The sequence below is a fragment of the Mus caroli genome, unplaced genomic scaffold, assembly GCF_978045245.1.
Source record: "Mus caroli unplaced genomic scaffold, Mus_caroli_1 scaffold_13, whole genome shotgun sequence".
In the NCBI taxonomy this organism is placed as follows: Eukaryota; Metazoa; Chordata; class Mammalia; order Rodentia; family Muridae; genus Mus; species Mus caroli.
The window spans coordinates 61,669,088-61,730,035 of record NW_028227268.1 but is presented as its reverse complement, the minus strand read 5'-3'; the positions used below and the strand labels follow the sequence as shown (position 1 = coordinate 61,730,035).

At 46.9% G+C, this 60,948-nt stretch overlaps 1 protein-coding gene and 1 pseudogene across 5 annotated transcripts; both read right to left on the bottom strand.

The window, feature by feature from the left end:
- Positions 1-1,726: 1,726 nt before the first annotated feature.
- Positions 1,727-37,635, bottom strand: LOC110305151 (multidrug and toxin extrusion protein 1). Of its 5 annotated transcripts, none has more exons than XM_085829953.1 (18): positions 37,413-37,634; positions 32,838-32,939; positions 31,256-31,324; positions 29,819-29,967; positions 28,952-28,994; positions 27,388-27,432; positions 23,447-23,544; positions 23,071-23,168; positions 22,875-22,988; positions 22,735-22,802; positions 19,617-19,725; positions 19,449-19,524; positions 13,154-13,223; positions 12,739-12,871; positions 9,532-9,626; positions 8,706-8,778; positions 7,698-7,787; positions 6,677-6,879 (listed from the first exon to the last, which is right to left on the bottom strand). In XM_085829953.1, exons 1-18 carry the CDS (start codon positions 37,545-37,547, stop codon positions 6,809-6,811), a joined length of 1,638 nt encoding a protein of 545 aa, XP_085686079.1. In that variant the 5' UTR covers positions 37,548-37,634; the 3' UTR covers positions 6,677-6,808. The 5 variants fall into 5 exon arrangements, with proteins under 5 accessions (XP_085686078.1, XP_085686079.1, XP_085686080.1 ...); XM_021176955.3 differs by lacking the exon at positions 6,677-6,879 and adding an exon at positions 6,884-6,970 and having other exon boundaries at positions 37,413-37,633; XM_085829952.1 differs by lacking the exon at positions 7,698-7,787 and having other exon boundaries at positions 1,727-6,925; positions 37,413-37,635.
- Positions 37,636-50,665: 13,030 nt separating this feature from the next.
- On the bottom strand, positions 50,666-53,965 carry LOC110305718 (SLIT-ROBO Rho GTPase-activating protein 2 pseudogene; annotated as a pseudogene).
- Positions 53,966-60,948: the final 6,983 nt, after the last annotated feature.

Here is a 60,948-nt window from a genome sequence, read left to right as displayed (position 1 = left end):
TGTATCTCATTCTATAGGAAGGAACCCATGAGCACAGGCTATACACGGCTTACAAGTTTGCACTGCTAACGGTTTGTTTGTTCGGAGTAAACTTTCAATCTAAATATCATCCAAATGGGCTCGGGAGAAATGCACTCTTCAGTCACCTTGGCCAGCCCTGCCCTGCATCTCAGAGACAAGGCCAAGCACTTAGCCAGAGGAGCAAGATGAAACTCTGGAGTTATTTATTGTTCCCCGCTCTCTGTGTACATATATATACACACACATATATATACATGCTAGAAGAGAAGGAGGAGGTAGGCAGGTCTCCTTCAGGCTTCCCAGATTTCCAGCGTGCTGGATAGAGCATAATTTAAAGATAAAATTCCTGATTTTGTTTATTGTGACAGATGGAAAAATTAAATTCCATGCCCAGAGCTGCTGAGGGTGCTGCTTACAGGACATCCTCTGCCTTCATCTCTGGGTTATGCTTACTGGCTTTTCATTTAGTCAAGAAATGGCTCCGGAGCCATCCAAGTAGGAGTGAAGGCCTTTTAGACACACTTGTGGTCTTTCCTTCAGCAGTCGGACTATTAAACAATGGTTCCCAAGAAACTGGCATTTTCCAGAAATGTCATGCTGGGAGAGGAGAAAGCCTGTCTCCTGGGACCAGCCAGAGAGGAGCTTGTCTCCCACAAAGAGATTTCACAGTTCTGACAACTGCTCAGGCAAGCTTGAAGAAAAGACTATCAATGACAGGTCGCTGATGGGCGGGACCACATGTTGACCAGGGCTGCGTACACACCTAAGCATTCCTTGTCCCCTCTGCTTAAACCTAAACTTCATGTCAGGACCCTGAAGATAGACTTGAGGAGAAGATGGGAGGTGTCACTGGGCCTCTTTATTTGTTCCTCTTCGCAGTGCAACCACATTGGATAATAACCCATCCACCTTCTCTGCTTCCCAGCATTGCTTGTCTGTCCAGCTAGCTCACTGACAAGATGCTAAGCCTGCATTAGGGCTGCCAGGGCTCTGACCCTAACAATGCTGGTAACACCTCTATTCACTCCATGAACTGCTCTGGTCAGCCAGCATGGGGAGCCAGAGAGCTAGGACCAGGCTTTTAAGGGGCAGATCAATAAGTATTTCAGACAGAAAATGAACCAAATGGCGGGGAGGTAAACTAAGACACGCCTCAAGACATTCACAGAACAGAATATGGGACTCTCCACCTCCAAGGGCCTAGTGAGTACCAAGCGAGATAATGGCTCACACGAAGACTCGAGGCTCACAGCCTTGTGGGGTAAGAATACTAACAGGAACTTTCCAAGAGAAGTGTAAAAGCAGATTACCTAGCAACCCAAGAAGATGGTTATCAGCTTTCTTTAGAAGCATAAGAAGGTACGTATGTGATTGAGTAAGTATGCCTTGTCAGGAATGTTTGGAATCAGAAGTATTTCATATTCCAGTGGTCTTAGATGTTTCAGATTAGGGATTTTTAACCTGAGCTATGATTGCTACAATGGCCTCAGAATTCTTACAAAATAATTTGGAACATCATAATACCGGTTTCACCAGGTATGGCGGCACACACCTGTAATGCACAACTTGGGAAGTAGAGGCAGGAGGGTCAGTGTTGCGGCCCGCCCGCGGTCCACAACACGAACGGTTCACTGAGAATGGCAGTTCCCTGCAAAGAGAGGTAACTAGACGGGGCGGAAGAAACAATGGAGTCAAGACAAACAGATTCTGATCAAGACTCAATTTAATATTTCCAAACACTCAGTTTATAAAGGAAGGAGGAGGGAACCCAATTTCCCGCCGAGTAACTCAGGGTCCAGTAGCAGGACGAACACGTGTGTGCCTCCAGGCAGCAGAGTCAGGTTCCAGCAGTGGGCGTGGCAGGACGAATGAGCCGGTAGCTCCACCCCAGAGCAGGCAGGCTCCAGGCTGGGGGAAGGGAGGCCACATTTCCCCCCATTAGATAACAAAAATAAAAATAAAAAAGGGGTGGCCTGTGGCAGAAAGATTATCTATGTTCAATAGTTCTGCCTAAGTTCCTAGGGCTAAAGAAAAAACCTATTTCCGTGGGATTTCTTAACTATTCTAATGGTAAACTGTATCTGGCTAAGGCTGTAGGCTCTGACTTTATAATGCTAATTAGTGCTGAATAGGTAGCTACCTGTTTGCCTTTTAAGTAGGGCGTTGGGACCCTGGCTGAGTTTAGCTAAACAATTTTAGAATAACACTGAACTGATAATTATCCACAATTTTGGGTGACAGGCAGGGGAAACAGTGAGAAGCGATTAAGACTGGCTGGCTCCTAGTACAAGGCCAATTGGCTTTTTTATTTTTTGGGTGGGAGGCAGTGAAGGGCCTGCTCTTACGACAGCAAGGTCTCCAATCTCTCTCCCCCCTGTTAATTAAGTTTAAATAGGCAATGCTTAACAGAGGTGATCAAAAGATTTTCTCATCCGTAGATGAGTGGGCCTTAACCTTGACTTGGGTGGACATTAACCTGATCCTCCCGTGAGTATTGTAACAACTCACATCTGTGGCTCTTGGTATCTTTTGGGGAGGGGAGGCAGAGCCGTAAGTATTTTGGTTTTTATCTGGAGTCAGATACCAACCTCTTTTTAAATCAGGTGTGTCGCACAGGGAACTCAGAAACGGTCAAGCTGGACCTTCCCTCCGCAGTGATCTCCTGCGCCAAGCGGTACCCATACCGTATTCATATGATTATGAATTAGTATCGCAATTCTGAGTTATTGCGAGGCCTCTATGTGAGACTTGTCAACCTCAGATTTAGCAAGGCCTAGACAAGAATTATGTCACTATTAACACCGTTAATTTTGGTTATACTAGGAGCTAAAAGTCTTTTCTCTTCATCTCTGTTATTCCCAGTAGCCTGAGGAACTAAGGACACCTTGCAGTAACAGCAAGGGTGAAAAGCCAGAGGCCAGTTAAGGGACTAAGCCTATATCTATCAAAATAAGAACTAATCTTTGTAAATATATATGAAATTTCTACTTCCCTAGCTCTCCTGGTAAATCTAAATCCTATCTAGACTGAAAGGCCACATGCTGAGATTAGCAGAACCACCTGTTTGCTCTTAGGGGCGGGGCGGAGAACCGGAGAATGTAGATTGACCTGCTTGAGAGAAGGAAGAATACTAAACAGTTAGAGTGTAGTAATGTAAATTTTCTGTTTGGAGAAGTCAAGGTACTTTATTTGGATGCAAATTGTAAAGCTAAAGTTTGTCTCCGGCCTTTTGTAGGGGAATTGGCTCAGAGGAAACAGTGTTTTTTGAGAGCTTCCACTCCCAGCTCAAGAGGAAATTTTAGTCCTCAAGGTGAATACTTACGAGGAGAGACAGAATCTGTGTTTACCTGACGAATTAATCTCTCTGGTAGCCACCGTGCTTCATCTTCATCTCGTGAAAAAACACAAACCGACCCTCTTCCCCAAATTAGGACTGGATCTGGACCCTTCCATTTATTAGTCAAGGGGTCCTTCCATTTTGCCAATGCATAAGAATTAGAAGTAACTGGGTGCCAGTGACGTTCCGCTGCAGACTGACCTTTATTGTCAGTTTGCAAAAAGTTTAGGACAAATAAGGTAAAGGCAAGATGAGCCTTTGGTGACCTTGGGGAAAATGCTCTGAATTAACTTTGCTAGGTAATTTAGAATATAGGAATCTCTAATAATTGAACTGAATATTAGACCAGTCTAAGATTGAGTTAGAATGGCTGGTCACACTGAAGAGTGAAAAATCATTATGACTCTATTAAATGACTAATTTTACTAAGTCTGAATATACAGTCTCTGATGTACTATTGCCATAAAGTTAAAAGGCTAGAAGCTAGTCCAAACTGGAAAAATGACAAGCAAGGATGGATCTAAAACATGAATTTAATCTCTTAGTCCTTTTAATCAGGACACTGAGTTAACTTACCTGTCAGCTCAGCACACGAATTACCAATATGCTTCTGTAGAGTTCTGTGGAGAGAACCTGTCTTTTCCTTTTCCTAATAAGGTAGCTGTTTTAGGATCAATTTATAAGCCAATAAGTAGATCCTTTTAAGATACTAAAAAGCATTTATTAAATTTGACATTTTAATCTCAAATTTTGAAAATAAAGGTATGTTTTAAATAGTGTGCATGGAAATGCACTAAATAGTATATATGGGGATACAATTTCTCTCTTGTCTTTTAAGAGGTTAAAGTTTAAAATTTTACAATATCTAACCTTTTGAATTAATAACTTTTTGGACAAAACATTTTAAATATTTGGCTGTAAAGGGGCAGTGACTAATTGCACTTTCAATTATTTTTCTTAAGGAACAGTTGTAACTAGAAAGCTTGAAAAGTTATTAAGAGTCACACGTGCATAATTTATTTATTTATTAACTAGAAATATGTATAAGCAATTGTAAATTTGAGAATTAATAGTATCTGAGGGACGAACAATTTTAGGTAATTATGAGCCCAGAGATATAGCATTGACTATCAATATATAAATTAAGGTTTGATTGTTCAGCATTTTAAAACACCATCTACAGCACACAACCAGATTATTTGTGCTGGAATAGGGGCAACTGTGTGTCTTAAGACTCCGCTCCACAGCAGCTAGTTGGGCCCACGTGGGCTAACGATCGGCTGGGAGGATGAGAAAAATGACTTTACAATAATGTTTTTTCTGGCCAAGGAATTGTCTTCGGCACAACCAATTTTTAATTACCAATTAACAACAATTATAAAAGCTTTCTTTATTTCCTGCAAAACCCCTTGCAGCAAACCAAAACACCAAATAACAAAAGGATACTGTCTCTGAATCTTTTGGGTGAGAGCAAGGATTTAAGGTAAACTTCCCTTGAGAAGCATTAGTTAATAAAATATTTTCCACTTAGGAAACAATATATACTGAAAGATTAAAACTTTTGGCTTCTCGTAAAGAAGCAGAAACAATAAACATTTTTCTTACATAATGTAAAGCTATATTAGCCATACATAGAGGCAAAATTTTCTAGTGATTACCAGTTTACTAGAAGCAAAAATCTTTGAATTTAAGCATTATTTTAAACATCTGAATAGATCTGTAACACTGTTAAAAAGAAATTTTCTTGAACACAGGGAAAAACTTTTTTAGGCATTGTTTGCAAAACAAAAGAAAGTTCACAAGCCGCTCTGGGACTGCCCAGAGCCCTGTATTGACTCAAAGGTAAAATACTTTTTAATCTGAGCATTAATCTTAAATTTGCAATCAAACTGCAAGCTGCAGTCAATGGAACAATGGCAGTTTTAACCATAATTTTTAAGTTTTTGTGCAAGGTTAGGATAATACCTACAACTTTGGGAAAGCAAAACCTATGTTTAAAACAATTTATCACTGTTAAAATCAATATTAGAAGCATTACTATCATATTACGAAGTTTGGATATCAATTAATACCTATGAATACCTATTAAAGCAAGCTTTAACGCTTTAATAAAGAGGCATTGCTTTATATCTTATCTTAAATTTTACTATTTAGGATAGGAACCACATTAATCATTATCTAAACTAGAAATATCTTAAGAGACTCAGCCTCTAGGGCTGCCTTAGGCCACGTGTCGGAAGGACTCTAAACTTGAGTTATCAAATTTAACATTAACCATCTGTAGCAATGTAACAATTATTAATTTTAACCAACAACTTATGAGCTGAATGCGAAAACATGCAGAGCACATTTTTAATAAAGAACCAAATGAAGCAGTTAATTTTAGACCAATCAGAGAATATTAATCTTTGTAGCTACAATCATAGAATAAAAAAGCACTTTACCATTGTCAAACACATTAATTATGAACCATTTATCAGATTTGAAACTAAGAGGCTGTGTACTCGCTGCTTTTTCTTAAAATGAACATTTTTTCCATCAGGGGCCTTCCTGCCACGTGTCTGGTTTTTGGCTGAAACACGTGGCAGCTCTCGGCCTTGCAGATAAAGTTTTTTATACCATTTTTATTATCCAACATAAAACATAGAACATTCATTCATACAGACTGGACACGAACATACATGAATTGAACACGAGAACAGATTGGTGCACCAGACATAAACAAGACACAAAATGGGGCAGAGTACTCCTGCTATTTGGGACAATTTCCTCCCTCATGATGCAGCTTTTATAACTGGGGCAATCCGCCTGTATTAATTTCCTTTATCCTTAAGCAACTCCTGAAAACTAAACACAACGGCCTAATCATGATTTTGAACCCTTCTTTCCTCCACCTAAGCAGTTTTTTCTAAAAAAAACTGCGGCACACCGCCTGTCTCCGTATCTAGTTCCGATTTACGAACTGCTGACCCAAGTAGAACCAGTGTTGGGTTAGCACTGCTTCAAACTTGTTCGTATCCTACCGCATCCTCAGCAACATTTTACAAAACTGAAATTTTTTAGGCTAGCGCTAGCATGTGTACCTGTCCGTTGCTCCGATGCTCCTCCGATACGACGATTCTTTCCTTTCTTGTGGAGCTCCACACAGCAATCGTTTCTCTTAGCATCTCTCTGCCATTCTTCAGGTCCCAGTTCTGGCGCCAACTGTTGCGGCCCGCCCGCGGTCCACAACACGAACGGTTCACTGAGAATGGCAGTTCCCTGCAAAGAGAGGTAACTAGACGGGGCGGAAGAAACAATGGAGTCAAGACAAACAGATTCTGATCAAGACTCAATTTAATATTTCCAAACACTCAGTTTATAAAGGAAGGAGGAGGGAACCCAATTTCCCGCCGAGTAACTCAGGGTCCAGTAGCAGGACGAACACGTGTGTGCCTCCAGGCAGCAGAGTCAGGTTCCAGCAGTGGGCGTGGCAGGACGAATGAGCCGGTAGCTCCACCCCAGAGCAGGCAGGCTCCAGGCTGGGGGAAGGGAGGCCACAGGTCAGAACTTCAAGGTCATCCTCACCTAAAAGTCAATTCAAAGCTAGCCTGGGCTAGGGCTATGAAGATCCTGTCTCAAAGAAACGAAGACAAGCAAAATGTTTAACATTGAACAATACCAGATTACATTCACAGAATCCTTAGGCTACACCTGGAAGGTTCCTAACACTCAATCCTCAGAGCTACATGACTGGGTAAGTCTAATTATTTCCCACATTTTACAAACTAGCCCTTCCTCCCAAGATAATTGCTAAATCGGGATAAAATTAATAAATACAAATAAAATAAAATAAATTCAAAAGAGCATCTTGAAGGTAGTAGAGACCTAATAGCACACACACACACACACACACACACACACACACACAAAGTTCCCAGAACAAGATCACGAAGACACTGGAAACCTGGGGGCAAGCCAACCTCTGGAGTGGCTTTGCTCTGACAGTTCCATATTTGGACATGTGGCTCAGGAATGAGCAGTACCTGTGAAGGGCAGGCCTTGCTAAACTTCCCCATGTCTGGCCTCGAAGCCCTAATGGGATGCATGCAGGATGTCAAGATAGCCCCATGATAGGCCAGTCACACACTGGCTGCCTCTTCCCTTCAGGTCTGTAAGAGCTTTGGGGAATCTCAACCTCTGAAATTTCCCTAGACTGCTCGTGAGACCTCAGTGTCTAACAAGAGCGGAAGGAAGTCCTAAGTAAAGACAGACAGCTTTTGGTCAGCCCTCACGTGACTCAAGGATAGCCAGACACTAAGAACAGAATCAGAGAGATGATAAACCACTGCCCACCTACCTGCTGCACCTTTGTGCAAAAGGCATTTATACCCTTCGTAGCCACATCCCAAAAGCACCGTCTCGGGAACATGGCTGCTCCTATAACCTTCTAATATCAGAGAGACTTTGCATAGTAAACTCAGCATGATTTCCTCCCCCACACCCCAGACCCTCAGAAGACCCACACCCCCACTCCCTTCTGTGGCTTCAAATGCTTCTCTATAAACTTCAATTCCCTGTTCCCCCTCCAAGCCTCATGGTGTGTGGACTCCACACCTACAGACAGAGCTAAATACTGTTCTTCTCCTGTGTATCTTTGTCGTGTCAGCCGCAGATGGTAGGAAGGTAGAAGGGAGCCACTCTACCTCCCTCATGGGAGTGAGAGGTTAATAGCTAATTGTCCAAGGAACCGGGGATGTGGAAGAATGACCAAACTGACAGAAAAAACAGCCTAATGTAATTTGCATGATGCAAAGGTCCAAGCGAGAACCTACTTAAAGTGTGTGATGCTTAGCTGACCACAGGGACCCCCGTTAAAACAAGCATGCAAAAACCAGCTTCCAAGACTTGCTCCTCACATAGAAACGCTAAGTATTGGAAATATCTGCAACCCAGCATAAAGGAAGGATAAATATGATCTGCCAGACCCTACCCTCAGAAGGACTTGGTTTTATACACACAGTGATGTGTCTACTGTACCCCAGAAGTAAACACAATTATTACATGTGGACCATGCTTTTAAGAAGAAAAGAAAGGCCCATAGAATACTTGCAGAGGTACCAAGATGAGCAGAGGGCCTAAGAAGCCTAAACCCTCCAACACAGTCCGTTAACATGTGGAATCAAAGCAAACAAACTCTAAGTCAGTTTATCTCAGAGTGGGTAAAACTCGACTTGACATATGTTTCAGAAGCATCAGTGCCTTGCTTCGGGGAGAGCTCACAGAAGCTAATCCAGATGTGCCCCACAAATGCCCCTCCAGTCCTATATTGCAGGTCTGCCCCAGAGCTGAGAAAATTGTAGCTTACCTGGGTGAGCAGGCTCGTGAGAGACAGCAGAATTCAGGGCCACGTTTACCTTCAAGTTGGCATGTACTTGAGCCTAGAAAAGTCAGCGAAACTCAAATTTGGGTGGCAGCAGGGAGCCTTGCTAAGCATGGCCACCTGGCTTAGAAGAAGCCATGTCTCTCGACTGACACCTGAGACAAAGCTGCTCTGGTTCACTGTGACTTCCTAAAGACTGAAGAAGTTCCTGGGTAGGGAGGGAGTAGACGGATCTAAGAGGGACTGACCAAGGTTGCTGGAACGCTCCCTTCTCATCTTCTTACTTCAGCTGCCCTGTCTACCCCCATGTTCCCAGACCTCATGTTGACCCTGGGAAGGTGGGGGGAAGGAAGCATTCTCTCTCTCTCTCTCTCTCTCTCTCTCTCTCTCTCTCTCTCTCTCTCTCTCTCTCTCTCTCTCTCTCTCTCTCTCCCCCTCCCTCCCTCCCTTCCCTCCATCCCTCCCTCTCCACTCTTTCTCTCACACACACAGTACTAGGATGAACTTGGAGAAAATCTCTAGTTCCAATTCTTCTCCTGAAACTGGCTTTTCACTGCAAGAGACCAGAAATGGAATTCTGTTTTACTATTCACTGAGCAAACAAAGGGGGAGTGATCGGGGCCAGGGTCTCACAACCCTTCACCTCAAAATCCAGTTAAAACAAAACAAACCCAATAATAATTAAAAAGCATAAAAATAGCATAAGAAAAAAATTTTTAAAAAACTTCTCAAAATGAAAGAATGTTTGCCACATCTGGTCTGGTTTGGCATCTGCAGAAAGACCCAGGCAACAGTGAGGACGGTTACCAACCTGTTGACAGGCGCGTTTCCAATTGAGCCGAGCAATAAAAGCCAGGAAGCACGCAGTCTGACAGACAGTGCAGATGATGATTCCTGACCACAGGCCTGCAGAGGGTGATATTTGACAGCTTAGCTCATGGAGACAATGGCCACACTAAGTCAGTACTGGTAGGTAATCAGGCAAGGTAGAGCTGCTAAGGCTACCTGACGGGATTCATGTCAGAGCAAAAGGTTCAGGAAATTATTTGGGCCCTTTCTGCTTATGGTAATTGGATATTAAGAAAAGGGCCAGTTGTAAGGAGATAGTTTCTCCAGAAAAACTGCTGCTTCATGATCCTTAAAAGAGATGAACTTTTTTTTTACCTATATGACCTATGCATGCATGTTCGTAAGTTTACATGTGTGTAGACACTTGAGAAGGCATGTGTAGGGAGGCTTGAGGCTGTCATCAGCTGTCTTCTTTAATTGTTCTCCACTACAATATTGAGGCAGGGTTTCTCTCCACCTTATGTCTTGAGGCAGCATCTCTCACTGAACCCAGAGCCCCATGTTATGAAAATCTGACTATATAGCTTGCTCTTCAGATTCCCTGACTTTGCCTTGACACAAGACCAGTCAGGACACACCTGAGCCACCCTCATCCCCCATGATCCTCTCCTACTCCTCTGCTTGCCTTTCAACTTTCTGCCAAGACACATGGGGCATGGGGGGGGCGGGGGGGACAGGACGGGTCGATTCCCTTATGTAACAGGATCCGAATACACAGACTTTGCAAACCAGTCAAATCCATAGAAGGGCTGAGGCTAAGCCTTGAGTTGTAATTCAAAGGCTTATCTTTACTCTGCTCTTTGGTGCTAGCTGCCCTCACATCTTATTTATCAGGAGTGGTCAGCAGGCTTTTCTCAGGAGTGAATCAGTAGCCACCTGCCAGATCTAGGATGGGGTAAGAAAAGCCTCTGGCTTCCTCCTTCAAACGAATGCCCAGTTTTCCCTAGAAACCACACTCTCATTCCAAACATTTTTTTTTTTTTTACAGAAATACCTGCCTAGCTCAGGCTGTAATTTGAGTAACAGACTTGATTTCCGCTGATGCCATAATCCCTACTAAAAGATGCAGGATGCTTATCAGAATTCTCTGGGCAGAGCCATAATTTACATGTTTGAAAAACCGTACAGGAAATTGATAGCCATTGTGATTAGTCAGTCTGCTTGTAAGAACCTGCAGCCTTCTGAGGCGCTGCTGGGAACCTCTTACCCGCTGTACACTCTAATGCTGGCACCAGGAAAGATAAAACCAACCTTACTGTATTTCTATTTAAGAGGCCATTAGAATGACTGAGTACAGGTCTCACGCATCCCTCACCTCCCTAGGGCCTCCACTCTTTCCCTCCAAGAATCCCCGGCTTCCTCTACTTTGCCCACAACAGATACACTTCATGAAATGAGTAAGTAGGCCAAATATAGACCTTGGGATATAGATGTATCTATATTTTAAAGTAGATTCCTTTCTAAAATTTTAACTCAGCTGGACATGGGAACACACACCTGTAATCCCAGCGCTTAGGAGGCTAAGGCAGGCTGATCCCATGTTCAAGACCTGCATAGACTACATGGGAAGACTCTAAAATAAAAACAACAACAAAACAAAGTTGGATGTAGCTGGACCTGATGGTGCATGCCTTGAATCCCTGAACTCAGGAGGCAGAGGCAGAATTCTCTGTGAGTTCTAGGTCAACCTAGTCTACATAGTGAGTTTCAGCACAGCCAAACTTATAATAAAACTTCTTTTTAAGTAAATTTCAGATGTATCACTGTATAAAATGATAACGTCACAAGGAGATAAATAAGCTAATTACCTTGGCCTAAATAGTCCATATTATAATCAAAACATTACTTTGTGCTCCATAAATGTTCATAATTGTGCTTGTCAATTAAATTAATATTAATATTATTTGTCAATTAAAATAATATTAATAAAAATATAAAAAAGACTACAAAATGTCTTCTTAGTATTTTGTACTGATTGCATGTTATCATAATAATAATTTGGAAATGTGTTAAATAAAAATACTACTCAAAATCCAGACTCCTCTGATGTTTCCACTGGCCTGCCATCAGCGTATCCAAGCCATGAACAACACCGGAAATTCGGCTAAATAACAGCCACACCTTCATGGCCACAGAACTCTGGCGATCTCCATCTTTGGATAACCCCAATATTTTTAATTAAAATATTATTGAACTTGAGAAAATGGAAGGACACAAGGTAAGACGTGAGACTGGAGGCCCTCAGCAGCTCTCAGCTGATTCCTGATCACCTCCAAGTCTGCCACACTGATGGATTCAAGTCACGCCCGAGTCAGTCAGTCCTTCACCCCAAAGACAACAGTTAGGCTTTCCTGTAACCATTTAGTCACAGCCAGTGAATTATCAATTATTATTTTAGAAACCAAAGCTGGATAATTATCTATCTCCCTACTTTTTTTTTTTTTCTCCTAAGATGAGCTCTGGTAATTTCAGAGCGCGTGAGTTCAGCTCTTTGATCCAAACACAGCAAGGCTATAACAGAGGAGTCTACCCCATAATCCTCTGCGCTACATCTCTCCACACGGCCCTCTGCAGAGATGTGTGAGGTACACAGGTGATAAATGGGGAGCAGAGGCTGAAGACTGGGACAAAGGTGACAAGGGGTCCACCCCAGCCTTGCCCTTTGTGCCGAGAACACAGGGTGCTGTTCTAGCAAGTTCTATGTCCAGTCCCAAGCATCCTAACGTGGGACTTCCCCGACTCACCTCGAACTCCCCCAGAGACTAGAGGAGGAAGGCCTCGGTACTCCAAGGCCCCCGGTAGAGGGCTCCCAGCACTGTGAGACCTCATTAGAGAAACAGGGCAAGATCTACATACAAGATGTTTCCCTGTGCCTCAGAGGTCCTGAATATTATGTCCTGTGACTAAGGACTGGCTGACTCAGGACGAGGAGAATAGAAATGGACCTTTCCTGTGCTCCCATGCTGACACGTGAGCAAGAGGGGAGTGGCCAGGCAGCTCTGCGATCCTGGTCACTTTTCATCCACTGTCTGCGCACTCAGTCTCTGACACGGGACAGGAGGAGTATGGGAAGCAGAGTGAGGTTTCCGTGTGCTTGCCCATCCTCCCTGGACCTGCGGGCAGCTGGCCTGCCTTCCCACAATGAGGCTTATCGGACAATGAGGCTTACCGATCACTCCCAGCTTGGCAGCAAACATCAGTGCGATCCCGATGGGGAGGCCGATGACATAATACCCGATGGCATTAACGATGGCTCCAACCTTCTGGTTTCCAGTGCCCCTCAGGATACCACCACAGGTACACTGTGGGCAGGTGACATCCATCAGCATAAACACAGCTGGTGCCTCTAAAGACCCCCCCCACACCTCCCAAACACAGAACGCCTCTCTGTGGTCCTTAGACTTGAACAAGACTCTGTGATAATGCTTTGCAGAAGCGACCCTGATAACCACCAACAGGAGCCCCTCTAGGTCACTCTAGCCTCTCTTCCCACTTGAAGTGTATCATCGTCAGAAGAAATAATTTATACAGACCATGGAAGTGTCTGGGCGGGGGGGGGGGGGGACACCAGGCTCGGTACTCACAGCAAGACCTTCAAAGAGGTGGGACACAGCATAAATGGGGATCACTTGAGCCACCAAGGCCACGATATCCCTGTCAGGAAAACAAAGCACATGGTGATTAGTGAGAGAGGAAGGGCTGGGGAGATGGCTCACTGGTTAAGAGCATTTGTTCTTGTAGAGGACCAAGGTTCAGTTCCTAGCCCCATGTGGCAGCTTACAACTGTCAGGGACTTCAGTTTCAGTGGACCCAAGACCCTCTTCTTGGGTTCCAGACACACATGTAGCACACAGACACACATTCAGGCAAACAACCACACCCACCAAAAGGAAATAAAGAAAAGAAAAAGGAAACAAGAATCAGAGGGCATGAATCCCCAGGAGAGGAGGCCCCACGTGTACCCTAGCTCAACGAGGCTTGGGCTCTTCATCCAGTTGCCCTGGTGTATTCACATCAGCCAGCAGCCCAAGTGGGGACAAGTCTACCATTGTATGACACATATCAGAAACCAATTTTCTAATACATTTCATAGCTTTCAGAGGGGAAATGACATGTGATCCACTTACTCAATAAAAACCAGTGATATGCTCTAGTTCCCATCTGCCCACTTAAAACAAAGTTTAGATCACATGGCCACCTTCCTTTGAACCCGATTTCCGGGGCAGCTCCGGGATGCACATCTCAGGAGCTGACTGAATGATATGTTACAGAGTGTGCACTCATGAGCGCTCTGTACAGAGTGCTGCTCAGTGGCAGGGCATCTGTCTCACGTGCGTGAGGCCCTGTGTCTGCTCCTGGCACCACTGAACAATAACTTCTTCCCAGTCAACCAGATGGGGTAAGAGTAAAGGTCCCAGATATATTCCAGGGTTCTCACTGCTAGATCTGCTCTTAATGCTACAGGGCTCTGACGGAGAGGAAAAATGAAACTAGGAGAGACGCCCTGGGGAACACTGATTGGAGAGAGAGAGGGGGAAAGAAAAGGTCTGGCAATGGATATTTGCAGAGCAAATGAATAATGAACCGAGCATGGGATGGAGGGTCTCTTTCTTCCCTTAAACCAGCACGGGAACACAGATGTTTGTTAAAATGAGCTTTGAATGAGAAGGCTAAGCACACAGGTCTGATGACCACCGTCTCTCAGGTCACCCCATGTCTGCCCTGTCCCCAGAGATAACAAATCTTGCCATCCCTGTGTTTATCTGATGTTTATGAAAATACATATGAAAATACAAATGAATCTGAGGAGACCCCCCCCCCGGTGCCTCTCACACGTCTCCTCTGTGACACTCACTCTCTGGCTTGTTGTGCCTACAGGTGATATTCTCTCCTCCCTCCACTGAACTGGGGCTTTCCGTATGGCTCTCCTCAATCCCGGCTACTGAGATTTCATCTTGAGTTTTTATTTCTTTTCTTTCGTTCCTATTTTGGGGGCCATGGGGAGTGTCGATTGCAAGGCCTTATAGGTACACACTAAATGCATGCTCCCCCACTGAGACACACCCAGGCCGTGGACTTTCAAATAGATCATTAACTCAGGTTTGTAGCACTAAGGGTCAAACCCAGAGCTTCAAGTTTAGAAGGCACTGAGCTGAATCTCCGGCCCTAATATGGGCTTTTGAATCCGTTTTGTTGACTAAGAGTGACCTGATTTTCTTTGTGTGTGTGTGCAAACTATCAGCTTTGGGTGCTGCCTGGACACATTTTCTTCATAAGAAATGCAGAAGTGCTTTGGAATATTAACATCGTAACTACCTATATTTTAATGATTATAAAACATTTTCCCTTGAAATTTCTGGAATCAGAGATTTTTGGCATTTTAAAACAAGTTTCCCTTATTTGTTATAAGAAGGTCACTACATTTAGAGCTTCAGTTTTCATGAGGTAAATATTTATAGGGATTATTTCTTCTTCTGTGGTTTTGTTGTCTTTGTTTTTTTTCTTTTTATTGACACCAAGCTGACTTCAAACCTATTATCCTCCTGCCTCAGTCTCTTGACTGGGGAAATTATAGGCATGGGCCACTATGCCTGGCTATGTTCTTCTAGGTTTTCATTTTCTTTACAAAAAAAGATTGTGAGAAATAATCTCTTAAGATTTTTGAAAATAATCATGTTTAGTTGTTTTGGTGGTCGGTCTGTCTGTCTGCCTGTCTATCTGCCTATCTGTCTGTCTGCTGGTCTGTTGCAAAGTTTACCCTAGAAAAGACTGAAGATCTAAATGAAGTGATTTCCTTATGAGAAATAAAGGAATGCCCTTCTGGTGAGGGTCATAGAGCTGTCACTTGGACCACGTCCCTGGCTGGGGCTAGGGACAGAGGGAGGGGAGAAGGTAGGTAGGTAGAGCCTGGGGTGTGTCCATCTGCAGATGGATTCGGTTCCCCTCTTTCTTTGTGTTCTCCTCATGGTGATCAGCTGAGCTAGGATTTCTTCTGTGTCATTTACTCTGCCAGTTTGGGTTGGTCATGCCCACGGAATGACAGGGACATATTTTGAGAAACGTCTTATCCGATTATCCAATCACATAGCCACGGCATTGTGTGAACATCACAGAATGAGGTCACACAAACCTAGATAGTTTAGCCTGCTACTCAGAGAGGAGAGAGAGAGAGAGAGAGAGAGAGAGAGAGAATATAAACCTGTCTTTGACTGTTGCAGCCTGCTGTTCCTAGGGTCTGATAAACAAAAGACACGAAATAAAATCAAACAGGAGAAAGAACACTGAGATTGAAGGATGTGGTGCAGTCATGTGACATGTGACAAAGCTGCTTCAGGCATAGCAGGACACGCTGTGTGCCACAGCAAAGTTTTCATGCGCACCGAGAATAAAGGCTTAGGGGAGAGGGGGTGGGGGGCGAGGAGTAAATGTGATCAGAATATATTATAAACATAGATGAAAATGTAACAATTAAATTATTTTTAATTTGTTCATTATTATTTTATGTGCATGGGTGTGGCCTGCATGGATGTCTGTGCACCACATGTGTAACTGGTGTGCCTTTGGGGACCAGAAAAGAACAGCAGATCCCCTGGAATTGGACTTACAAATGCTGTATTGCTACTGAGAGTTCCCAAGGCCTCCGAAGAGCAGCCAGTGCTCTTAACTGCTAAGCCATCTCTCCGGCCCCTAAATGTGTTTTGTTTGTTAGTGTGTCCCAGAGTTCTTTATTTGAGACTGAAGTAAGTGGCATGGGATCAGAACCAAGAGCGTCACTGAGCTCCAGCTTCCTGCCAACCTCCTCCTCCCGCACTTTTAGCCCCACCCTTTGTGCTAGCAATCACTCCCCAGGAAAAGAAAAAAACCTAACCTGTCTTCTGGCAGCAAACTCTGCAGGCTGTCCCCCTACCTTCTCCCTGGGCAGTGAAAGCGCCTCAGTTTGAATAGATGGGAGAACCCAGAGCAGTGGCGGCGACTGGGGAGTTGAGCATGGTGAAGTGGAGACTCCCCCAGCCTGGGGTCCAGGAAGCAGAGGAAGGGATACAGGACCCCCAAAGAAAGGGGACTCTGTAGCCTTAAACTCCTCTCATTGGAAACTCAATGCTAGATGATTTGCCCTTCTGATAAATGTTACAGAACCATTCTGGACCACATCCTTCTCTAGCCAAGCTGCTCGGCCTTAACAGTGGTTCGCTGCGGGGTGAGCTTCGAGAACTGCAGGACCATGAAGCTCTCAGGTTTCTTCTCCCTTGCTTCTCAGTACTTTGCTCTTTCTCCTGGGCCTGCTCCAGGTTCTCTCCTTTGTGTATATCCTGAGGCTTCCTGTTGGCTTTCTCTGCCTACTCCTCCAGCAGGGAGTGAGGCCTAACCTTAGTTCTTGAAACTAAGCTGAGATCATCTGGCTGGAGACCATTAAAGACGCTCCCTAGGTTGACCCCACACTGGCCGTGGTGTACAGTAGCGTGACTCTCCTCTCCAGCTGCTGGGCGACTGCTCCAGTTCTTTCTGCAAAGGCTTTACACCCAGGACCCCTTCAGGAGGAGTGGGGCTCCGGCTTCTGCTTGTCTACTCTAACAGCCCTGACTGGGCAGTACAGAGCCAGCTCCTGTTTGGCCATCTTCTCCTCCATTTGGAGGTCTCCAGCACAACCTGGAACACGAGGCCCACATCAGCCTAAGTCCACAGTGTACCGCTCCTTCACAGAATTCATTTGGTGGGAAGCATAGGAAGTCTCTCTTACTTCTGAGCCTGGCCCAATCCCCAATCTGACTCCATGCCCATCCTTTGAGAAAGAGAAACATGAGAACTCTTTATGGTTGTCTTTCTCGCCCACTCGGAAGTGAGAGATCTAGACAGGATGATCTGGGGCTGGGAAATTGTCAGCCTACCTTCAAAAGAGAAGCAGATGAGGAAGAAACTGAGGCAGCTGTGTCTGGCCCAGTAGCTTTTTGAATACACGAAGAAAAAAAGCCAGTTTGCGATCTGTGGTTGCTAATAAAGTTTATCCCACAATAAGGAGGGTCTCTACAACATTTCTATATAGTGAGAACATCCGAGCTAACCTCCTTTAGGAAAACAAGATCCCTACAGAGGACAGCGTGAATTTGTTCATCTCTTCAGCCATCAGCCCAATGCCATGATTTTTAAGACAACTCACTGACAAGATTTTTAACTTCAATGTATGTGCCAAATATATTCTAAAACTCTAAAAACCAGACCGTGTGACAGATCTGAGACTCCAACATGACTCCAGTCACCATTGCCTGGGACCAACGTGCATTAGACTTCAGAAATATTGAGAGGTTGGAATATTTGTATAGACATTATGGGATATCTTGGGGAGGAGACATAAGTCTATACACAAAATTGACATCTGTTGCACATATTATTGGGGTGCACACCCCTATCCCTGAGCAGTCTTCTGTGGCCAACAGGCTCATGCCTGAAAACTAATTGCTGATAATTGTTTGGTGCAGCAGCTGCTGCAGAAGAAAAAAAACCAAAAAACATCCAGGCTGAATAAGAAGGGTAGCATCAGAGATCGGAGTCCTTCTAGAGCTCTGGAAATGATCAAAATGTTTCAACAAGTATCAGTGGAGACAGACACACACATCTGAATGTGAACTCCAGCAACTTTTGGAGGGTTCTGGGTTCTTCCCCTCCTCTCCAGATTTGACCACTCTTCTTCAGTTACTGCTGTTGTTGATCTTACTTTCATACCATCATTAAGCCCGTCCTAGCCTACACATTTGGGTTTCCAGTACAGGGGGCATTGGAATTCAGTGGAAAGGAAAGAGACAACTGCGTTCAGGATTCACCGAGATACACTCACCTGAGACAGACACCCCTAGGACATGAGGCTTCCTTGGCAGGGAGCTCAGATGAGCTAGCCTCCAGGACTCCACCTGCAACTGTAGGCAGAGGGGACTTGTTCTTCCCTCAGCCTCCAAAAGCCTCTACCACCAGGCTGCAGATGAGGACCTGATTGCTCCCACAACAGTTTGAGCCCCTAGATTCAAGGACACCCAGTGCCCCGTGGAGCTGCTGCCCTGGATATGTGCAGAGCTGCAACACAGCTCAGACCCACTCCTTGCTTTTGACCAGGGGCAGCTCTTGGTTGGCATCTTCCAGCTCTTGGGATCTCTGAGCTACACCACTTCTCAGAGCTCTATCGGCACTTGGCTAGCACCGATCTATTTCCATTCATTTTATCCTATTCATATTGTTAATACTGAACTGACACATGCATCTCTTGTTTGTAGTAAGCTGGTGCTAAAATAGTTTCAGACTTTGAAGGTTTTTTTGTTTTGTTTTTAAAAAATAAGGGGCTTAGGATGTCCAACCAACCTGCAGGCAAGAATTCTACCACTAAACTATCTATGCACACTCTGTCTGCAAATGTAACTGATAATATGAGAAAGACTAAAACAAAACAACAACAATAACAAAAAAAAACCCATGAGGGTTGGGGGGATGGCTCAAGTCTGATGACCTGAGTTCAGTCCACGTGGTAGAAGGAGAGCATTTCCTCCTGCAAATTATCCTCTGATCTCTCGATCTCTCTCTCTCTCTCTCTCTCTCTCTCTCACACACACACACACACACACACACTAAATATATTATAAAGAAGTTTATTATGTCCCTCCTAAGCAGATTACCATCACCTATTCCCATTAACTTGAGAATCAGATTATAAATTGTTTTCCCTATCTCTATAATCATGTCCTTCTCAAGGAATATCAGTAAGATTTCTCATCTTGCAAACGACTCAGAGCACCTCTCCAGGGCGCAGCTATTCCAGGGTGCTTCCCATCCTGATGAGACCATCCAATCTGTTTCTTTACCAGAGATCCCACGTGTAAAGAGAACCCCAGCACTCACCGATCGGTAGTGAAAATGTAGCCCACGAGATCCTTACAGCCTAGCAGCAGGACGCAGAAGGTCACAGCAAAGAGCTCTGGAGGTAAAGGGTCAGAAGAAATGTTACAGTGAACAGGGAGGTCACAGAAAGTGGGGTGTAGGTGCACCAGGAACCAGGGGTTCAGGTACCTGTGACTATCAAGGAAATAGCTGAGGACTTCTTGGCCTGGTCGATGTTTCCTGCACCCAAGGCATTTCCCACCCGGACATTGGCAGCCACACTGAAGCCTGAAGGGATCTGAAATGAGAGAAAACACAATAAAGCTTCACGTTGAGGCACCACAGACAGAACGGCCTGTGATTTACACCTCACTGGCAAAACATGGTTTCATGGGCTGTGAAGACAGACACTTCGCAACATCTCTTTGGCCTACTCCAGGCTGTAACCTGTATTTCCAAGTTAGGATTCTCAGAACAAATTAGGCTTTTCTGCAGAGTTTCTAGCATCCACCATGGAAGAGAGGACCCCATTTGTCCCCTGGGATATAGGGGACCAGGATACAAGATGGGCTGACCAGAGTCCACTCTAGTGTCTGTTCTGAAGGACAGAGAGATTTGATTTACCAAGAAGAAAAGTTACTAAAGAAAATGCCAGGAAGAGACATTGTCTTATAGGTCGGATGGGGTTCTGAAGCCAGGATTCCTGGGTCCACATTCTGGCACCTCTATCTATACTTATCACCCATGAGACACTACGCCAATTCCTTAACCTCTGATGTTTTATTTTATCTGTACAAAGATTCCAGTAACGGGAACATTACAGGGCTCACACAGCCACTGCTTAGAATATTGTGCCTCTCGGGTAGTGGATATTCACTAAAATTTCCCATTAATATCTGTACATTTGCCACTTGAGTCACTCATAATCATTTTTAAAAAGTTAATTACTTATTTGAGCATGTATGCTGCCTTACTGGTAGGGATCCCTAAGGCAAGGGTTAAAGACAATCTAATAACACAGATTGAGAAACTGAAGAAATGGGAGGTTAGCGTCCCACCTTCAAGGTCCCTACAGTGGCAAACAGATTTTCCAACCAACAGTTTCTCCATACGGAGGGACAGGAATATAACATGAAGAAAGATATCAGCTTTTTAATTAACATCCATATTATGTGTGACCTGGTATGGTGTCCTTAGGACACGACATCATGTCTTATAGATCCCCCTCAACAAAGGTGAGTCTGGATGTACTGAGAATGAAACAGCTATAATACTTTCAGGGGAAATGACACAGTTGAGAGAGACAAAGAAAGGTCAAGTAAGATTGTAATCCCAATTACAGGAAATTAATGATTAAAAGACTTTAACAGGACATGTCTCCTTTATGCCAGGGGGGAAAGTTACTGAGACTATATTAGAACAAGTAATGACAAACAGACAGGGAGTCCATAAACGTGATGTTGTGCACACATCTACAGATGTGGCACATCTGTAGAGAAGGTTTATATCCTTAACTGGAGAGAAATATGAATATTCTCTTCTGAGCTTGTAGTGGGCAGAGGACAAGATATGTAAAAAAACATATACATAGTTCTACATGGATCTATAGGCATTTATCTTAAAGATAAAAAGGTTAGGAAATCACATAAAGATATTTGTCCTAGGAGGCATCCTGGGGTGTTGCTGATCTTATTGAAAAATTATGAATTTAAATACTGGGCGGTGAGAGACTAACTTAAAGATAATGGGCTCATGGACTTCAGGCACTAATAAATGTACTTAACTAAATTTGCTAAAATATGAGATGTATAAACATGAGGTACAGATTTAAAATGTCTTCTACAAACAGTGAAAATAAAAATATATGCCCCCAAGTAGAGGGAGAGCATTGACCTGTCATGCTGGATCCCCAACAGTGCCAGAAAAAACAAAAAACAAACAAACCAAAAGCCAAGAAAGTGTATATACTCTGTATATTTTAAATATAAACAACAGATGGTAAAATGTCAGCTGAGTCCTTCTCCATACTATAAATACCCCTTCCTCTCCATTAAATTTTTTGCATTGTCCTGGGCATGAGCCTCAAGTATGCTAGGTATTCTCTACTACAGCCCGCCACCTTTGTCCCTTCTTTAGCTTTCTGTCTCAAGAGATGCATGCTATAAAATCTAGGCCTTCAGAATTTCAGGTTGGAGCTTTCTGTGAAACAAAGTGACAGAGAAGCCTCTAACAATGTATTTTCTAGCACGTCAGTCTCCTTCACTTTTAAGGGTGACCAACTTTTCTCTATGTGCATGCTCCAACTTTTCTCTGTGTGCATGCTCCATACTTGGCCCACCCATTCCTCCACCGACGGGCCAACACTCAGGCAATGCCCCTTACCTACAGCCAGTAAAGCCTCTGTAAGCATGGTGTACACATATCTGTCCACGTCCCTACTTTCCATTCTTCTAAGTGCACTACCCTCCCCACCTCCGGCCCCCGGCCTTTCCAGGAGATAACTGATATGCGTTCATCGGAACCCGCACATATCTGACCTTGGTAACCAGCTCTCCATTCCTTACCACTCCACCCACAGGGCACCAGGGCATTGGGACAAAGGAAAAGATTCTGACAGTGTGGAAACACAGTCAACTGCTTTACATCTGAATGGGGTCAGAGACAGAATTAGCAGATCTTTTGGGTTTCTGCCCACCCCTCCTGCTGCCTACTGGGATACCTGACCATATGGGTCAAAAAGGACCCTCTCCAGCTCCTAGAAGACATTGTGTGGGAGTAGGTCAAGGATCAAACCCAAGGCCTCATGGGTACTAGGTAAATGCTCTACCACTGAGCTATCCCTACCCCCTTTTATTATTTTCTCTCTTTTTTTTTTAAAGATTTGTTTATTTATTATATGTAAGTTACACTGTGGCTATCTTTAGACACTCCAGAAGATGGCGTCAGATCTTGTTAAGGATGGTTGTGAACCACCATGTGGTTGCTGGGATTTGAACTCAGGACGTTTGGAAGAGCAGTCAATGCTCTTAACCGCTGAGCCATCTCTCCAGCCCCCCACCCTTTTATTCTTTACTCTGAGATCTTAGTCCTTAGCGCAGTCCAGCCTTGAACTTGTGACTCTCTTGCTCCACTCTCTACCCAGCTGAAATTACATGTCCATACCTCAGGCCCCAGCTCTAGGGAAGCATTTTATGTCAGGAACCATCTCGGACAGCATTACTTAATGTCACCAGTGCCTTTTGCTCTTTGTAGGACTCTCAGGATAGAAAACAGGTCCCCTTTACCGTGGAGGGTCTTGAGCACTTACCATGTATACAATGATAGCCAATTCATAGGTGATGGACTGGGCTCCCAACTCCACCATGCCAAGGATACCTAGTAAAGATGGTCAGCTGATGCCTGGCCCCAGCCACAGGGTCCCCACCAGCCATCCATCTGCATACGTACCACTCAGGAAGCTGCCGACCTCATAGGCCCACCACTCTATGCACAGCATGAGCATGCTGGGGATAGCCAGTCGCAGGAAGGAGGCCCAGTCCTGCAGACACTCCCAGGACCACCCTGCAGGTGCAACAGATGGGTTTGCAACATGTCTGACCTTCAGGTAGAAGCCACGCTCAAAGGCTCAAAAGGTGGTCTTTACCTCCCCAGGTGGCTTGGTGTAGTCTTCTCCAGAGGATGTAGAGGAACAGGAAAATGGCCAGGGCAAACTGGGAGATGGTGTTGGCCAATGCTGAACCCCTGCGAAAACCAGCAGCTGTGGGTGAATACTGTGTTCCACCTTCTCCACCCTGGCCCAGTGAGTTGGGAAGCCATGTACCCTTCACGGTGCCCTCCTCCACTATAGGCCCTGAGGTTACTTCTGTTTAGGGCAGTAGCCCCTTCACTCTGACAGCACTTTCCAGAAGGCCACACCCACACCTGCTAAACTACCCTCTTTCCCTGGGAAAACCTAATGCAGTTCCCCCACTCCACCCCACCCTACTCCCCACCACTGCCCAAGAGGAAACTGGACTCACATCACCCCAAGATGCAGGTGATAGAGAAACAGATAGTTGGCCAGGGCGTTGACAAGGTTAGCTGCGATGCCCGTCATAATCTGAGGCAGAACGATGCCCTGGAACGAGGAGGTATGAGTGATGCTCACCTTTACATGTGAAAGCCCCAGGGGACTTGGGCATAACGGGAGCAGCCCCCTGAGGATACCACCCTGGCCTCTGACCTTCCCCTTCCCTCCTATCCCCTCCCCCTCCCCCTCCCCCCACCCCCTCCCCCCTCAGTCCTCCTCTTTGCTGTGAGTAAAGGTTGGAGAAAGCTCTGGCCACCAGTGGGTAGGAAGTGAGAAGGCAGCAGAGAGGCAAGAAAAGCCGGGACCCACTCTGCTGTGTGCAAGTGTGGCAGAGATAGTAAGGGGGAAGGCGGCATGTGCAAGAGGTTGGGGGTAAATGATCCTCTCTCAGCCAAAACTGGAATGCAGAGTCTGGATCAAAGACCTTGTGAGACAGTATTTCCTTCTGGTATTTAAAAGTACCGGCTGCTCTTCCAGAAGGTGCAGGTTCAATTCCCAACACCCTCATTGCAGCTCATAACCATCTGTTACCTCCAGGCAGGTGGTCCTGGCTTGTACAAGGAAGAAGGGTAAGCCTTGAGAGCAACCAGCGAGCACCATTCCTCCTGGTTCCTACTCCACTTCTGCCTGTGTTCGTTCCACTGACTTCCCTCAGTGATAAACTGTCATTAGGGCTTATAAGCCAGATAAACCCTTTCCTCCTCCAGTTTCATTTTAATCAGGATTCTATCACAACTGAGAATAACTAGAACACCTTGTCTCCAAATAGAAAAAAAAAAAAATCCAAAAAAACTCAGAGGAAATGGGGCCTTTTTTAGTGATCAAGTATCTCCCCTGAGCAACAAGGCCCTGGGCTTCAACACTGAAGAAAAAAATTAAGTAGAAAAAGGAAAATAATATTTAGGGCATTGTCTTAAAATTGCATTGGAGTGAGGACTTCACAGCCTGCCCTCACATGCATCGGAGGGTGAAACCCAGGAACTGTGGTGCACGCGGAGCGGGGACGCCAGCCTCTCGCTTCTCCACAGAGGTATCAGCCCCGACCTCTTTGGGAGCTGTGGGTGCACACGGAGCGAGGACGCCAGCCTCTAACGGGGACGCCAGCCTCTTGCTTCTCCACAGAGGTATCAGCCCCGACCTCTTTGGATGCTGCTTTCTCACTGAGATCCTGATATGAGAATCATAGGCCATCCGAAATTTGGCTTTGGGAAAAGAAACAAAACCACTCTACTCTTACCTAGATCAACAGCACCTGGGCTGGGAGTATAGCTCAGTTTGTAAAATGATGTTAGCCTCACATTCCCAAGGGCCTGACTCCCATCCCCAGCACTTAAAAAAAAAAAAAAAAAAAAAAAAGAGGCCCTCAACACAGCTTTGTGGTCTCCAAATGGAGAGGCCCTGGCAACTCCCCCCTCATGCAGGGCCTTGCTGTGCTCTGGGCCTGCAAACCAAGGCTTTCTTACCTAGTCATAACCATCGATAAACTACTTTTATAAGGCAGGACTTCACTATATAACCCAGGTTGAATCTGAACTCATAATCCCCCTGCCTCTGTGTCCTGAATGCTAGGATTGCAGGCATGCACCATCACTCCTGGCTACTTCGCATCTCCTCCTGGTCTGGTGAGACACCCCAACACCACTGGGCCCTCGATGCATGAATAAATGAACGAAACTCAACTGCAGCTTTGTCCCTGGCTGTCTCCAGGTGACAGGACCAAGACTAAAGTGTGACAGTTCTCCTGAGCTCCATGGTCATCGGGAGAGTGAGCTCCTGGTGACTTCCTGTAAGGGAGTCTGCAATCAGCTTCACATCTCAGGTATGGAAAAGCAGCCAGACTGCATTTGAGGGGCCCAGGGTAAGCAGAGAATAAGAGACCTGGTAAATAAGATGCTACTGAAGTGACAAGAGTGAATTCAGAAGCCCAGTAGGAAATGACCTAATGACAGCTGCCTTGTCTGATGACCTGAGTTCAATCCTAGGACCCACGTGGTAGAAGGAGAAAACTGACTCCCACAAATTGTCCTCTGACCTACACATACGTGCTGTGGCATGCACATTCACACACTCGTACATGTACACACACACGATAGGTAGATAGATAGATAGATAGATAGATAGATAGATAGATAGATAACTTTCAACAGAAAGAAAATGACAGACGAGACCCACAGGACCAGGTGACTGACCAAACAGGAACGTGAAAGAAAAGATAAAGCCAAGGGACAACAGCCTGTGAGAGACAGAGTAAAGGGAAACAGAGGCCACCAGCTATACAGTGTGGAGGGGGCGGCAGGCCAAGTTGAGTGACATATTCCCCATTGCCTCAAGGCAGCTATGGAAGCCATGCAGCTATTATAGATGACAACTGGAGACATGCAGGAGCAGCTGCCTTTCTCAAGGCCAAAGGAGGTCTAGAGCTGTCCCCTTCCTTGCCTAGGTCCTCTCAACCTGTGCCTACAGATCTTAGTGTTTCCTGTCTTTCCTCTGTTCCTTCCTAACCTCTGCCCTCTTCCAGAGGAAGATGTCCCCCCAATCAAGCAGTATGCTTATGCTAAAACACTGCTGCCTCCCCCAAAGCCCACCACCCTCCCAGTCTACAGAGCCCACCCATCATCGTGTGTCCTGCTCCTGCTAGGCAGTTCTTTCCTCCTATTAGATCACTGTCGGCCCACCCTTTTCATAACTCTCATCTCTGACCCCCAAACTGGTTTGTTTTCTACCAACCCAATGCCCGGTAGATATACCACACACTCTAGCAGACCAGCCAGCCCACTCCTCTCAGGCCGTTGTGAGCTGTGTCTTCTCAGCTGTAGCAGCCTGGCTCTGCTCAGCACTCCTGCCTGGGGACTGGTGTCTGACATTTGCCATCTGGGAAGACTCCAGAGCCCCACTAGCCCACCATAATTCAGGTCCCAGTCCCAGCTCCTCTCAGTTACAATGCTCTAACTATAGGTCCTTCCGTCAGCCTCAGCTACTAGAGAATGTCATGTTCACACTCTCTGTCCCTCCTCCATCCATGAGATAAAAAGGTCACCACACTGTCGGGAGACAGAAAGACAAGCAGGAGCCACTGTGACATGTTGCAGATTGTACTTGGTTCATGCAAGGATCTAGACGGAGAAGAGACACCCTGGAGAACAGTTAGAAATGCTGTGCCCACCACCTGTATTCAACTAGTACAAGTTCTTAGCTCTAGTCATAATCAAGTATGATACCTTACGAGGATCCAGTAAATGGGGACCATTCCTGCCACTCTCTACCCTCTCCCATGCCTCCTTGTCACACACACTAGAGAAAGCCTGCCTATGTGACAGGAATGTGTGACCCAGTTCCTCCTTTACCTCGGTTTTTCTAGAAAGAAGTCCACAGTCCTATATCATACACTGTCCTCATAAACCCACCCACACCAAGCAGGGCTACCATTCCCAGGACCTTTGGCAAACATTGCTGTTTGCCAGGTATGAAGTCTTGACCATTCTCTGTTCTCAATACAATTTGAGATTTTACATCCACTGCCCCAGAAAGTAGCAGCCCTTAGATGAACTGAGAAGAGGTGTGGACTCCCTAGACCCAGCCAAGCAACTCTGACCCTCAGCCCTTTAGACAGCAGACAGGACTGTCCCACCACTAAAGAGCCAAAGAACACAGACATGCTCACCTTCACATGGCCAATGGCAATATTTCTGAGTGGGAACCAGATACAAATTTTCAGAGCCAAAAATAATGCTTCATTCGATCCTTGATGTCACTTAAGAAATCTCCCCACAGCAAAGCCCTATGTGTACAGCCCTGAAAGCCTCTTTCAGTGGCTCTCACAGGCAAGTTCCCTCCACCCTGATCTCCCAGATTCTCTCGGCCCCCTAAAGGAAAGAGGGAAGCCCATATTACCTGGTTGAGCAAGTATTTAACTTGTAACGTATAAAGAAAAGCTGCCTACAAGAGAACAAGAGGGCAGGGTTAGTTCTGCAGCCTGGCCATATGTCAGAGATCTGGGTGGCATGGCAGGCTTGTCCCCCAGCCACCCTGGCTGCCCTCCATTCTACAAGGCGTCATCTAAACCTGGAACTGGTACTATCTGCTCCAGGGGCTTCATGAAACTTCTATTTAAATAAACACAACCCAAGAAGTTCTAGTTCTAGATTGATGTGGAATGTCTCCTACAGGTTCATGTGTTTAAGTGTGTGGTCCTCAGGCAGTTGGGCTGTTTGGGGGATGTCGTGGAAGCTTTGGGACATGGAGACTTCTCTGGGACATATAGGGCCACGGGTTCTGCCTGGCCCCACTACAGACCTGAACTCTAACTTCCTGGTGGGCCATTGGACTATATAAGCAAGCTTCCCTGGGTTTCTGAAGCCAATCACACCATCATGGGACTGTGAGCTAAAAGTAAGCCCTATCTAAGTTGCTTCTCTTGGGTATTTTTGTCTCCACAATAAAAGCAGTGCACCCTCAATCCCTGTCTAGAAAAGGAGACACTGCCTCCTTTGGCATATACTGACATCCTGGCCTAGCTACCATCCTATTTAGTAGAATAATGAAAAGATGTCACATTAAAGTGGTTTTATGGAATAGGGCTGGAGGGTATAGTTTAGTGATGGAAGACTCACTTAGCATGCAAGATACTGGGCTCCATTCCCAGCAATGTAAAGATTAAAAAAATGAAATAAATAAAAATTTACGATGAGCTAAGAAGTGGCATGTTAATTATGAGGGCAAATGGCCATCAATTGTGGCAGACTGTGTCCCTCAAATTCACACGCACAGAAGACTAACCCCACGTGTAACCGGATGATTAAATCAAAATGAAGGCACCGGGGTGGGGCTCTAATCCAATAGGATTGGGGTGTTCACAAGAAGAGACAGCCATGTTACATGGGAACAGAAAGGGAACACCTGCAAGCCAAGGGCAGCGGCCACAGGGAAACCACCGAGGTTTGCACAGTGATCTTGGATTCCCAGCCTTCAGAATTGTGAGGAAATAAACTTCTGCTGTTTAAGCCTCCAGTCTGCAGCAGTCCCAGCCAACACCCAACCCCTCTATTTAATTCAATCAACCTAGCTTTAACTGTTCATTGACCACCTACAACTTGTTATTAAACATTAACACACTCTTCCAGATTATGTGATCACACACAGCCGTCTAAAGGTCAAAGTGATGCCCTGAGATGGACAAGACTTTACCCCTTAAAAGAAACATTCTGGCCTCTTCTGCTGGATGCCCCAGGGATACTCCAAGTATAAGAGTCAAGGCAATGTCCCCCATCTGAGAGTTTCTTTTGTTTGGGGGAGATAAATGCTGGTGTGTCCTTAAGGAACATAATGAAAAGCACATGTCCATGATGAACCAACGTCACGTCACGTGTGAGAATCATGTCAGACTGAGCTCATGACATCCCAGCCACTTTTTACCCAAGGACCAAAGAATAGAGTCTCTGACCCCATGTAAACTCACAGGAAGCGCTGGGATGAAGATCATGACGTAAGTCTGGGTGAGCCTGTACAATAGAGGAGAGTGACAATGAGGACAGAGGCCACCTCCCCCAGGAGGAGTCAGAATGGAACAGTGGACACCGCCAGTGCATTCTTGGTTCCTCCTTAATAAATGGACATCAGCTGCTGGAGCAAATGCAAAGCTACACACAGCTCATCATCTTGCCTGCATTGCCTCCCTGATTCGTCCAATATTAAGAGCTGTGGCAGGGATTCTGAGCCTCACACTGGCAGCTGGACAGTCCCTGGCTACGGCGACTGCCCAAGGCACTACAAGCTATTTCCAAGCCCCTCTACCCAATGAGATTCTCAGGCATGTCTTCAGATAGTGTCAAGTGCTCATGGTTCAGAGCTATTGGCATGGGGCAAGTACTTTTCAAAGATCTTAATCAGTTAAGCCAGTGGCTCTTATACATGGCAGCTCACCCATGGGAGATTTGAAAGTTATTAATGCCCAGGTCTCACCTCTACCAGTTAAGCATCTGGGGGTGTGAGGACTAGAGACCTACAGAAGTTATCTATAGTACCAAGATTATTTTAATTCCAACTGTGGTCAGAAATCACTAAGCATTAACAATCCACAGACTGCCATCCCAATGGGAAGATTTTTGTGAATACAATTCCACTCAAAACTCTCCACTCTGGAAGCCAGTAATGAGAGAGATTCCAGGTCTCACAAGCCAAATATACAAGGTATCGATGCCTGGGAAGAGTCAGCCAAGATCAACTTAAGCTCGCCTTGGTGTGAGAGCCTGGCCTCTGTCACCCCGAGACTCAGTATGGAAGAGCTTTCTACAGAAATGATGCCCTGCCCACCACTTTGCCTTACCTGGATACATCCGGGTCCTGTCTGAAGAGCAGCAGGATTTGCTCGGTATTGATGAAGAGTGCCCAGCAGGGAAAGCAGCAGAGGAGCAAGATGAGTGTCCCCCTTTGCAGGATAACCCCTACGTGCTTTAAGTTCTGGCTCCCGTATGTCTGGAGAGCACAGGCAAACAACCCCATTAATCAGAAGTGGTACACCCCAGCTGTCCCTCAGAACACTTCCACCATGCCTCATAAGGAAGCAGGTGGCTTGGCCACTCTCCCTAGGAAAAGATCATCTGGCCGATTGAGAGATGGGCTTGCTGCACTGCCCAGCATCACACATGGATGCTACACATGGCTAGCGCAGGTAGCAATGCCATGTGAAAGGTACCGTGCGCTTTTAGTATGCTGTCAGGTTTGCATTGCCTGTAGGCTTGTTAGAAATGCAGATTCTTGGGCCCGATTCCAGACCTACTAAAGTAGAAACTGGGCCAATGGCCAGCTATGTGGGGCACCAGCTCCTACCAACTTACAGAAGCTAGAAGGTGCCGGTGTCTCCCAGCTTTCTGTCCATAACATCTCTGGGGGAGCTTTCAGACCAGCTATGGTGGGGAACACACACCAGTGGGACTAGCAAGTACCAAAGGCACCCTGCTTAAGATAGCTTAACTTTTTCAACTCCAAGCTAGTGCAAAGAAATGCACACATCATAGAAACCAACCTTGAAGTTTTATTTTGGATCTTTCCCCCAGGGTAGTGATAGGGGTGTGATCCTCTCATTCAGTTCTGGGTAGCCCAGAAGCCACAGCTCCCACTCAACTATGGCTCACAAGGGGACCAAGCTGTTCTCCATGCTGCTGAGCTGGAGTCAATGCATTTTTCAGCTTAGAGCATTTTCCACTTAGGATGGATCTATCCAGATGTAACTCATCATGATCAAAGAATACTTGTATGCAAGCTGGACTACCAGGGCCCTGGAGGATACAACCTGCACTTTGGCAAGCCCTCCAGATAACCCTGAAGCAGACTCAGTTTCAGATGCCAGGACTACACCAAACTCCAACATGGAAGTGTTAGGAGGGACTTTTACACAGGTCCCCTGTCTGGTCAAAGGTGAGATGAGCAGTCATGAGAAACAACACTTTTTTTGTGTGTGTGGTTGTTTGAGACAGGATCTCTCTGTGTAGCCCTAGCTGTCCTGAAATTTGCTTTGTAGACCAGACTAGCCTCAAACTCACAGAGATCCACCTGCCTCTGTCTCCTGAGTGCTGTGATTAAAGGTGTGTGCCACCACTGCCTGGTTAGAACAGCATTTTTGCCAGGAGGAACCCCAGCCACACTTCAACAATAGCAGTGGGAACCACCTACGGCTGGCAAAGGGTGGCAGGGACTTGCTGCCCTGAGTTCCTCATCTGTGTGTGCATGTAACCCTCCTGAGAATGTGGTCACCGCCATTTACCTGGGAGATGAGCGTGTCACAAGCAGAAGACAAACCATGTCCCACTGAAATGCCTGTGACATTGATAACCTAAAAGGGAACAGAAAGTGAGTTAAAGGAGGCCCATTCTGTTCCTGTAGATGAGAACCACAGTGTGACCACCCCCCTCCAAGAGCACCTGCTCAACCCCTTGGATCTGCTAGAACAACGTGCAAAAGTTCAGAGAGGGACACTGAAAACCCAGGCCACAGTTAATAGCACAGCCTTTTTAAAGTCTTGGCTATTTTGCACTTCAACTTCAGAGCAACGGCTAACTGAACACAGTACAACACAGCAGCAGTTTGGAGGTGAGTCTGCTCACTTGAGACTAAGGACTAGTGGAGCATCTCTAATCCAAAACTCCATAATCTAAAATACCCCCAAATCTGAAACGTTAGCACTGATGTGACAAAACACAGAACCTCAGATTTTTGGCACAGTTTGGATTTTGGAGTTTCAGATTAAGTTGTGTTCAACTGGTTAAAGTGTGCAAATATTCTAAAATGCACAGAGGAATTCAAGACACTCCCATCCTTCATTTCAGATAAATATTTCATCTGTATGGCCTGGCCAAGCCCCTGGATCTCATGAAGGACACAAGACCAGTGCCTGCTGGAGACCTTGCCGGTACACCTGCCTTCACTGCAATCAGGAAGTAGCTTGAGGCGATCTCGTGCTGCTACCTCACTGAATCTGTAGCAAGGTTCACTGGGACAATAGCTGAGCCCAGCCTGCTGAAAGGGCTGGCTTAGCACAAGACCTCAGTCAGTAGAAACCTGCTTGAGGCTTAGCCTTAGGTACTCTCATATCACCTCTGATTCAAATAAGGAATTGGGGGTATTGCTCAGTGGTAGAGGTTTTTGCCTAGAGACCAGGCAAGTAGGGACAGGTCAGGACAAGGAGGGATAAGGAGAACAGGAGCATACTGTAAAAAGAGCCAGAGTCCACATCTAAATAAACACATCACTAATTAAACCAAATAACTTGATGGGGCTCTTGACCTTGCATGGGCAATTACCAATCTCTTGCAGAGACCAGTGGCATATCTCCTTGTCTTTGAGGATTGCATCCACCACAAAGAGGGAATTTGGGGCACCTGCCAATTTTAGGTTTGGATCTAAACCCTACCCTCCAATTCTATTTCCAGACTAGATCTTTCCCTTGGATTGGAAACGCTGGAATATGGGTAATATGGCACCTCCTGAGCACAGCAAATTTCAAGACATCTATACAATTCCCTTTTCCCATTTTCAAACCCTGAGCTCCAGGGGATCGCACATCAGATACCACAGTAAGTGGGAGAATGCCTTCCACTGATGGCCTCACCCAACTCAAGTAGGCCTGGGAATCTGCAACATCACCCCCCAAAAGCATAATTCCTAAGACTGCAGCCCTGCTGGCACCCTGACCTTAGCCCAGTGCAGCCTGTTTCAGACTCCTGACCCCCAACACTGTAAAGGAACAGGTGGCATGATCCAAGCAGTGGGCTATTGTCATTCGTCACAGCAGCAAGTGGCACAGAACAGACGGCTTTACAAGTCTCTGTGGAAAGTCTTATACATACCGCAATTGCCAGCGTGACTGCATCCAACTCCAGCTTGCCCAAGTGGCCACAGAACACTGAGCTTATGAAACTGATTAGGAACATCATCAGCTGGGCCAAGAACTGGAAAGAGAGGAGAGCAGGGGTGAAGATGAGAATCGGCCATCGCAGTACAAGGGAGAGCATGATGCTGCCCATCCAATTCCCCAGGGAAAGAAACACAGACACGGTTGAGAACAAGCATACGATCTAAAGTCAGCATACTATGTGTGTGCTCGATAGTTTTAGGTCGACTTGATACAGGATAGAATCATTTGGGAAGAGCAAATTAGCCTATCAAGAAAATGCCCCCTCCAGGTTGGCCTGTGGAGCATTTTCTTGACTGCTGATTGATATGGGAGGGCCCAGCTATGAGGGCAGATACATTCTCAACTACTGAGCCATCCTGCCTTACGTTCCAATGACTACTGTAGTTTCCTTATGTCTCTGACACAAAAGCCCAGGCATTTGAGCTAAGTTCATATAATTCATTTGGGGTCACTTTCAAAGTCCAGGCCAGGCCTGGCAGTGGTGGCACACGCCTTTAATCCCAGCACTTGGGAGGCAGAGGCAAGCAGATTTCTGAGTTCAAGGCCAGCCTGGTCTACAGAGTGAGTTCCAGGACAGCCAGGGCTACACAGAGAACCCTGTCTCGAAAAAACCAAAGAAAGAGAGAGAGAGAGAGAGAGAGAGAGAGAGAGAGAGAGAGAGAGAGAGAGATCAAAGTCCAGGCCAGTTAACCCAGTCTCCTCAAGAGGCTTGCTGCAGCTCTGCTAGGAGGATGCTAATAACTTTGTTCACTACCCAGGTTGGTGACTGAACACAGCCAGTGCCTGCAAGGATCAGGGCTCTGGAGCAGAGATCTGCTGACTCTCAGCTCTTGGCTGCAAGGTTCTGAGTGAGCACCCGGCCACAGACATAAAGTCACCTGAAGATATTCAAAATGGCACTTGACCCATCTCAAAGTACTGATTTAGGAGGTTTATGGGGTTGGGGAGTCTGCATTTCTGCACTTTCTCTCCCTCTGTGCGATGCAAAGATGCAAATGTCCAACGATCATACATTGAGAATACCCAAGAGCTTTTGGAGCTATGCTGGAGGAAGGCATGTTGCTTCTAGACAAGGATGGGTTCTCTCACATAGCCCAGTGGCTGCTGTGCAAATAGCAGTGAACCGAAGTGGCCATAGATTAGACAGAGCCAAACATATCACAGACATTACCAGGGTAGGGCAGGGTGCAAATCAATGGGGGAGAATGCACTTGGTACATGAGAGACCCTGGTTCACTCCCCTCACTCACATCCCCAGTTAGCAGGCTGATAGTGGTGGTTCCTTCTTTCCCTTTTAATCCAGGGAAATCGCTCACTTTTTCCATCAGGGTCACAATACAGAAACCTGGTAGCAAGACCCTTCTTGCCTTGCAACTTAAGATAGGAGAAGGCGGGGTGTGCCTGGTGCTTGGAGGGAGAACAAGTGACAACCTGTTTAGTAGCCTATGCAGGAGCTCTAGAAGGGCCCCACTCATCCTCCTCCCACAATGGCCTGAAAGTCCACTCTTAGCAGCAACAGGTCAGCACAGCAAGGAGTCCGAGCCATCATCTGGGGCAGTCTTCCTTGTACACACAAAGATGCTCAGCCCAGAGTCACACGACTCAACTCTGAAGTTCACAGTGCATCTGGGATCCCAGTTCTGTGGTCCCCAGTCTGAGTTTTTCTTTCCCCTTGGAGGGGTGAAAACGTAGTCAGAAAAGATGTGAGGGCACAATAACACAGCTGAGCACTTCTGCACAGAGAGCTGAAAAGTCACTGACCTCCCCACAGGGGCCCTTGAGCTAACTAAGCGCAGGGTAAAAGCCTGGCATCTCAGCCTTCACATTGTGTCTGTAGAGTCCTTCCTGCTGTACACATAGGCATGTTAATCACTTCCAGAGTACCGGCTAAGAACCAGAAATACCTGACCCGTCTAGCTCATCCCCTAGAAGGATAAAGGCACAAAGTTAAGGGCAGCCAAGGCATCTCACTCTCAGCTTCCGTAATGCCCTGCTCACAAGGCATCTGAAAATCTCCAGTCATATTCTGATCCTTCAGTCATCTTGGGTCTCGAGAACAACAGAGCCTCAGAGACATATCACTCATGGGGGGATTACCTCTTGAGGGACAATAATTACCCCCTAAAGGAAACATAATGCAGGAGCATATCTTATGGAACCAGCAGCTTGGCCTCTCGAACGATGATGTTATCAGGGGCACACGGCAGAGCCAGGACTGAAATAACAGCCAGTCGTACCAGTGTGTGAGAAGAGCGATGTCTCCATGACCCTAGTGCAGCGCTTCCGCTAGACCACTGTATATAATAGTGATGCTTCCATGACCCTGGTAAAGCTGAGCTGAAAGCCACACGAAGAACTCTCCAGGTAGAGGAGAGGAGCAGTGAGCTTCCTGAAGAGAGAAGGTTGAGGCTGGGGCTCTGAAAGGAGACTGGATGGGTAGAAAGGTGGCAAGGCATGATGGCCAAGCAGGGGCCAGACCACAGAACTGAGTTCAGGGTTTGAGCAAGGCACTTTATTGCTTTGTTCATTACATGTGTGTAAAGGACTACAGTTGGTCCATGAGGAGCATCTTGGGCAGAGCTCTCTCTGGAGGAGACTTGGTAAATGAGAAAGTTCAAATCCTGCCAGCCTGTGAGATGGCTGGGCCAATAAAGCCACTTGCTCCCAAGTGAACCACCCTAATGCAATGCCTGAGACCCACATGGTGAAAGGACAGAGTCCACTGCGGCCAAGTTGCCCTCTGGCCTCCACCAGTGTGCTATGGCACACACACGCACACACACATAAATAAATAAATAAATAAATAAATAAATAAATAAATAAATAAGGGTAAAGAGAAAGAAAGAGGGTGGAGGCTCAGAGGAGGTTAGCTCGGCCACCCTATTCTCCAGGGGGGCCTGAGAGGATAGCACAGTAGATAATAACACAACCCTTAGGAAGCAGGGGGTGCCCAGCAGCTGGCACAGAGATGGAGGACCAAGATGTGCTCATACACAAGAGACTAAGCTGCCTGGGACAGAAATCTTGATGGCAGGCTTGCAAAGTACTTCCTGGGTCACCTGGCTTCTCCAGCTAAGGACTACAGGGGAAATTCCCAAGTAACCCCCCAACTGATCTGAGAGCCTCTCCCCAACCCTTTCTCTGTTGGTCTTAGTGGTTTTTATTTGTTTGTTTGTTTGTTTGTTTGTTCGTTCATTTGTTCTTTCTTCCTTTCTTTCTCCCTCTGTAATGGGTATGCATTGTGTTGGTGAGAAACCAATGACATACATGTATATGTTCATGTTCCCATGTAGGAAAAGGAGCCAGTTCCCCTCTATTAGCCTAGAGCTGGGGATCACGTGACTAAAAGAGGGCATGAGCTCCAAACGCTGCCGCTGCTGCTGCTGCTGCTGCTGCTGCTGCTGCTGCTGCTGCTGCTGCTATTTTTCCTCTTTGGGTTTCTGAAGCAGGAGCTCATTCTGTAGCCCAGGATGGCTTGGAACAGTAAGTCACTCTAGTCACCTTTCTGGCCCAGTCTCCCAAGCACTGAGATTCCAGGCCACGGCTACCACACCACACCTGACACTTAGGAAGCTTTTCTGGCAGCAACTCAGTGAGACTAAGTTAAGGCAAAGCTGACTGCTCTTCACTTCATAGAAAGGAGAACGGAGCTGTTCTGAGTCCGTGGGCTGTTCCCTAACATGCTTGGGAAGATCCGCACAGGAACTGAACTTCAAGTCTGGAGACTGAGCACCACAGAGGGCTGTGCGCTCCTATGCCTCTCCTGGACCTGTAGCTGATGGCTTCACCCTGGGCTTTGATCTTGCTTCTCTATGCCCTATCGTGTGTGCCAAGAGGATGCACATGCCGGGGCTCAGGGGCTCCCAGGTGCTTGGATGTCTGCCTCTTGGCCAAATGTTTATTCACTCAAGACACACAGACAGATTCTTTTGGCCAGAGAAGTGGCTTTCTCACCCTTGAGGGCTGAAAACCCCCAAACTGGCAGAGAACAGGAGGCAGCACATGTGTGATGTGGTTCTGGGTTGTTGGTGTTTTTTTTTTTTTTTTTGGTTTTTAAACCCACGTTGCTTCTAAAAGCCGAGATTGAGGGAGACCTAGTCTAATGAGTAAAATCGACCTCACTAATAAAAGCACTTCCTACCCAAAGGGAACCTCATTAAAACCTCAGATTTTGAGCGCAGCGCTTAGTGGAAGAGGAGCTGACACGGGATGCTTCTGCGTCAGGCTCTAGATTTCAAATAGTTTTGAAAGCCTAATTCCAAGGTGACAGTTCACCTTCCTGTTTCATGCCTCTACCTGGAGAGAGACCAAGTCTGAGTGCTTTTATTTTCAGGAACCTCTGGCTTCAGGGCGCACGCCAAGAGTCACTAGGCTCTGCACATCCCCATAGCTGTGGCCCACTGCAGGCTCTTCGGGTCCCCAACCCCGCCAAGTCAGACCCTGAAATTTAGGTAACTGGGCCCCCAGTCCTCGGGGACCGGCCTGCAGCCGAGGCCACCTGACTCACCGCAGGACCCGCCAGGACCAAGAGTGCCCGCAGCTCCTCTTGGAAGCCGGGCAGCAGCACGCGGCGTAGCCCATGGCGCTCGGATGCAGCGTCCGCGCCTCCCAGCCCGGGAGCTGACTCCTCCGGGCGCTCCATGTGGTGTCAGGGCTCGGAAGCCGCACGAGGACCCACAAGGCCTGGAAGACTCCAGTCCCCGCCCTCGGCCGCCTCCCCTAAACCCGCCCAGCGCCAGCCGAGGATCTGCAACCTTGGGCGCACCCCTTGCCCTTGCAACCCCAAGGCTCGCGCATCTCCAAAGGCTAGCCAGCACCCTAATGCAGGAACAGAAAAGTTTGCAGAAGTGCTGGAAGCAAAAGGAAAGAGCGCGCTGAGGCAAGGACCTTCCAGTCGCTGTCCCTGCAAGGGAGCAGAGGGTACTTGAGAAATTAGGGTGTGGAAGGACTTAAGAGTCCTGCGACATGATCCCGCTAAGGTCAGCCAAAGGTCCGATCGTGGTTCCGCTGTGGCCAGCAAATATTGGATCTGGCAGTAGTGGGTGTTCAAGGTCTCTGCTATGCAGCTTGTGGTCAGCTCAACACACACTTTGTTATAGGTTTGGACTTTACAATTTCTCTCTCTCTCTCTCTCTCTCTCTCTCTCTCTCTCTCTCTCTCTCTCTCTCTCAACAATTGTTCTGTTAAAATACATAACACCTATGGGGGCGGGGGGGGGAAGCAAGCCACATTGTCTGGGTAACACAGAAGTGTTCGCTGGTCTTGGCTGGTCAGAGACAGGAGACACTGTGGCAAGAATATACAGGTTCAAGGGACACTAGCAGCCTGGAAAAATGCAGGCTTGTCACCAGGACCCTACTCTCATCATCTGTAAACTCAAGATGTGTCTCCACAGTCCCACCCACTTGCAGCCCTGCACAGGAGGACTGACTCACAGATGTTAGCTCCAAGTCAAAGGTGACTCCTGTAAGAGAGGCTAAAGTCCCTTCTGTGGCAACTGATCTTGAATAACAAATGTTTCTGCTCACTGTTAGTTTCACACTGCTATGACAAAATATCCCAAAAACAACTGAAGGGGAGAGGGATTGATTTTGGCCTGTGGTTTCAGAGGTCTCCATCCATGTCCAAGAAAGGATAGAGAGGAATGTTTTCTTGCCTTGTGACAGCCAGGATACAGAGAGACAAAATGCTCTTCAAGGACATGCCTGTGTGATTCACTTTCTGCAGCTAACCTAGTTTTCAGAGCCTTCCAAAGTGAGACCACCAGGTGGAGGAAGACTTCAACGTAAGAGTCTGTGAGAGACAATAGTTCATATTCAAACCGTACCCTCAAATAACCAGGAACTCTGGAGTCAGGATTTGGGGGTTGGTTTTTACGTATTTAGGGATGGAACCCACGCCCAGCTTCACACACACACTGAGCAAAAGTCCTACCTCTGAGCTACAGCCATGGGGAACCTACGGGTTTAAAGAAGAATGTTGTATTCCTGGGAGTAGAATACTTATCTAATATATGAGAGGTCCTAGATTCCAGCACCATGAAAAGAACAGAGTGTCTTAGTCAGCGTTTATTGCTGTGAAGAGGCAACTCTTATGAAGGAAAACATTTAACTGGGGCTTGATTACCGTTTCAGAAGTTTAATCCATTATCACGATGGTGGGGAGCACGGTAGCGCACAGGTAGACACTGTGCTGGAGAAGTAGCTGCGAGTTCTACATCCAGATCCACAGCCAGCAGAAGAGAGAAACACTGGACCTGGCTTGGGCTTCAGAAACCTCAAAGCCCACTCCCCCCCCCCGCCCCCCAGTGATGTACCTCCCAATCCTCAAGAATCGCCATTCCCTGATGACTAAGCATTCAAATATATGAGCCGATGGAGGCCATTCTTATTCACACCACTAAAAATCAGACAAGCAAGACCATTAGTGCCGCCCCACCCTTTCACAACATCTGTGACTCTCCCCTTGGTCCCTGTGCAGGTAAAGGCAGCCTCTGGTGTCACCCTTGCACCCTATAAGTCATCTACTAAGACCCTTCTACAGTCTCTTCTCACAAAATGAGAGAGAGGACGCAATTTGCCCTCCTTAGATTTCTTACCTACTTTTAGAACAATTACCCAGTTTGGAAAATTGAGGTCTTGTGTCTGCTTACACCTCTACTATACCCCAAGCTCTGTACCAAAGGGTTGGATAGTATCCATGACTGGGGTTCCCTCACCAGGACTGCATGTGTGGAGCAGAGAGGTGGCTTCACAGAATGGGAGTCTCCACAGCCAGATGCCCAGGCTGGACACTAAGATTCCCCCTCAGTGGCTTTTAACCCTCAGAAAGAACAAGAAAGCTTTTTGGACCTTTTAGAAGCTATCAACAAACATTTAGCTAGAACATCCAGAGACCATCAGTCTTTAAGGCCTCACCTGAGTCCGACTCTGTGCCTCATGTCAACTACTCCAGGCTGGGAGGCTTCCATCAATACGACGTGAAGCACAAATGTGATGTGTAGATATTGGGGGAAAAGAGGCAAAACCATTGCTTGCATTTATAATTCAAGATAATGGGAAGGAATCAAAGAGGGGAAAGCTGATGAATCCAGAGATAATAAAGGGATCTGGCATGGTAACTCCACGGTCCGTGTGTTCTTAGCCCATGGGAGTCCATTAGCTCCACCCCCAGCATCAGAGAAAAATATAGAATTAGTAAGATGGTTTAACAAAGTTCTACATGCAAGTCTTTTATGTTGATAATAACATCTTCATGAAAATATTTTTAAAAAGAAATGTCGTACACACAAGCAACAAATAAAATTTCTTATACTTGATTCTCAAACGTGGTCAGGAGCATTCTACAGCTTGAAAGGGGGAGATGCCAGCTCCCATAGCAGAGAAATCTGGCAAACATGGCCTCAGCCAAAGAAGACGGAGAGTAACCTCAGGAGGAGCAGGGCTGCGGCTTGTTTCTGCCTTGGTTTCCTAGGGCTTTTGAAACAGGCCACAGATTTGGAAGCTTCTAACAACAGAATTTTACTCTCTTACACTTCAGTCTCAAAAGTCTGAAACCAGGGAGATGGCAGAGGCAGTTCCATCTTGGGGACTCAGGAGAATCTCTAGTACACACTTCTGCTGGCTTCTGGTGACTGCCACCAAATCTTGCAGTCCCTTCTGCTATGACTGAACGTGAAATACACCCCACAGGCTCTCATTCGGTATGTTTTTAATGATTTCATTTCTTAAGATTTATTTTATTTCACATATGTGAGAGCTTTGCTTGCGTGTACATGTGTGAACCTGTGTGTGTGCAGCTCCTGAAGAGGTCAGAAGAGGGCATCCAAGCTCCTGGAACTAGAGTCACACATGGTTGGGAGCTGCTCTGTGGATGCTGGGAACGAAACCCAGGTCCCCTGCAAGAACAGCCAGTGCTCTGAACGCCTGAGACATCTCTCCAGCCTATGCTCTGAGTTCTTGGTAACCAGGCAGGGGTGCTATTTGGGGAGGTTATAGAGGCTTTGGAAGATGAATGAAGTAGGTGGCTAGGGGTTATCTTATCCCTAACCACTTCCTGTCTCACTCTACTTCTTGGTGAGTCATGGAGTGGGCAGCTCTCCCTTACTAAACATATCCATCAACTCAATGCCAACTGCAGACTGAACCCTTGGAATCAATGGGACAAAGTGAATCCTTTTCCTCTTAGTTCTTTTTTCCCTTGGGAATTTTAGTGTCAGTGACGGAAAATAATGGCTTCCCCCTTGGTTTGTGCAGCGTACTTCTGACTGCCACCTCTGCAATCACAGCTATCACCTGAGGTCGGTCTCCATGGCTCTATTTCCTCTTTATATAAGGACAGAAGTCATGGGGTCGAAGCCCATCATAATACATATGACTTTGTCTTGAGTTTATGACATCTACAAAGACTACTTCCAAATAAGAGTACACCCCTGAGGTTCAGACATAAGTTTTAAGAGGACGCAATTGTGATAGAATTAGCTCTTCACTGCCACTGTCACCTGGCAGAGCTGTCTCTCCTCTCTCTCTATCAGCAGAAAATTAGGAATATTTCGATTAAGAAACAGCACACAAAAATCACTTACCAGCATGTCTCAAGTGGCCAGTCATCTAACCTGAGGACATTTCTAAAAACTGCCACTGCCTAAAAAGGAACAAGATGAAGATGCCTGGGGTAGTGTCTCTGGTACAGCCCTGGGACAGGAAAAGGACAGTAGTAAGAACTAAGAAACCCTGAGTGACAATGACCTTAGCATTCATAGATCTATATCAATCCAGCTCCCGGAGGCAACACACCGTGCCGCTGGCATGAGCAGTTCTTAAAAAACAAAACTAGAAAATCCAAAACTAGAAAAAAAATTTTATCTCTCAACATAAAACCAGAACTCAGATATCTTTAGAATATTGTGAATAGGGTAGGCAGCGGTGCTTGTCACCGGTTAGTGTCGCCCGTGGACTGCTTTGGATGTTTCATTATTGCCAGGTTTTCATCCTCTTTGGGTTACAAAAACCAAAGCCAACTGGATATGGGAATATGCACCTGCCATCCTAGCGCTCAAAGCGTGTGGCGGGAGGCTGGGTAGCCTTGGAAACTCCAAGCAGCCGGCAAAGTTTCTACTCTTAAAGAGCAAGCTGGGCGTGCCTGTAAGCCCAATACTTGGGAAACTGAGGCAGGAAGGTTGCTAGAGTGGTTTGAATATGTTTGGCCCAGGGATTGGCACTTTTCAGAAGTGTGGCTTTGGAGTAGGTGTGTCACTGTGGGTGTGGCCTTTAAGACCCTCGTTCCATCTGCGTGGAAGCCAATCTTCTAGCAGCCTTCAGATGAAGATGTAGAACTCTCAGCTCCTCCTGCACCATGCCTGCCTGGACGCTGCCATGTGCCCACCTTAATGATGATGGACTGAACCTCTAAACCTGTAACCCAGCCCCAATGAAATGTTGTCCTTATAAGACTTGCCTCGGTCATGGCGTCTGTTCACAGCAGGAAAACCCTGACTAAGATGGTTGCCACAAATTGCAGGCCAGCTTGGGCTAAAAAGTGAGACTGTCTCAAAAAGTCAAAAGTAATTGAATAGTTACAATATTTTAAAAATTTAGAAGGAATTAAGAAAAAAAAGAATAGAAAGTTTCTGTCTTCTGAAATCACCAGCTAATGGGGCTTGAGTATGTCCCTCACACTAGTGTGCTGGAAGTTTAGGCTTCTGTGTGGTAATCCTCAAGAGACAGAATCTTTAAAAAGTGGACCCAGTGCTGGTTAATTAGGTCATGAGAATGTAACTCTCAGAATAGACTTATGTCATTTCCCTCAGGAACCCTGTTAGTTCCTACAGGAGCAGGTTCTGCACAGAGCAAACCTGGCTCCCAATCCTGGCCTGCCGTCTTGCCAAGTGACATCTCCCTGTAGCCAACATTCTCCTCCTGATGATATTTGATATGTTATAGTGAGACCAAAAAGCTCTCACCAGAGCTGAGCAGACGCTGGTATGATATTCTTCAGTCTCATGCACTCAAAGTTAAATACATCTTCTTTTCTTTATACACTCTGCAGCATCGAGTGTTTTGTCGTAGCAATAGATCATAGAAAAACTCCAACCTGCGTTCTGCCATCTCATCTCCTTTTTCTGACTTTGACCCGTGGCCTCATCTCAAGGGTCCTTGCAACACTATTGAGCCCATGTAACAATTCAGGGTGATTGTGATGCACATCTGGGGATTTCCACTTCATCTCATCCACATATGTCTGTCATCACATAGGGTAGCACAGCCGCAGGTTCTAGGGACCAGGATGCCTTTGGTGGGCATCATTCTGTCTCTCACACTCATCGTGTTCCTGTTCTGTCTTCAGCTTCCTGGTCCTTTATTCTCATTAAGTTCATTGGCTTCCTTGATCGGTTATGTGACGTATACTTTCTGAATCTTTGCATCCTGCCGTGTTCACCAAACTTTCCCCTTGTACACCAGGAAATGTGGCAGCTGCGCCAGTTATCTCCTCAATACTCTTTTCACAGCAAGTCGTTGGTTTGAGCTGGTCACGATGATCTCAGTTTCTTCATCCCAGCTTCAGTGGGACTTTATGAGCATAGCCTAAGTTTAATCCCGGATGTTTAACCAGCAAAAATACTTCTGGAATGGTTCCCTTTGTTCCTAAGAACCATGGATGGGAAGGGCTATTATTCCACCCTTGGCTCTATGCCTGGCCTGGCCCTTCCATGACACCTGCCAGGCTCTGAGCCCAGGGATAAGGCTGACGTCAGAAGAAGCAGAGTCAGGAGAATCTCACACATGAAATGGAGAGACAAAAGCAGGCCACTCAGACAGACAGATTTCTAATCCTGGCAAGAAGGGGAAGATTTTTCCTTGATGCACACAGAAAGAAAGCCAGCTTTTCAGATTCAGAACACGCACCTGGATCTACAGGAACCAGAGTAGAGCAGTCAACTTCAGGGAGAGAGAAAACACTTTCCATAGAGAGTGACATGGCCTGATGCTGCCAGAGAAACACTGAAAACCAAACCGGGTGTCTAGAGGGCATCGGGGTCCCGAGATACACAAACTAAGTCCCTTGTACCTGTTGTCCCCACCCATCAGAGATCTTGGAGGCCCCCTGCATGCTCATGAACAGGGAACTGCATCAAACCTGATGGGAACAGAGATGTTCCAAAAAGAGACAGACATGCCCCTGCTTCCAGCTGTCAGACCACTGAGACAACAATCTCAAAGAATTTCACAGGAAGCGTGGTGGCTCATGCACTCAACCGCTCAAGAGACAAAGTCAGGCAGATCTCTGAGTTTGAGACCAGCCTGATCTATAGAATGAGTTCCAGGACAGCCAAGGCTACACAGAGAAACCCTGTCTTGGAAAAAAAAATTAAGATTTCCCCAGGAATCTCATGCTGGGGGCGGGGGAAGAGTCTGAAGCTGGGATCCATCCAAAGGATGAACTTGCCTCTCTGGGTGACAACTTCATCAGACCAGCCACAGGGCAGACAGAAAGAGAGGCAGCCCAGTGGTGGACAGGACCACCCCATGTTGTTCCTCTCACACTCCATTTAAACCTGAAGGTTGGCTGAACCTCGCTTGTTGGCTTTTATCCTACAAACTCCAGCAATAGCTGGGTGTGGTGGGCTGTGCCTTTAATCCCCAACACTGGGAAAGCAGAAACAGGCAGGCTTCTGTAAATCTGAAAACAGCCCGTTTTATATAGTAAATTCCAGGTCAACCAAGAAACAAACAAAACTCGAGTAATAAAATCAGTTCCCTTGACTGAGAAGCAGATTCCATCTACAAAGTAAGAGAGAAAGACAGAGACAAGGTGGGAAAACACAGGACCAGTGACAGGCAAGCCAATCTGCTTCCAGAAACTCACCCAGGTGGCAGCCAGCGAGGCAGTCTGTGGGGCAACTGCCCTGGTACTTGGCCCTTCTGCTCTGCCATGCTGTGTGTAGGGGGGCCTTACAAGATCGAACCTTGGAACTAGCCTTGGTGGCTCACCATCCCAGCACTCATGAGGCAGGAGAATCATAAATTCTAGACCAGCTTGCGCTACATACCAAGACCTTCAGAGAGAGAGAGAGAGAGAGAGAGAGAGAGAGAGAGAGAGAGAGAGAGAGAGAGAGAGAGAATGAATTATTAGATAAGGAAATGATACTAAATAGTTTGTGGGGATACGGGGCTGCTTTGCAGCAGCTGACTACGATTTGCCTCATGCTCTAGCAGAGGCAGGGTTTTGCCAGCTGCAGATAGTTTCTGTGATGGTGTGATGTTTGTACTGGGAATTTTTCAGAGGGTATATAAAGGCTAGTATCATGAAAGGCAGGGCTGGTGTTTGTTGGTCATTCAGGGGGGCTGGTTGTGATTTGTTAGTAGTCATGCTCAAAGAAGAAAGAAGAAGAAAGAAATTAGATTCAGAGATCTCTCTCCCCCTCTATCCTTTCTCTCCAGTTTCTTTAGGTTGTGACTCGAGACTCGAGACCACCGGTTGCTGCTCTGCCCTCCCACAGAGTCTCTAGCTTCTGGGTGCTGGAGTTTCTCATCTGGAGATGTGAGTTCACGCTAGTGTTCTGTATTGTTGGTCACACATCCTGCTCCCACTCTTTCCCAGAGCCTGGCTGCTGGCTTGCAATATGAAGCTTCTCAATCCACAGAAAGCTATAGTGAGAAACCAGCCAGCCACACTTGTGACCCAAGGACGCTGATTCTTCTTTTCAGTGCCCCCAGGGAGCTGGGGCTGGAGCCCCGAACTCTCCTCAGAACCCCTGTTATGCTATTTGTCAATCTGTCTTATCTCAAGGTCCAAATCGTGTGGGTTGTGGTTGCCTCCACACTGTGGTTTGTGCCACGTGCACTTTAGCGGCTTGGTAGCATTCCCCTGTCAGTCATATTTCGAAAGGAAGTGAAGACACAGCCGTTGGGGACTGCCCTATACTCTCCCCACTTCCAGCTCTCTAACCTAGGCTTCTTTTGTTTCTTTTTCATTGATAGATGATGTTCCCTTCATTGTTAGAACTGAGATATTCCACTATATTTCATGTGAGAGTGGACTTCCTGTCCCCTTCTTCCTAGTTCCACCCTTTGGCAACACATATCATGCTCTTTCTCCCTCATGTATCCAAGCCGGACTGGAGTCATCATGCCCCTTTGCCCTCTGGAGTGATGAGATTCCAAGTGTGTGCCGCCCTTCCTGTCTTCACCTTCCCCTTCAGTTCAACCTCCACGGACTCAGAGACAATCACCTGCACAGCAGCCGACTTGCAAGAGTCACCCAAACTCTGGGCCATCTGGGCTAAGCTTCCCACTGTATCCATCTACTTCCTGTCTCTGCAGAAAGGGACCAGGGAGATGGCTCAGTGGGGAGAGCGCTTTCTATCTAAATGTGAGGACCTGTGTTAGGATTCCCAGAACCCATGCCTAGAGATTGGAGGCAGAGCCGGGAGAATTCACAAAAGCCCCTGAGCCGGCCTACCTGGTGTGCACAGCCACAGACAAGAGACCTCTGTCACAGACAGGGTGGAAAACAAGGGCTGCTGCCCAAGTTGCTCCTCTGAACTTCATATACTACATATATCACACATGCACCTGCACTTGCAAATGTGATCGCATGCCCCACTTATACCCCGCCCCCCCCCCACACATACACACTAAAAGTAAATGATAATAGGGGCTGGAGGGATGGCTCAGCGAGTAAGAGCACTGACTGCTCTTCCATAGGTCCTAAGTTCAAATCCCAGCAACCACATGGTGGCTCACAACCATCCATAATGAGATCTGATGCCTTCTTCTGGTGCATGTGAAGACAGCTACAGTGTACTTATGTATAATAATAAATAAATCTTTGGGCCCAAGCAAGCAGGGTTGACCCAAGTGAGCAGAGATCCTAAATCCAATTCCCAACAACCACAGGAAGGCTCACAACCATCTGTACAGCTACAGTGTACCCATATACACAAAATAAATAAATAAATCTTTAAAAAATAAATGATAATAAATAAATAAAACGTGGTTTAAAAACACCTGAGACTTGTGGATTTAAAAGTTCCAGACCAGCCGGGCGATGGTGGCGCATGCCTTTAATCCCAGCACTTGGGAGGCAGAGGCAGGAGGATTTCTGAGTTCGAGGCCAGCCTGGTCTACAAAGTGAGTTCCAGGACAGCCAGGGCTACACAGAGAAACCCTACCCCCCAAAAAATAAAAGTTCCAGTCCCTGGTTGGTTAGCACTGGGGTCTGAGGTGAGACAGTGCCATGTGGTGGAACATGTGGTAGAGCAAACTTGCAGTGTGCAATAGAAAAGAGCTGAGGTCTCACCACTTCCTTCAAAGTCACTCAGCCAGTGGCCAGAAGCCCTCCTGCTAGGCCTCGCCTCCCAAACTTCCCAGCACCTCTTAAAAGGACAAAGCTTCTAACACCTGGGCAGCCACAGCTCCTGTGTGTCCACAGGGCCACAGGGTAGCTTCTATTCTGTAACTGACTACTGTGCTTTAGACACCCATGGTGCACTTCGGTGACTTTGTGGAGGTGGGCTAGGCTTTGTGGATGTTGGGCTCAAACAAAGAGATTTTCCACTTCCAACTGCATATGACAACCTTAAACATATGACACCTCTCAGGGGGTTAGGTAAAGTGACAAAATCCAGTCTAGCTCATGTGTGCACAAAAGACTGGCAACTGGATGCCCAAACTGGCTAAGTCACCCAAAGCTATATTTAAATAGTTGGGCGCTAGCCCATGCCTAGTGGCAGGATGGGGGAAGTCCCTTCCTCTATCTTTTCATGGCCGAGTTGGGTTTGGGAGCCTGTGTGCTACCAAGCAAGGCCTTCAAGCTGAACAGGACCCACCATGCAAAAATGAAGACCAGGCTGTCAAGTGGGCAGATGGAGAGGAGAATGCCCAGGGGATCACTGTGGCCTCTGGTTTCTAGTGACATGGAACTTAGAAGTCACTAAGTTTAACCCTAACAAGTGAAAAGCAAAATTAAAATCCCATCAACTTCTTTTTTCTTTTTTTTTTTTTTTTACAGCGGCGAAACCTAAAAATGTATTTTATTTTGAAGTTGTGCTTTGAATTTTCCCCAATCCAGCATTGGCTGAGTGAGTCTTAGGTTCTCACAAAGCATCTTCAAGCATACATACAATATTCCAGTTATCAACACCATTTTAAAGAACATACCATTTTACACAAATGTGACATACAAATCAGACGTCACGACACTGCAGTTCCCTGGAAGATCTAAGTTCTCTTCTGAACCGAAGTCCATGCACACCAGTCCTTCCAGTGGTCTGTTCATCCTGGTACTGGAAGGATTTCTCATCTCCTTGGGGATAAATGAGGGTGGCCTGAGGAGGCTGGCAGAGACCAGCATTTCCAGTTTCTAAGCTGCTGGTGGCAAACTCCTCTACTTGCCAAACTGGGATGCTGGTAGCCCCACCCACTTTTCTTTCCCAGAGACTTAAGTCCACACCAGGGAAAGGATCCATGCCACGAGGGGCAGAGCAGGGCTCTTGGAAGCATCATGCTGATTTCGGGCAAGCCTGTTTGAGGAAGGCTGGTTGCCCAAGGCCTGGGGTGGCCGGCTCCTTTTGGCTTTTGGTTGTGAAATCACAGTGTGCAACCTCAATTCCAGTTGAAGTGAGCTCTGCTGAGGAGGACTCTCCTCCTTCTGGTTCCTACTCCTTTTAGCAGGACCATCTCACAGGCGTCAGAAGCACCAGAGATAAGGAAGACAGCTAGGCTCCCAGAGCTGGGGTGAGTAGGGAACCACTTGTACACTGTCCAGTTCATTATGCAAATCAGCAGATGGACATCGGACCAAAGGGATGAAAAAACACAAAGTACAGGATTAAGAGAGAAGGCAAGAAGAAAAGCACAGGCCCAAAGTATGGTCTTCAAGAACCTTTGCTTTTACCTTCTTAGAGGGTAGTGTCCTGGAGAGAGGATATAAGGCAGGTTGAAATCTCTGATCACTTAGGTTAAGAGGAATGTAAAAAGTGAAGGGTGGGGCTTCTTATTCATCAAGGAAACGGATCCTCGGGTCTGGAAGCCCCTATTGGCTCAGGAGCAGTACAAGCCCAGGTCAGTAAAAAGAACACCTAGAATCAGACATCCAAAGGAGCAAAGGGTGCCCCATGCAGTCAGACTCACACCACTCAAGGAGGGCTGGAGCTCTCTCTGCTCCAGCTCGGGGAGCCGTCTTCCCGGTGCTGCAAGTTACTCTTCTCGGTAGTGACTCCTTCAGACTCCCCATTCCCTTCACTCAGAGAGAGGCATCCACCACTTCCTACAGATCCAACTGCCAGCTTCACAAGTTGGTCCAAAAGGATCATTTCTAGCTCAAAGCTAAGAACACTCAGGGGTTCCAACCCAAATGACAAACCCATCTCTCTTGAACTATAGAAAACAATACAGTTGAAATAAAAGCATAGCATTCAAGCCAAGAAACAGAGAATAAGCCTGAGCTGCAGGGAGCTGTTCAACACATGATCCCATGGTGTGATTTCCTAGCTTGGGTGCTCCTGGGGAAGCACGATGTAAAAGAGCCGGTGTTCCAAGCACCAGGCTTGGAGGCTGGGAGAGCATCTAACGGTAGAAAAAGGCCAAAGGCAGGACCCAATGTGACACATTCAGTTTTTCCCTTTTTAAGATTCTGGTTTTGGGAATTGGTGTTGAGTTGGTGGAGGTCAACGTTCCCTTAGTCATCCTTGGTTGGGTAAACAAAAAACAGTTTCAAGAGGCAGCACTTCTAGAATTGATCGAGGGATTTTCAAGCCCCTGTTCATCCAGAGAGCTTTATAAAAAACTAAGCCAAGAGGTGAACTTGAAAGAGTTTTAATCTGGGCCCAATTTTTGGATTAGCAGAGAGCAACTTAATTTTTTTTAATGGAATGGCAAATTTTAAAAGTGTTAGATGCCAAAAATGGTGGGAGAAAGAAGGACTCGTTTCCTACCCTTTTTAAATCTGCCATAAACACAATCAAACTTTAAGACTTTTTACTCTGAAAGGAACTAGCTATAGAACTGTCTTATATTGGGAAACATCTTACATGGAAAATGGTGTCAGAGACAAAGACAGGAACAGAAGAAAAATCTCTATGTTCAGAAAAACTTCCAAAGCTCCAAGATAAGACTAGGATGCACTTCTACAGAATGGAGCAGAGCAAATGCAAACAACCCGTGGCCCCCTCACAGCAAGAGGAAGAAGACAGAATCCCACCCGCACGGCAGGTCACAGGACTGTCCCATTCTGCTAAATGTTCATGACAGAGAGATCTCAAAGGCCAGGTTTCTCTGTTCCAAACAGAACAAAGTTTGTGATGAGAACAGAGACTCCTGGTGGCTTCTGTGTGAACTGCCACCACAATAAAGAGTGGTCTATGACCAGGAGAGGCGACATCAGAGACCAGAAAAACCTGTGTATGTATATGGGTGTGCATGTACACGCACATACACACAAATATATATACTTATATAAAATGAAAACTGGGCTATATATGATCTTTTAAATCAGTACTGAAAAACAAGATGTCACTGAGAGCTGCAGCCAAACATCTGGTCAAGGTGTCCTCTATGGTCTGAAGGGACAGACGTAGGCTCGTGTCCCTATGTCTTGCCTTGGCAGATATCACAGCAACCCGATCATGGACAACCTGTCACTGGCTAACCTAAGAACAGTATGTACTGGAGCTGGCTGGATTCCAACAACAGAGGGAAACAAAGAGTAGAGGAAGGACCAGAATGGGGAAAGCAGTAACAAGGACTTCGTTCTCGAGGCTGGGTAATGGGAAGGCTAATTCCTGTAAGAACAACTTAGAACCTAATTTTCAACTGAGTCCCCAAGCTACTTAAATAGGAAGATTTTAGAAACGGCCAGTCTCCTTGTCTAGAATAATTACGTTATACCCCTTAGACAGTACAAGACTTGTCTGTGGCCTGTGGGGAAGCAGATGAATTGACACCAGGGCTAGTGGCGTTTGTTTTGGGGAAGACAGTTGGCTTGGGCCGTGTGGCTGGTGGTTTGACTGGAGCAACCATCTTGACAGACTTTACAGGCCGGAAGGCGCAGGCAATGTCCCCAGCAGTACTGGTGCTGCGCTGGAAGGCAGGCTCAGGGTCCTTGAGGAGCTGGGTGTGCAGAGGGCTGGAGGGCTCAGATGTGGGGGCTACCACTGGGGAGGTCTTGAGTGGTTCCAAGGTGTCCAGAACCACATCAGGTGTGTGCTTAGCACTGCTCTGCCGCTCTAGCTCTTGAAGCTCATTCAGGGCAGAGTTCATTGTTGCTTCAATATTCTGTGCAATGACATCAGGGTCCATGGGTCGATGGTTATTGAAACTTTTTGACCTTCCTGCCATGGAAGTCTTCTGGATCTGTGGACTGTCCATCCGGTTCTTCAAGGACGAGTGGCGGCTGATAGAGTTGAGGCTGCCATGGCTGCTGATGGAACACTTATCTGGCCCTTCCTTGGGGAGATTCTGGCTCATGATATGCTGGGAGGATGGATGGCAGCTAGCCCCCACCCCCAGGGCGGAGGAGTCGGTCAGAGAACTGCCCAGCCCGTGGCTGTCACTCCGAAATGCTTTTCTGATGCTCCTAGATTCTGGACGCTTCCTTTGCTTGTTGATGTTTGCAAGATAAATATCAGCTATATGACCCCCACTGGGACAGCTGGCCCCCATTCTGGCTGTCACCTTTTCTTCAGGTGGCTCAGACATGACCTCAATCTCAGACTTGGGGCTGGACCTCTCCACAACACCGTCCTCGGTGTCTTGGACTACAATGTACTGATGGGGGATGAGTCCATCTATACCGTTGTGCCGGCCCTCCCACCAGTCATCAGAAGCTCGCTGGTAGAGCAGCAGGGATGCTCCCTTCTTGAAAGACAGTTCTCGGGCTGTCCAGTCTACGATGGCTTCTATGGGCTCACATTCATCATCGCTTGTGTGGCGCTCCGCTGTAACGTCCTGGGTGGAGTCTTCAGCAGAGGTAGTCTCCCCATGAGTGCTGTCACAGTGATCCTCCATGCTTCCTCCTCTGCTGTAGATGGGACCCTCCAGCTCCCTGGGGTTTGGGAAAATGTTCTCATGTTGGATGATGATGGCTTTGATCAGCTCATTCACGTGGGCTTGACAGGACACCTGGTCGTGGCCCTCTGGCACTGACATCAGTGAGGGCCCGAAGCAGATGGCAAGGTTGTAGGGGTCCATCATGTTCTCTTCACTGAACATGATGGTGATTGAGGAAGGCAAAGAGATATCTCATGATAGTCAGAGTGGGCTTGGGCAGGACCAGAAGGACTTTCTGGATACGCACAGCTCTCTCTTGCAGGTTGTCCGTTGTGACACAGGCAATCAAGTCATAGAAGATGTCTTTAGGGAAGAGCGGGTGTTCCAGGCCCCGGAAGTAAAGCTTGAGGACACCAGCTATAGAGTCCATGTCGTGGTCATTCTGGTCCCCAGCCAGGGGATCCTCTCCTCTCTCAAAGGCGTTTTTTATGTCGTTCACTTCTCCTTGTGATCCAGAAACCCGGAAAATTCCCTCATGTTGTAGGCCATGTCTGCAAATAAACCGGAGGCAGCTTTCTACCACCAGAGGAATTGCTCAGCTGGAATCCTGTTTCCTCACGGTTGAGCTTCGCCTGGCAAGACTACAGTCTGTCCGCTGACTTTCTCCCAGGGTTTTCTGCAGGAGGTCATGCTTGGCTTGTAACTTAGTGATGAGGTTCCTACCCTCCAAGTAGTCCTTCATTTTCATGAAATAAAACTGTTCCGTCTCTTGCTGGTTATCTCTCCTCTTCGCAATGCTGGGCTTGCTCATGAATGTTTCAGAGACGGTTGATTTGACAGACTCCATGGAATTGCTATACTGGAAGCAGTCAGATACAACAAAATCCTCAACAGTCACAATGTCTTGAATGGTCTGCAGGGTGGCCTCCATTGTCTTTTTTCACCTCTTCCTTCTCAATCTTCAAAGTAGATAAGCGAGACTGCAGCTGCTGGCATCTCTGCACCAGCTCACTCTGGACAGGCTGCTGGGCACAGAGTTGAGAGGCCATATCTCCCATGTGGGGCTGGAATTCAAATTTCATAGGGGGGGGGGGGCAGAAAACATTGTTGTACATCTCCATGAGCCGTTCTTGTCACTGGTGGCATCTAGGTTTTCTACTGCATTTTCGATAGCATCCAGACCCTCATGTTTTGACTGTTCCAGATTTAATCCAGAAGATAGGAAAGTGTGTAGAGCCCGGTTCAGGCTAGAATGGTAGCCTAGGTCACAACATTGATCGATAATATCAGACAGGTCATGGATAAAGTACTTGAAGACAGATGCATCGGTTGCCTCCAAAGCCAATAAATACTCATTCCGAGTGTTAATGGCCTTCAGCTTATTCTCTGTGTACTTGGCTTGTCGCTTCTCCTTCATCATCTCAGTCTTCTTCACTGAGCTCCTCTGGACATGCTTCTCCTCAATGCGGACATTGGCTTTGGAGTCAGGGGAGTGAGGGGTCTGCCGGTTCTCTTGCTTTACTGATTTGCCAATTTGCTTCTCTTCTTGCTTCTCTGCTTCCTTCAGTTTGCTCTGAGCACTGATGCTGTCAGCATTGTACGTGTGATATGTCTTCATGACCGAGTAAAGCTCGTTCAGGACCTTCATCAAATCATCTTGGAGCTGCTGGCCAACTTCTTTACTCTTTTTAAAGAGTCTTCCTGAGTCCTCGCTGACTTGAACAAATCGAGGAATCGAGGAAGCTCTCCCGCTTCACTTGGTTTAAGAGGAGGTTCCAGCAGTTGACTGGAGAAAGAACATTCTGGTCCTTCTTAAATTGATGGTCCCTGGTGCTCGTGTCTTGGCTAGAAAGCGCTTGGCTAGCTTCTCCAGGTTTCGAGAGGAGTCCATTTCAATCTCAGCCTTCTTGCGGAAGAAGTCCTGCAGGTCCTGCAACAGCGGCACCCGGAGCTCACATTGCTGATCTAGGCATTTCATCTGCTCTGTGAGCTGAGCCCTGATATCTTTGACCTGAGTATCATACTCGGCGGTGAACTCCTTATCCTTTTTGAATTTGGCTGGAGACGTCATGTTTTCCTTCTTTCTTCCAAATCCGAATTGTGAATTGATAGATCCACGGGAAAAATCCAACCACTGATATCAATGCCTCCAAGGCCACTTCTCCCACAGGCAGAGAAATGCCCCACGATGGTATCCAGAGCTCCAGGAGAACAGGAGCGGCGGGATGGGCAGCGGGCTACTGCACACACATGCAGACTGTGGGCGCTGAGGCCAGGGGTGGGGAAGCGGGGGGGGGGGGGGGGCGAGGGGGGCGGCTGGCTTAAGTACTAAAGCCCTAACCACGACCGCAGCATTAACCAGGAGAACTGCAGCGCCCGGAGGCTGGCCTGGGGTCTGACATCAACAACACAGGCTGGGAGTGGAAGTCCTTCCGCACAACATGGTGTAGGGGATACAGGGGTGTGGACGCGCCCAGCTGTGTCCCTAGAAGGGAGTGGGTTTGTCTTGGGGTGCCAGGGGAGGGCTAGGCGTTCTTCTCGGAATTGTGTGTGTGTGAGTGAGTGAGTGAGTGTGTGTTACCAGCTCAAAGATTCTGCAAATCAAATCCCAAAAGGGTGCCGCTGCAGCGCAGAGTGGGTCAGAAGTCTTTGCTCCGGTTCACTAGCCTGGCTCTGCCGCGACCGGTGCCAGGCCCAAGGTTCCGCTTCCCACTTAGCTTTCTCCTCCCTGCCACCCTCTTCTACGCAGTTCAACCCCCCAGTTCCCTAAGGAGACTCCGCCAACTCCGCAAGACCTCAACTTCTTTTTAAAGCTTTTTTTTTTTTTTTTTTTTTTTTACACAAGAGCATTTCCCTTGCAAGTGGGCACCTCATACATGCCTGGTACCAGTGGAAGCCAGAAGAGGACATCAGATCCCTGGAACTGGAGCCACAGCATGTTGGGACCTTCGGTATGGTGCAGAGAGCTGGAGCCCGGTCTTCTGCAAGATCAATGGGTGCTCTTAATGCCCAATGTAGCTCCCAACCAACTCAAGGGTTCAGCTGGATCTGGGTACAATCTTTAAATCTGTCATAAGCGTCCAATTGTCTGTTCATGGCTCCCACGTCGCACAACTCTTCTCTCCATCACTGCATATCCAGTTCTTAAAGAAAATGGCAAGCCAACTTAAAGGAAAGCAGAGTTTGAAGAGACTGAAGACGCCTCAGAACCAGACGCTCATGAAGAAGGGGCATTGGCACTTGCCAACGAGTGGGGAGCATGATCGCCTAGCCAAATACATTTTTAAGGTTCATTTCTACTGTTTTTAACTCTGTGTGTGTGCGTGTGTGTGTGTGTGTGTGTGTGTGTGTGTGTGTGCGCGCGCGCGCGCTCATGTGAGTGGCGTGTCCACACACCCAAAGACAGCAGACTCCCTGTGGAATAGGCAGTTGTGAGACCCCTGATGTGGGTTCTGGGAACCATACTGAGGTCCTCTGGAAGAGTGCTGAACACCCGGGTCCTCTCACTAGCCCTAAACCAAAGTTTTTTGTTGGAAAAAAAAAAAGTATAGCCTTTAAGAAGAGATGGACAAGCCGGATGTAGTGGCTCATGCAAGCAATCCTAGCATTCAGGGGGCCAAGGCAGGAGCATCACCATGGTTCAAAGCTAGCCTGGGCTACATAGAGTTTCAGACCAGCCTGGGCTACTCAAACAAGAAAGCTTATGAGCAGCCAGTAAAGGGAGAAAATGCGCCCCCACTCCCCACCCCACCCTGCCTACTTTGGAGTATGCCACTAGTGCCCCCTGCTGGTAGATTTTGCTTGTTAAGAGGCTCTACTTTTTTGTTCTTGGACAATTTCACACACAATAGGTAATGCACAATGACATTGTAGCCACCTACGCTATCCCATCTCTCTACTGCCTTCTTTGCACATTCCCCTCTTCCTTAAAAATACCTTTCTCGTGCTCCTGTGTTCGTTTTGTGACCCACTGAGTCACAAACCAAGGCTGTGCCATTCTGGGTTTGGAGCTACCTGTGGGAGCCTGGTGGGCTTGGCAGTTGGTTCACAACTAAATGTGGAGGTTCTTCCTCTCCAGTAGCTCAGCAGTAAAGGGTGGGGCCCTTGAGTCCCTTCTTTCATGAGGCCTAGTTGGCTGGTGGGTCTTATGCAGGCCCTCTGTAGGTAACTGCAGTTGTGAGACACAGTAGTTTTATTGTATTTACAGTGAGACCTTCACAGCCACTCACCCCATCTCACCTCTGGCTCTCCCCTCCATCCTGAGACACCTTCTACAATGTTCTGATGGGGGCAGGGCGGGGCAAGATGCAAAACAACAACAACAAAAACACTATCTTTCAAAATAGCCAAGGTCAAAAATCTCTGCCTGATAAGAGCCAGGCTTGGTTTCTGATTTTTTTTTTTTTTTTTTTTTTTTGTGGATTTGAAGGGTCTATCTATAGCACACCAGGGTCAGAAAATCATGCTGAGTTTTCTTTATTTCATGTGTTTGTTTTTTGTTTGTTACAGGGTTTAACTTGACTCAAGCTGACCTTGAACTCACTATAGTCTCCTGTCTCTCAGGTGCGTGGCAGTTTGTTTGTTCAGTTTTGTGGTCCGGGAAGGCTGTTTTGTTCATTTAAAAGTTTCGTTGCACTTATTGACTTGGGTGTGTTCGTGTGGTGTGCCTGTAGAGCTCAGAGGACAACTGGAGAGACTGTTTCTCCTACCCTGTGGATCCTCCGGTCATCAGTCTTGGCAGTAGGTGCCTTCACCACTGAGCCTTGCCAGCCTCTCATTTTGCTGATTTTTTGAGGTATAATCTCAACTATATTCGTGTTCCCTACACTGTTTCCAAACCCCCGGACTCAAATGACCCTCCTGCCTCTGCTTACCAAGTAGCTGATACTACAGACACGCAACACTAAATCCTGCCCTTAATCCAGGTTGGGGCTGTATGCAACCTTCTGCTTCTAACTGACTGAGTGAGCGCCTAGCCACGGTGTTAGAAGGGCACAGGTAACTGGACCAGTCTCTGCCAGCTTACGCCAGCCTCACTCAAGGCACAGACAGCCACCGGGCTCTCCCACTGACCACGTGAGGCTGGAAACTTCACTATTTCCATGTTACAGACGGAAAGTTGGACGGTGCAAACATAAAGCAAATTTCCAGGATCACATAACCAGTCAGAGGAAGTGGCTAAGTTTAGAACGGAGCCCTCTGCTCTGCAGGCCAGCACATCATCTTGATTCTTTATCATCTCCTGGAGAAAAACAGGAATATGTATATATATATATATATATATATATGCAGGAGTCAACAAAGACGAATCTGTCTTTCTTTCTCTCGGAAGGAATCACATTTTGGTATGTTCCTTCCCTGAGAGGGAGGAGTGTGTGAGCTTCTGCTATTCAGTTTATTTCCTACTAACACCGTCGCCTATTTAGTTCCCTGATCTGCTGTATACACTGTAAATGGCTTTTGGTGCTCTTCTTGGTCCCTTTGTCTCTGCCCTCAGCCACTGTTTGTCCACCCTGAGGAGTGGAGCAGACCCGCCATTCAGTTTCTTTCTGATCTTTGTCTTAGAGAATTTTAGGAAAGCACTTCGTGAGGCTGACTCCTCCCCTTCCCGTGGGTGGGGCAGGCTGTATCAAACAAGGGCTCAGAAGTCGCTTTTGTCTGAAGATCCACCTCCTCACTCGCTTTTAGGAAGGAAAGGCCAGCACCTCTGCCTTCATTGTGCACCTGCCTTCTAACCTTTGCTTCGCGTGCTCGAGGGCAGGTACATCTGTTAATCACCCTAGAAACCAGGGATAGCTAACCCAGCTCGACTCCTTCCAGCCTGAAGGCACAAAGATAAAGCTAGCCGACTCAATGACCACAATCCTGTTAGAGACGCTAGATGAAGGGCAGAGCCTTCCAGGACAGCCCACTCCCCATGTGAGGGCAGTTATCCTCGAGGGTTGGGCGGCAGTGTGCAGCAGGAGCAACCACATCCTGAGAACTGAGGTGTCCCCAAGAAGTAAGGACTTCTTCTGACCCCTTTGCAGAGCCAAAAGTACAACAGAGATCATCGAGACGTCAGCTTTGAGCTTTGACTAAAAAGCACCCGAGGCAGACTCGAGGCCACAGGATCCCTTTGTCTATTCTTCCTGGCTGTTCATATGGATAAGGCCCTGGTTCTGTCTGCTTTTTCCATTATTACATCTCTCATTTCAAGATGGTGGTTAAGCCTAACTCACTGGGGCTGGCCAGAGCTGGGGCTCCTGTCCTAAAATCTCAGTTGTAGCCATGCAGCTCCCTGGGAGCTAAAGACTGCTTAAGAGGAGTTACCCTTCTCAGAGACTGAGGTAAGCTACTGCAGGGGGGTTCTCTGTCTCTGGGGTTTCATCAACTTCAGAAGGCTCAAAGCTGAACAGCCTCCAGACCCTGTCCTGAGGCTGGCTGCTTTCCCAGCCTGGGTAGTATCCACACACAGACTTGAAGCCACAGAAACACCCTCTCCTCCAGCGCCCACACTGTCGCATCTCTGGATGTAAGAGGGACGGGATGTAGTCATGAACCACTCAAAAGTCCAACCATTACCAAAATCCACCCTCATCTCTTCTGCAGAAAAACCAAGGGACTGAGGTAGGAGGACACAGTTTTATTTAATTTCAGTGCCTGGGGAAGTTGGGAAAGGACAGACATTTTATGGACATTTTTTCTCTTCCAGCATTTCTTTGATGCTGTGGTGGGTGCTCCTTCCCCGCAGCATCTGTGAAAAGAAAGGTTCTCTGGGCATGGTGGCACTGGCCTCTAATCCCAGTGCTTGGGTGACAGACACAGAAGGTCTGCCTAGAGACAGAATGAGCTTAACGACAACCTGGGCTAAATGAGACACCCACCTGAAACACCCAAAAGGAAAAGAAAGAAGGAAAAGGGAAGTTATGCTCTCCAAATTAGAACTCAGAAAAAGAGAGCCGACCTAGCAGTAGGAATCTGGGAGTAACTGTATCGGAAGGGGCATCTAAGCTGTATACACACCCAGCTCACTAAAGGGCAGTCAGTCCTCCCAACTCCTTAAAATGCCCTCAAGAGAATTACATTTCTTGAGGTTACAGCTTTTATTATACTCATTCATTCATTCATTGATTCATTCATTCAGTGTGTGTTTGTACATAGTAGGGATGTGTATATGCCTGGTCAGATGAAAACTTGAGAAAGTCAGCTCTCTCCCTTCACCATGTGGGTACCCAGGATCAAACTCACGTCATCAAGATTGGCAGCAAGTGCCTCTACTGGCAAGCTATGTCACCAGCCTGTTACAGTCTTCAGAAAGACCTTCTCCTGTCCACGTGGTTGACTGATCCCTTTTGATCGATGCTTAAGAGAAGAGGCAGTACTAATACTATGTCCTCATGATCTTATACTCTTTAGAAACATTTTAGAATGTCATGCCTCCATTCAGGACCAGAGATATGACTCAGACACCCTCCCCCATTCTTTTGATCAAAAATCATGTAACAAAATAAATTTAAGAACATTGAAAAATTAATAAATCTAACAGCATGTTCTGAAAAGACATGATATGCCCCAAAACTGCCTTCTAAACAATGTGTTTGTGACCATAGATTAGTGCTGTGTCAGCTGCAGTCAACAAAGCTTTTGGCAATGGGCATCCACAACTGTAGAGACCCATAACCTGCCAGTGTGCTAAGACTAAGTGGCCATTGGATGCCTCGCTGTGAGGAACTCTTTTCAATCAAAGATGGTGTGATGGTTTGAATGAAAATGGCCCTCATAGGCCCATCGGGGGTAGCATTATTTGAAAGGATTGGGACATGTCACTGGAGCGTGGGCTTTGAGATTTCAAATGCCCAAGCCAGGCCAGTGTCACTCTCACTTTCTGTTGCCTGCGAATAGAGAGGTAGAGCATCATGTCTGCCTGTGGGGCTGCCATGTTTCCCATAATAATAATGATCTAAACTTCTGAACCTGTAAGCTAGTCCCAATTAAATGTTTTCCTTTGTAAGAGTTGCCATCGTCAGGGTGTCTCTTCGCAGCAATAGAGACCCTAACTAAGACAGATGGCTAGCCCCAAAAGGCCCAGCCAGGGTTCTATAAATCTCCCCCACCCTGTGAACCTCTGTGTGCACACATTTGCCCAAGCTCTGGATGCTAGACATTCCTAAAATTTGGCTCTATCACATCCTTCCTCTTCATGCCAACTATAAACTAGTCAACCGAGGCATATTGGGAGGTCAGGCGCCCATCAATAGGATGAGACACAGTCACCACCCTACATTAGGGTAAAAACTGAACTTCCTGCCCTGATGTGCTTGCCTGCCACGTTCAGTTTATTGTGCTTTATACACACGGTGTCTGTTTGTGAGGCACTGGAAATACCTTTTCCCAACAATCTGGGGTTCTTTTCTAATGCATCCATAAATGAGACTTCTCTATCACCCCTCAGAGGTTCCAGGAATTCGGAAGAATACAGGATCGGGTGGATGGGTAGGGTACTGTGGGCCACCTTTGGCCAGATGTGACATGGTATAGAACTCTTGAACTAGCAGCAGTTGGGTTGGCCTACACAATATCAGGCCTGTCAATACCCTGTCATGAAAGAGGCAGGCACTGAGAGGCCCTGTCCCTCCCTGAGAATCTAGTGGTTTGGAGCGGGTGCTGAGACTCTTCAGTAGTGTAGCCACTAGAAGGATGTCTATGCTGCTATTAACAACCTCTCATCCATGTTCCTGTAAGCAACCCCAACCAGCTTCACTGGGTCACACACGCACAGAATGAGAGGGTGGGAGGAATACTTGAGAAAGGAAAGAATTCGGCAAAAGGACAAGAGAGGGTCTTAGGGGTCTAATATGCGCGCGCGCACATGTGTGTGTGTGTGTGTGTGTGTGTGTGTCTGTGCGTGTGCGTGAGAGAGAGAGAGAGAGAGAACAAAGCCCAGTATCCTCATTCTGTATGTATGACTAAAATATGCTAGGAAAAACATTTTTTTTTTTAAAGACCACTAAGTCTATAAAATAGCCATAGTGTACTGGGAGGAAACAGTGCTCCCTCAGTGTGCCTCAGTGA

What these genes read in the sequence shown, in the direction of transcription:
- LOC110305151 (XM_085829952.1), bottom strand. Translation starts at nt 37,547, where the DNA reads ATGGAGCGCCCGGAGGAGTCAGCTCCCGGGCTGGGAGGCGCGGACGCT. An exon ending in TGGCTATCATTGTATACATG is followed by an intron (nt 19,726 to 22,734) that starts GTAAGTGCTCAA and finishes CTCTCATTTCAG; the next exon opens with ATCCCTTCAGGCTTCAGTGT. An exon ending in TACATTTTCACTACCGATCG is followed by an intron (nt 13,224 to 19,448) that starts GTGAGTGCTGGG and finishes TTTTCCTGACAG; the next exon opens with GGATATCGTGGCCTTGGTGG.